General features: G+C 38.4%; 2 protein-coding genes across 5 annotated transcripts; one reads left to right on the forward strand and one right to left on the reverse strand.

Annotated features, from left to right (window-relative positions):
- Nucleotides 1–2,936: 2,936 nt before the first annotated feature.
- LOC125147699 (cytochrome c oxidase assembly protein COX15 homolog) lies at nucleotides 2,937–15,648 on the reverse strand. 2 transcript variants are annotated; one of them, XM_047824838.1, is made up of 9 exons: nucleotides 15,411–15,648; nucleotides 13,980–14,170; nucleotides 12,142–12,264; nucleotides 11,665–11,851; nucleotides 9,454–9,621; nucleotides 7,866–7,947; nucleotides 6,383–6,537; nucleotides 4,526–4,639; nucleotides 2,937–3,558 (listed from the first exon to the last, which is right to left on the reverse strand). In XM_047824838.1, exons 1-9 carry the CDS (start codon nucleotides 15,498–15,500, stop codon nucleotides 3,427–3,429), a joined length of 1,242 nt encoding a protein of 413 aa, XP_047680794.1. In that variant the 5' UTR covers nucleotides 15,501–15,648; the 3' UTR covers nucleotides 2,937–3,426. The 2 variants fall into 2 exon arrangements, with proteins under 2 accessions (XP_047680794.1, XP_047680795.1); XM_047824839.1 differs by lacking the exon at nucleotides 13,980–14,170 and having other exon boundaries at nucleotides 2,938–3,558.
- Nucleotides 15,649–15,659: 11 nt separating this feature from the next.
- CUTC (cutC copper transporter) lies at nucleotides 15,660–41,321 on the forward strand. Of its 3 annotated transcripts, none has more exons than XM_047824840.1 (9): nucleotides 15,660–15,861; nucleotides 18,709–18,780; nucleotides 21,855–21,914; nucleotides 25,695–25,904; nucleotides 26,618–26,653; nucleotides 29,326–29,459; nucleotides 38,064–38,091; nucleotides 39,710–39,815; nucleotides 40,815–41,321. In XM_047824840.1, exons 1-9 carry the CDS (start codon nucleotides 15,801–15,803, stop codon nucleotides 40,927–40,929), a joined length of 822 nt encoding a protein of 273 aa, XP_047680796.1. In that variant the 5' UTR covers nucleotides 15,660–15,800; the 3' UTR covers nucleotides 40,930–41,321. The 3 variants fall into 3 exon arrangements, with proteins under 3 accessions (XP_047680796.1, XP_047680797.1, XP_047680798.1); XM_047824842.1 differs by lacking the exon at nucleotides 15,660–15,861 and adding an exon at nucleotides 15,913–17,199; XM_047824841.1 differs by lacking the exon at nucleotides 18,709–18,780.
- The last annotated feature ends 12,691 nt before the right edge of the window (nucleotides 41,322–54,012 follow it).

Genomic DNA, 54,012 nt, shown 5'->3' on the forward strand with positions numbered 1-54,012 from the left:
GCAATGCATATTAGAGATGTATTGTCTCTTCTGCAGGGACATAGGTATATGTGTTTCATATGCCTATATATAACCCACTATACGTTCCAGAACTGGAAGAATTGCTACACATCAACTGGTTATCCTAACGTCGTGATCATCACTTTAGGCAGTAGCTAATTTTTACCTCCTCTACAATGGGACAGCATTTGTCAGTGTAAGTTAAAAACAAGAAAATTCAGGTGTTTTCATTTCTCTTGATGTTTTAAAAACAACTGACAGAATTATTGACAGATTTTAAGGGAAATTCATTTAATCTTCTAGGTATATGAGGACTTATTTTGAAAGAGGTGTCTGGGACCTCAATCGGTAATTATCCATTTTCCATTCATTCATGCAATATTTGGTATGTGTTTGGTGCTGGGAATAATGCAAACATAAAAATAATTCAGATAATCTCCATTTACCAAGAGCTCATAGATAGCCACAGTACAGTTATACAGCTAAATGCAACCAGAATCGGTTTTTCCAAACTTACTCATCTTTAATAAAAGAAAAATGAAGAAAAACATCTAGAACTTGAACTTATTCATTCTTTGCTACATTGTTGGAGGGAACTTTAGAAACACTAGCATTTGGCTTTTTGGGTTGGGTTTGGGAGTCATGAGATGATGGATGGGAACCTGCACCTCTGACCGCAGTTCCCTTTAAGAATTCTATCTAGAAGAGGTGACATCCCATTAACACACTAATAGGATCAGATTAAATGAGATAGGGTTGGGCAAATTTGGAGGGGATGAAAATAAGCTGGTCAAAACTTCCTTTTTTTTTTTAGAATATCATTTTTTTTCTTTTTAATATGAAATTTATTGTCAGATTGGTTTCCATACAACACCCAGTGCTCATCCCAAAAGGTGCCCTCTTTAATACCCATCACCCACCCTCCCCTCCCTCCCACCCCCCCATCAACCCTCAGTGGTCAAAACTTTCTAAGGTAACTGGTTTATTAGGGGCTAGGCCACGGGAGCCTAAACTTGTCTGCATGTTGGAATGACCTAGGAAATTTAAAATTATGTCTATTACTGCTTCCAGAGATAATGATTTAATTGGTCTTAGGGGGAGCTTGGGCTTCAGGATTTTCAAAAATTCTAATTTGAAAAAAATTAGAACCTACCTCTAGCAATAGCATAAGCCCCGGGGGTCATCCAGAATTTTTTTTTTTTTTAATCAAAGACAAACTATTACTTTTGTTTTGCTAAGAACCACTTGAGGATGGTAGCTGTTAAGTCACAGTGAAACTCACAGAATACTGGAGTTGAAAAGGAATGGAGATCATCTCCTTGAGACTGTAAATGGGCAAACCTTAGTCCATTTATGGCTCCCAGATGTGTTCAGCCTGTGTCATGTACTAAAAAAAACCTGAAATTAGTTGCCAACCCTTGAGAGCTTTCACATAAAAATCTAAATGTTTTGTTTCTTTAAATAATCAGATCTGACAACTCTAGACCTATAGAGCAGCAACAGGCCAGAGCTCAGCTGTGGTTTAGTTGAATAGTTGGGACACCTGCTTTTCCACTTTTCCACTGTCCTCACCAGCTGCACCCTAGTGGGCTTTTGTTTGGATCCAACTCTTCTACAAAACTAAAAACTAGCTTTCTGCACCTTCTAGCCATTGTTCCCAGCTCTGCTCTGTCTGAATGTTCTACAGTTCAATGCCCCTACTTCCTTCAAGTATTCCCTGTGTGGTGTGAATTCTGGACTCCTCACCATCCTGGTCCCTTCCTCTGGAGACATACTTAGTAATCAGTGCCCTCCTTAAATGGGGTACCAATAGCGAAACACAGCACTTGCAACTGAAGTATTCTGAGTGCAGCTGTGACACTTCCATTGATGAAATCTGAAACACCACTAATTTTTATCAGTGTCATTACACTTTTGGTGCAAGTTGAGCCGATGGCCAACTGAAATCCCTGTCTTCTTTATATGAAATGATAGGATGCCAGGTTTCTCTATCCCAAACTTCTACAACCTATTTAATTTAAATGACGATGTTACATTTATATTATTTAATTGTATCTTGATGGTGCCACTCTGGAATTGTTTTGAGTTGTGACGTTCATCTATTATATTAACAATGTTGGGTTGTTCCATCCTCAGGTCTGATCTTTCTGATGCCTTCATCCAAATCACCGATTTAAAAAATAAAACTGAATAAGAGCCCTATGACATGTCAAGATAGACCAGAATTATAATTTGTTAATCAAAAATTTGTTCACAGATCTTAATAGATATCCAAGTACTACGTACACCATCAAGGCCATACTTTTCTTATCCATGAGGCTGTTACGAACCTCTCTCAGGAACTGATTCATACTATCTATTCCATGTGACCTAGCAATGTTATAGCAATCAAAAGAACTAGGTTAGTGCTTGATGAATCCAAGTGGGTTACTAGTGATTATTACCTTTTCTAAGTACTTCTAAGCCATTTTGTTACATATAGACATTAAACTTGTCAAAATCTACCCTTTCCCCATTTTGAAAATCAGGATACTAGAAGACACTTATTTCTCGCTGAAGGCTATCTGACTACTTAAGGTATGCCAAGTCCTTCCCTTTGAATCTTCACCTGATGGAAGTGGAGATCATAAGGAATTTCTCCTTAGGCATAATTCAGGACTCGGGGTCAAGGAGACAAGAGCTCATGCATGTCGAATCAAGAGCTTGCTAACATTAAGAAACCAAGACAGCCTACTAAAAAGGAACAAAGGCAGACATTTCTCTACGTTAAATTTGGTTTTCAACAAAAAAACTAAATTTATAAAGTTTTTTTTAATGTTTATTTTTGTGTGAGCACAGGAGAGGCAGAGAGAGAGGGAGATAGAATCTGAAGCAGGCTCCAGGCTCTAAGATGTCAGCACAGAGCCCGATACAGGGGTTGATCCCACGAATCTAGAGATCATGACCTTAGCCAAAGTTGGACACTTAACCAACTCAGCCACTCAGGTGCCCCTAAATTTATAAAGATTTTAAAAAGGAATATTTAGTTAAATATACTTAATGACACTCTTGATCCAGTGACTTTGTTAAAAACAGGCAAAGAATTTTACTTTTTTAATGTTTATTTTTGAGAGAGAGCACACATGCACGTGAGCAGAGGAGGGGCAGAGAGAGGGAGACAGAGGATCCAAAGTGGGCTCTGCGCTGACAGCAGAGACCCCAGTGCAGAGCTTGAACCCACAAACTGTGAGATCATGACTCAAGCTGAAGTCAGAGCTTTACTAAATCACCCAGACACCCCAAAACAGGCAAAGAATTTTAAATAACTTGACCAGTTTGGAAACCACTTGGTATGCCAAGGACATCCTTTTAGAAAACTCCCAAGTTCTTGTGCTCTCTGATGAGCTCTCAAATGCACTTTCAGTCATAGGAAGCTGATCCTCGGAATTATTTTGGGACTCTTCGGAGTTCATTCATGAGCCAAAGGGCAACACTAAGTAGAGCCAGGGAGCCTGACTGGTGAGTGGCAGCCAAAGGAGTTGGAACGTACATTAGCAGAGTGCTAATGCCCAAGCCCACCTGTTACAGAGGAAAGAATGCAGTAAGAAAAGCAGGAGCCACAACTTCAAATGACTGGGCATAGACAACCAGATACATAAATTTCCACATTCTCCCATCAGAACACTAAAAATATATATTTAAGAATTTTCACAAGTAAATATACTCACAACAAAGGAAATTCAAACAAAATAAACCTAATATTCTCTTTAATTATCCTTCACCCTAGCCCAGTCCCCCCCGCCAAGGTAGTTTATTAGTTTCTACACACTTACACTTTTTCATAGATGTTTACAGAAAAACATACTCCTGTACTTTTAAAAATTGGATTGTTCTGCTACTTGCTTTTTTCCACTTAACAACATGTGTCTTGAGATCTTACTATTTTAAACTGCTACACAGTATTCCACAGTATGGGTGTGCCATACTTGTATATTTAGGTTGTTTCCAGCTTTTTACTATCACAGCAATTTTACCATGAGTTTCTTTGTACACAGCTCTTTGTGCACTGGAATATTTCTAGGGCAGGAACTAAGAAGTCACTTTTCTGGACCAAAAGATTATACATTTAACATTTTAAAAGATAATGCCAAACTGCCCTCTGGAAAAAACTATACCAACTCATGCTCTCATCAAGAATATATGAAGGTATCCATTTTCCTATGCCCATGCCAATACCTGATAATCTTAAAAAAATTTTTTTGCCCCAATCTAACAGGCACAAAGTGGCATGCATTGTTTTAATTTGCACCTCTCAGATCCATGATGCTTCTCTCGGATCATGAATGAGGCTAAACAGCTTTTCATATTTATTGGTCATTCATTGTTCCTCTTATGAGAACTATGTATACTCATATCCTCATTTTATTTTCCGGTTATTAATCTTTTAGTCTATTACAAATATTGAAATCATTTTCTCCTAGCCTGTCACCTTCCTTTTTTAACTTAGTTTTGGAGATCCCTCAGACCAAGAAGAAGTGGTTTATACCTGTGTATATGCCAAAGCTAGCAGAGTCACTGCTGCCATTTTGGTCCTTCGAGGAAGGGGAATTCTCCGGGAGAGGAAGTAGAGCACTGTCACGGCTGTAACTGAAGTGATTCCCTGCAGAAAGGAAGGTATCTCACCAAGTGCCAGGAAGAAATGTCCCACCCTCCTGATTTCTGCTCATCTTACACGTATCTTCTCTAGAACCAGTGAGTCACCATTAAGCACTTTCTTATACCAGGCAGAGAACGACCTGTGGCTCCACCTGTGATTACTCCTCAGTCTCCTCCATGTTCTGCTTGCCACTTAAATGTTCATGTTCCCCAAGGCACCTATCACTCTAGACACTCTTACTCTCTCTTCTCAGTGATCCTTTCCAAATTCCAACATGGGTGTACCCCTCAGGGGTAGCCCTCACTTTTTAAGTCATTCTTTGCATCCTTATGCCTAATTTTATCTCCTCTCGAATCCTGGGGTTTTTTTCTTTCTTTTTTTTTTTTTTAATGTTTATTTTTGAGAGAGAGAGCGTCAGCAGGGGAGGATCAGAGAGAAAGGGAGACACAGAACCCAAAGCAGGCTCCCAGCTCCAAGTTGTCAGCACAGAGCCCGATGCAGGGCTCAAACCCATCAACCGTGAGATCATGACCTGAGCCACAGTCGGACGCTCAACCGACTGGGCCAACCAGGTGCCCCACTAATCCTGTATTTTTAAAGTGGGTCTGACCCCAGCACATGAGGGTTATTCTCCTGGGCTGTGAATAGAGAAGGTAGTGGTGCTGGCAGCTAGTGCTAAAAACAAGTGAAAGTATCATTTTCCTTCCCGCCGCACTTCAGTAACGGATTGGCAATAGGGTCTCCTTTCCCACTCCATGATGTCAAGAAGAATGTTCGTCTATCATTTTTTACATCTATTTCACTTTTCCTTTTCAGAGCTGTCCAGGATGACAATTTCAACTAGACTCTACTTATTACAAAATGTTGGCAAAGAGGCCTGAGCCCACACAAGGTAACTGGCCCAAGTGCCAGTGTTGCCCTTGGGGGTCTGAGTCCTCTGGACCTCTGTCTTTGGGTGTGCTCCAATCACCTCATACCCAGCACACCTCAGTCTGATGACATCCTTCATCTCCAGCCCAACACTCATTCTAGTAGTCCTATTTCTGGGTGTGTTTTAAGCATGCCACAGAATAAACTTTGGGATCTTCTTTACCATCATTACTACAGCCAATCTTCTCCTTAGAGCCTGTTTGTGATCCACTGTTCTCTTCAAGTTCTGCTCCCCCACACAGCCTAGAGCCCCACCACTCTCACCTGCAATACTGCAATGGCACCTCTGCTTCTTGCTGGCCTCCTTGCTGCCAGTCTTTCCTGACTCCAACGTATCACGCCCAGCTACCAAGCCAATCTTAACATGACTCATAGCAGGCCCTTAATAAATATCAGCTTAAATAAGATGACAAACATTTTAGCTCCCTGGAGTTTTGGTTCAGCTCTGATAGTTATATGTTCAGCAGCCTATCTTTGCCCTTTCTTCTCTACTTGGCCTCATTTCCACTAAAATGACTCTCCTATGTGTGTGCAAGATTGAGGGAAGTTATCCTTTGCCAGATGGCAAAAGGCATATTCCAACTTTAAGAAGATGGCAGTATCCCAAAAGCCAGAATTTGGCTGGAAGGGGTGTGGGTAATTAGGACAAAAACATCACATCAGAGAACTGGTGTTGAATTTCTCCCAAAAAGAAAAGGAAATCTAGTGCCCACTCTGTTCTACCCTCTCTTAGTGCTGCCATTAGTGCCTCAGACACCCCAAAGGCTATGAGAGGCTCCCTGTGCTCAGTAGCCAGTAATCAGCAGCCAGACTTACCAGAATCCGGTGATCAAACTGCACCATGGTGGGATTCTCAAAAACATTCCTCAGGATGGGGGAGAAGGTAAAGAGATCCTCTGGGATCCAAGATTCTCCCATCTTCGGGAAGGAATTGTAAACAAGCCCAGCATCCAGCCCTGCCACAAAGGCCCCTATATTCCAAGGCAAATAGTATTTATTAAAATGAGATACAGAGGAGATCAAATACTAGTTTTGGCATAGAAAAAGTTTATTATCCCAGAGACAGACAAAAAGGAATAATCAGAGAACAAAAAGATCTACAGAAGGGTTTCTAAACAGAGAATATACATCCTAATCACCACGGGAATTTAAAAAAAAACAACAACCCACAAACTGCATCCTCACCTGCTCCCACCCCAAGATTCTGGCATGCCTCCCTTAAAGGAGAGAAGTAGAAGCTCTGGAACAAGGCATATTCGATAGAAACATCCTGTTAGTGATTTTGATGCCCTCCTTATCCCACTACGAACCAGATCTATTCGGGAAATGCTTTTCCCCCAGATACCTGCGTAATATACTCCTTCATTTCCTCAGGTCTCCACTCAATATCACCTTATCAAAGAGATCCCCTCAATGATCCTATATAAGACAGCACTTCCCCAACCTCACCTCTATCCCCTTATCCTGCTTTATTTTTTTCCTCATAGCACTGAACACCATCTGCCATATATTTTCACTGTTTATTGCCTGTCTTCCCCAAGTGCTCAAAAAATGTTGGTTGAGTGAACACAGAAGTGAAAAAAAATTTACAAACTAAATCCTGGATAAACATGTAAAATATCCATGAATTAATAGATGACTGATCCATTATTTATGATAAAAGAGACTTTGTTTTTTTATAAATAGCATTTATGAAGTCAGAATTCATGTTCTTCCACCAAAAAGGAGAGGGGGCACAAATAACTGGTTTGATGGTTTTATTTACAGCAGTGCTACTCAACAGAACTTTCTGTGATGATGGAAATATTCTCTATCTGCCATCCAAAATAGTTGCTAGACACATGTGGCTATTGAGCACTTGAAATGTGGCTAGTGTGACTAAGGAACTAAATTTTAGATTTTATTTAATTTTAATTATTTAAGTTTAAATAGTTGCTACATGACAGGTACTGTTCTAAGCACTTCACATCTATTACTTATAGTACACCATCATCTTCATTTTACAAATGAGGTCACTAAGGCCCAGAGAGGTTATACAGCTTGCCCAAGGTCACAGAGTTCATAGGTGGTAAAGCCAGGATTCGAACCTAGGCAGTCTGGATCCAGATAAATGCTCAATATTTTTGTTCAACTGACCGGAAAGCAGGGTTTTTGGAAGGGAGGAAGGAACAGAAAACAGAGGGTGAAGATGGTGGGTATGAGAGAGGCAGGTGTGAAAGGGAAATAGGAAGGTGCAAGAGGAAAGGACAAACTCCCCCCTGGAGTTTGTCTAGAGCCCGTTGGATGAGAAGAGTCCTACCTGAGAGAGCTGTAAGGAACACTAGGCCTGCTGTTCCATGAGCACATCGCCTCAACCACAGAAGCTGACGAGTTTCAGGCAACTAAAGAAGAAAAGCATTCAGATAAACTGTACTGCAAGAACCACGGGAGGCAGCAAAGATCTCCAAGGCCAAAGTCAAGTGACAGTCTGAAGCCTCATTTTCTCTGACTCCCTAAATAGGTTGAGCATTCCCAGCAGATATTCTGTTCAAATATGCATCATATTTTACGATGTTTATACATTTACTATGTCTTCCTTGCTATCCTGTAAGTTTTGTGAAGGCAGGAACTGACATCTGTCTTGCTTGGTGAAGTAATCCTAGCCCAGTGCTCAGTGTGTAAATACTCATTACATATCTGTTCAAAAATGATTTGCATTGCATTTCCCATTGCAAGGGAAAAATGCTTCACCATGTTTGAAATGATGTGGCTTAAGATAGAGGACTAGATTTTCATGTTGTTTATGTATGATATTTAGTGCTTTGCAAATATAGTCAGAATCAAAATGCCTAAAGTAGAGACTCTTCCATTTAGTGTTTTGTTAATATAAAAATTTGATTTTATTTTTACTGTAGCCAACTTCTGATACTAATCAGTGAAGCAACAAATATTTATTAAGAACTTTATAAACAGGTTACCATAAAGATACAAAGGAGTTAAGGAGTTAAGTCAGACTACTGTCCTTAAATGGTCTATAATCTAGTACATGAAGAGTGAGATATCATTAGAAAGATAACGTAGGACAATCTATCAGTACTGTCCAATGGAACTTTCTGTGATGATGGAAATGTTCTATAATCTAAGCATGTGGATTGTCTACTGCACCAATGTTTTGACCCCATCTGGCTTCCCTGTGGGGATGACTGCCAAGTCTACAACTCCTCTCCTTGTTGGGATTGAGGCTACTTATTCCAAGTACCTACTGGATAATTCTACCTAAAAGTCCTTTGTCATCTCAAACTTCATCACATGGACAGGTTATCCAGGCCAACCATGACTTTAATACCAAAAATAATAGTCATTTTTAGAAAAACTAGTGTTTTCCTTTGATCAGCATACAAAGAAAATATTTCAGACAAGATCACTATATTGTCAGATTTGATGAATGATAGGTCCCCAACTAAAGAATAAACAGCCCCCATGGCTCCTGTACACCATCAAAGGTTCAGAAACAGCTTCCATTCTGGCCTTCCTCCATCCCTCTGGGAGTCACAAGTAAGGCTCTTGTTGCAACCCCTTCCTACCTTTTCTAAAATTCATGTTTTCACTGTTCCCAACAGGCAGTGCAAACAGAATATTCGGCTCCTGTACTAATTTTCCTTTGAATGAGTTGTTCCAGCTCAAAAGAGTAATGACACATTTTCCTTTGCAGTTCCAAAGCTTTCTTGAATCTCAAAGTTCAATGCTTCTGTCATATTTGATTATATCTAATTTCTGGTAAATCGGTAGATGTTACTAAGGGAATGTGTGCATTTTGATTTATAACTTCCCATAAGAAGCAGAATTTCTGTTCCTGTGACCCTGTCAGCATCTGTGTAGATGTACTAACAGCATAGACTGACTTTTACCTTGTGCTGAGGGAGCAGCAGTGAGAGTGAAGTCCACAAGCTGGCACAATAAAGAACAAGGGCTGATCCCAGGTGGGCAGCAAGGCGGTACTGACTGACCCGAGGGATGTCATGGGAGTCTGGTTTTTCTTCTAATCCACTTTTCACCATATACCATCCCAACAGACCCTAGAACCAAAAACAGAAGGGGCAAATAACACACAGCTGGATCTGTCTATTCAACTTTACTATCTGAGAAAGCGAGTTATCAATTATCAGTACTCCCTACCTGACCTCTCCTTTCCATATCTTCCCATATCCCCAGTATCCCAGGAGTCGTAACCTATCCACATTTTCACACATAGCACCACAAATACTTAACCACTGCTTAGATTAACATTTTATTCAAGTATAAGCCAAATACAGAAAAGTACACAAAAGTGTATCTATGGGCAAAACCTTAGAAATACTTGCTATAATTTAATATTATTTAAACCAGTGAAATATAAGAATAAAAAGAGTTTTTTCTTTTTTTTTTTTTAATTTTTTTTTTTTCAACGTTTATTTATTTTTGGGACAGAGAGAGACACAGCATGAATGGGGGAGGGGCAGAGAGAGAGGGAGACACAGAATCGGAAACAGGCTCCAGGCTCTGAGCCATCAGCCCAGAGCCTGACACGGGGCTCGAACTCACAGACCGCGAGATCGTGACCTGGCTGAAGTCGGCCGCTTAACCGACTGCGCCACCCAGGCGCCCCAAGAGAGTTTTTTCTATACAAACTAGATCATATGCTTTGGAAAAGCTTTGATAAAGGTAACTGCTTAATAACAATCATTGTCAAGTTAGTAGGAATAGACAATTATAAAAGCTTTGGGTAGAGGGGAGTAAAAAATTTGTAAGGCTTTGCCAGCAGATTGCTTTGCAAATGTCTAAGTTCCCACTCTTCTTTAAGGAAAATGAAATGAAATAATAGTTTATGAGGATGCAAGAGATCTGAAGTTAAATTCCAATCAGAGGACTTAAAGAACAGGTCTTAGCTCTTCATTAAAAAAAAAAAAAAAAAAGTAATCAAAGTACAGGCTTAAGCTTAAAAATGCAAGGTATGTATTATTCTGATTCTCTGCTTAACTTTTTCAATTAACCAAACAACTGTCAGTTTCATTTCTATCAGATAAGACATAGCCCTTTCACCCCCACTCTCCCAAGTCAATAGAAGCATGTCAAGAGGTGGGATTCTCCCACCTCTTCTACATAGCTCTCCTCAGGAAATCTTCTGGGGCATGTCTTTATCCTTAGTGATGACCCTGGATGGTTTAATTATCTTGATTTCATCTGCATAGGACATTGGAAGAAAAGGAGTGTAAAGTGTGATTTTCCAGCCCCACTTTCTTCTTCCCATAACCCCATGTGCCATCTTCAAATTTCTACCGCCCTTGGAGTCGATCTTTAGTGGGTTTTTTTTTTTTTCATTCTAAAATAAACTTTCATTTTGTTTTACCAACCCTTCCCTAGGTCTTAGGGACATTTACTAATGTCTCTTTACCTGTTTCTATTGCCTCTATTTTGTCTCTTCCATCTCCCTCTTTAATTCTTTCTCATTGGTTCATATTCTTACTACTTCAGAGTCAAATTAACCAATTAGCTTCTTCCTGATCAAATTCTGATGTTCCTTTGAGCTCTAAGACTCTCTCTGAGGGCGTAGAATCATGACCCAAATACTCATAAGTACCTTCTCTCATATTCCTTTTCTTGGCTCTCAGTCTCAGTCTCACCAAACCCTTAACTGTGGGAGCTTTCAAATCTGCTTCTTTAGCCATTCTAGCACAGAAAAGCCATAGAGCAGACAAGTGAGAAAAGGGGAGGAGAAAAGAACCCAGGAAGAGATCCGTGACAGGAAAGAAACTCTTGTGACACAAAAATATATTTACTGAGTGCTTACTAATTCCAGGAACTAAACTAAGTATTGTATATGCATGATCTATCTCATTTAATAGTCACATAAGTCAACCAGTAGGCACTATTATTATCTCTATTTACAGGTAAGGAAAGCATAGCCTACCGAAGATAGACAACTTGCCCTACTAAGTGGCAGAGCTGGGCCACACTTGTAACACTAAAATTCATCCTCTTACCCACTCTGTAATACAGACTCAGATTCTTTCCTTAAAAACAATACCAACCAGGAAGCTCCTGGAAGCATCTCTGGTTTCCCAAACTTGAATAAATCTCACCTGGAAGCAGACTAACCCACACAGGGCAAGAACACGTCCTTTCATGCCACGGCTGAGCCAGCCCTTTCTCCAAAAATAGGCAGCAGGCAGGATGTATGTGAGGCCCACAAGGCGACCCCACATTCGATGTGAGTACTCCATGTACCAGATGAACTTGAATTCGGCCAGTGTCATATCATGATTCAAGCTGGGAGGAAGGGAAGTCAAAAAAGAAGAAAGAGGAAACATCCATCTGATTGTTATTTACCGAGAGACTGCAGGAGCATTCTCAGTTTTGAAGCTTGAAATAAAAGGTCTGCCTTCTTCCTCATCCGTGACCCCAGGATCACTCTGGAACTGGAGGTTTAGAGTAGAAAGCTCACTAAACATAACTGGAGCAAATATCAATAATGGAATCTAACCATTCTGAAATGCTGAAATACACAAAAGATTGAGAAGGCCTAGTGGGGCATTTACCTGATTTTCTATAATACTTACATTTTAAATTCTGGAAATTGCTGATATTTTTGGAATTCTGCTTCCCATTCCTCTTGGTGTGTAGGTGGCTTCATCTCCTTTATTAAATTCCAGTCTACCATTGAGAGGCCAGACTCTGTCAACCTTAAGATAGGAAAGAAATGGTGTGTGCACACATGGACGGGTGCCCATGCAATGCTGGATTTCTCATGAACAGTTAACAGAAACGGGGATCTGAACTTAACCCCTCTAAAGGTAAACACAACATTTCACTATATCCTTTTTTGACACCTTGCTTTCTTCTTACTGCTTAAAATTTCACCAGAAAGAGCTGCCATCAGGTACACATTTCTTGACTCCTTATTCTCTCAATCCTTTTATTCAACTCTCTTTACCTTTTTCTTTCACTAACATTCCTTAACAGGTAATATCAACCCTTACACCCAAGAAATGTGCCCTACATGGATATGAGACATTATTTACACAGGGAAAAGAGATTTGTTAGATATAAAACAGTTTAGATTCTTGAGTGAATTTAAAGCTAATAAAATTCAAATGTGTTGCAGTTTCCCATAACGGCCTATACAACATATGATATTTTGAAATAAGGGTACAGGGAATGCGGAGGAAATCTGAGCAACACATACTGTATTAACACCAGAAGGTATTTTCACCAAAAGGAGCAAGGATTCCTAAGGTAAAAGGCTGATTTTAGGTCAGAGGCAAGAAATGTAGAAGATGAACCTGGAACATCATATCCAGAAAGCAAAGAATTAAAGGTTACTAGTACCCTGTCAAAAAAAAAAAAAAAAAACCCTGGAGACAATTTGAAGAGGCTCCCATTGGCTAAAGATAGAACAATCTGAGCACACCATCAAAGCAATGGATTGAAACATCAAACACATTTAAACCGATGAGCTCATAATATGTAAAAAACCAAAAACTTTATTGATCACCTTTGGAGGATGCTTGGGAACCAATTTATTATTTTCAGAATTGGTAAATAAAGGGAATTTATTTATCCTGCCTTTCCTATACAAACTGTACAAACAGTACCTTAGGATAACCAAACTGTTGATGAGAGAAAGTTCCTCTTTAGAGTTGAGCTAATAAATTATTAGAATTTTGCAACTGTAATGAAATCATGGATCTAGGCAATGATAATCAATGGCTGTTGGTATCTCTAATAGACACCAGATATTTATGAATGTTGTAATCACCTATGAAGGATTTTGCCCCCTGCTCCCATCCTGAATCTGATCAAGCAACAACCCATTTACAGGAAATACAGGGGATAAGGGAACATGTTAAACACCACCACAAGTATGCAATCAGCAAAATCCAGACTGTGGGAAACTCCATATGACAAATCAGCTGGGTTTCTTTAATAGCAAAAAAAAAAAAAAAAAAAAAAAACCAAAAAAAAAAAACAACACACAAAACTACAAAGAATGGGGGAGGAAGGGAGAAGAATCTAAATCTATAAAATCTCTTTATAGATTTAAAGAGACCGAAGAGGCATATGAACCAATTGTGATACATGGAACTTATGTGGATTTAATTCAAACAAACTATACAAAAAAAATTTTGAGACAAATTTGAAAACTGTATGTAGAGGGAAAATACATAAAAACAATGCTTATCAAAACAGTTAAGACCTAAACAAGTCTTTATGAAGGGCTCCTAATAATAAAACTCTAGATTGTTCTATAGCAGGGCAAGTCATCCGACATGTCCCTCTGCATATATAAAATGAGGGAGCTAGACTAGATGATTCCTAAGGACTCTTCCCCCTTAGTCATTCCATGTTTCTACTGATGACCCAAATAGCTGACTCTCGCTATGAGCAAATTACTCACCTAGTCATTCCACCAAGAATAACTGCTCCAGCCACTGTTCCACTGCAGACCAGGAGCCATCGGCCCACCACCCGCTCAGCAGCTTTTGAGGGAAGGGACACTGTACCCCTTCCAGACTGCAAAGCTACTTCAGAGATGGTGCTGTATTGCCCTGGCCTTAAGAGGTGCCTGATCCCACAGCTGCAACCACACTAAGGATCAAGACAGACAAATTACAACTGGAGACAGAGGGAAAGGCCTCAGTCCACTACTCTCATACACAGTCCCACTCTGTCTAGAGTGGAGTACCCTGTACAGTCACATCTCCACCGCTTCTGCTCTAGTAAATCATCATCTCCTATCCAAATCACTGCATCCACATCCCCCTTCACCCCCCGCCACCCCCGCACCTGGTTTTCCTGCCTCTAGTCTTGCCTCACTCCAATCCATCCCCATACCACATGAACCTTCTAGTCTCAGCTTGCTTCCCCCAGACTTAACTCCACACCTAAGTATGGATTTTCTTTCTCCTGTGGGAATTTAAACATGACTTCTCTGACTGGGACGCTCCTTGTTGTCTGATTGGTAACATCAACTATAGATCTTAGTTTAGTTGTCACCTCCTCTGGGAAGTGTTCCTAGACTCTGCCAGGTCTGCAACAAGTCGTTCTCACACTACACTGTACCTCCCCTATCTCAGCCCTCAACACATTGCAATGTACTTCAGGTTCATTTGTCTCTACCAACCACTAAGCTAGGAGTGTGGGGCAGCAGTATCTGGTCGGTCTGGTGCTTTCCCTCCTGCAAATTTCATTTCTAACACATTCCCTTACATAACAAGATCTTAATAAAGATTTGACAAATGAATTACAAGCGAATTAACTGTGCCTTCCTCTAGGGTGGGAGACTTTTGGTATTTATCTTTCCTAACACATAATAATCACTCAATAATTATTTGTTGAGCAAATAAACACCCTCTTCTGATTCTGTCCCTGAGTCCAAAGGTTCGTGTTCTGTTTCCTAACTTTAGACAACTTAAGTTAAGCCTCAATTTCCTTCTCTGTAGAATGGGATTATAGTTCCATACCTGACTACCTGAGGGCTTTTAGCAAACCTCAAATATATAGGTAAAAATTACTGAGCTTTTACTATGTGCTAAGCGCTTGCTGTATAGGAAATTATTCAATCCTCCCCAGAAACTTATGAAGTAGGTATTCCAATTCCCATTTTACAGACGAAGAAACTAGGGGACAGAAAGGTTACCTAACTTGGCTGATATCACACAGCCAGTAAGTGGCAAGTCCAGATCTTTAACTCAGGGACTTTGGGCACAAAGAAATGCGTTGTGAATTCTAAGGAACTACGTCAATGTGATGTCGAATTATCTATTATTTTTCTCCTGACTCTCGCCCCATGTCCGATTCCGCGATTGAGTCGGCTGCGGTGCGGTACCTGCGTTCTAGGCGCCGCCCTAGGACCCAGGAGCCGTAGGCACGGGTTCCCCATCAAGGACTTCAGGCGCGGAAAGAGTAATCGCTGCATACTGAAGACAGTGTAAGGAAGCCACCTCCACAACCCAGCACTCTGTGGTCTCCTTTCACCGCCGCCGAATGGAGAAACACATCCGGGTCATGCAGCGCGAGCCCCTCCTTCTCAGAAGACAGGGGCGAGCAGTGACTGCGACTGCGCCAGACACTCGTCTTTCGCGGGGGCTGCTGGGTCTGGGTGTCGGAGACGCGCCGGGGTGCGCGCAGCCATCAGGCCGCGCTTCGTTGGGCGCGCGCGCCGGAACCCAGACCCTGAGTAGAAACCGAAGACACACGAGGGAGGGACGCGTGGAGCATGAAGAGGCAGGGGACCTCCTCGGAGCGGAAACGGGCGCGCATACCGTCCGGGAAGTCCGGTACAGAAGGGGGCGGGGAGGGGGCGGTCGGCCGCTTTCGCTGTCGGGGGCGGGCCTACGGGAGTTCTGGCCAGTGGAGTAGTCGCGATTTCTCTCGGAGTCCTTTCCCCGGCTTCTCACATCCCTCAGCGCGGCAAGTTCTGTCGTTCTGGCTTTAAACGTGTAGAAGCTGAGGGCCTGAGAAGGGGCTTGTAGCGAGAGTGACGCGGCTCCGGAACCAGATGTGTGGGTTTACATCCCGGCGCGTCTCGTGTGCGACCGTGTTCAAGTTGGTTAACTTCTTTCAGCCCCACGTTTCCCGTCGCCACGCGAGGCTGCGAGTCCCCACCCCGTGGCAGCGCTGGGACTGTTAGCTGTCCAGCGCTGAACACAGCGCCTCACCGTGGTGACCTCTTAGTAACCTGCAGCTGCTGCGGCGGGGGTGAGGACTGTCTCCAAAGCCGCACCGCTGCCAAGCGCCCGAGCTTGTGGCTGCCCCACGTCCCGAGTTCTTGCTGCTGCGCCAGGCAGGGTGGCGTAGCAGGTGCTGGGGAATTTGGCAGATCCTCCGCCTCGTGAACTCTCGGTTCCTCCAGACCAGCGGTTCTCAAGCTTTTTGATCTCAGGACCCCTTTCTCCTCCTGAAAGTTATCGAGAACCTTCGAGACCTCTCATTTATATAGGTTAAATGTATCCGTATGGACCGTATTCGAAATGGAAACATTTTAAAATGCTAACTAACTGGAAACCCATATTACATGTTAACACCAATAACATCTGTGTGCGTGTGTGAAAAATATCTTCCTAACAAATAGAATGTCAGTGTTTTATATTTTTGCAAATCTCTTGAAGATCTGGATTAATGGAATTGCTGTACCTGCTTCTGCTTTCAGTCTGACATGTCAGGTAGCCTCTTGAAAATTCCACTCCACTTGTGAGAGAGTGCGAGTGAACAAGGCAAATAAAGTCTTAGCATTATTATGAAAATACTTTTCACTGCACAGACTCTGAGAGGGTCTTAAAGGCCCCCAGAGGTAACTGGACTACCACACTTTGAGAACTGCTGCTCCAAACAAATGTCTTTGATTCCCACAAATAACTTTGTTCCTGGACAGCTGTCATAGCCTTGTGTGTGCGCCTCCACCATCTCCTGGCCAATGTCCTTTCTCCTGGGAGGCAAATGGTACCCCAGCTGCATTGTCCAGTCAGATTGATGTGACAGCTGGTCTGGGTGGCTATCAGGAAACTCATTCGAATGAATGCAGTGCTATTGGTTAAGAACATAGTGTGGCACTTAACTCTTTCACAGTTTGAGACTGATCATCTTCTTTTACATACGTGAGACCTTTGCAATTTGATGTAAGCAGATGATAGATTTTGGTTTTTCAAATTAAATAGTCTTTTTTAAAACGATAAAAGCAATATTGGCTAGGAAAAAAAGCAACATAGAAAAGTAAAAAAGAGGAAAGTAAAAGTAATTCCAAATCTGCTACCTAGTAGTAACCACTATTAGTATGTGGTGCACATTCTTTCAGGTCTTATTGCATGAAGTGTACATTTAATATTCTGAATTGTAAACAAAAACAATGTGCTTCACTTACAGAAAAACTCAAAACTTTATTTTCATCACACTTGTAGTGTAAATACATGGTTTAAATTTATGAATTTATAATTATTCAGCCTCTGGTAAATCTTTGCATGACTGTTGTATACCAGGATGGACACTGTGCTTGCTATGGGTGATGATAAAGATTTCTCACATAAAGACTTCATTTAGGAACTTTAAGTCAACGAAGAGTGAACAGACACTTCTCTATATACATAATAATAAGAGGTAGAAAGTAATTAGTGTTTTAAAAAGGTACAGTTAGTTTTTAAAAAGGAACACATAATCTATGAAGAGTTATATGAGTTCAAAAGAGGGAGATACAATTTCCTACTTTGAGAGAGGGGAAATATGGAAATGTGATTTAACGTGAGTCTTGGAAGATTTTACCATTCAACAGTGGAGCTGGCACGGCTTTGTGGATTGAAGAGATGGCCATAATCAAGAGCAAGGATGGGAATTGGGGGGAACTGGAGGTATATAGAAGAAAGAGTATGTAGTTTATTAATGATAACTGTTTTTGAACACACAGTGAGTACTCTCCAGTTTACATGAATTATTTAGTGCTCACTACTCTGAGGTAGGTACTAAAGCCTATTTTGCTTCATAGAAAACTTAGGCTAAGTAACTTGTCTAGGGTCACACAGATGAGTAGTAGGGCCAAAATTTGAAGTCCATCCTTTTTCTTAAACATGATCTTTATAAAAACGTTTAAACATATTCTGAAAATGCTGAGAAATATCAAAAACAATCTAACTTAGAATGTGATGATGAGGTCTGTGCTTTAGGAAAATTAATTTGGCATTCAGTGTGTATTTTCCTCAGTGTAATTTCTTATACATATGTTTGTATACTTATTTCACAGTTTGGAGACATCAGTTTAATAGTCAGTATGCTGTTGGGGCACCTGGGTGGCTCAGTCAGTTGAGCGACCCACTTTGGCTCAGGTCATGATCTCACGGTTTGTGGGTTTGAGCCCCGTGTCAGGCTCTGTGCTGACAGCTCAAAGCCTGGAACCTGCTTCGGATTCTGTGTCTGCCCCCTCCCCTCTCTCAAATATAAATAAATGTTTAAAAAATTAAAAAAAAAAAATCAGTATGCTATTTTATTGCACTCATGGTCTCTAGTATACTTACCTACTTGGATTATTGGATTTGGACATTGGGCATTGTATTTTGGCAGCAAAATATAAAATAACGGTGGTAGATTGGTCTGGATGGATAGTACCATCATGAAATTACATTGTTCTCCATGTATTTTAGGAGCAGCAAATGGATTTCTCATGGAAGTGTGTGTTGATTCAGTAGAGTCAGCTGTAAATGCAGAAAGAGGAGGTAAGACAAAAGAGAATGAATGACAGTTGGCAGTCCCTGTAAGAATCTGAAAATGAATCCTGTTGAACTGATCTTGGGAGCCGTTGTGATTACTAAGGATCCTAGTAGTCTTTTTGAAAACAGCCAACCGACTGGAAAACATACTGGAAAATTATCATCTTCTAATCTTACTCCTCCAGTAGATCACATTTTGAGTCAAGTGTCTACAGTAGTGCTTACTCACCAACTTCATTTTTTTTAATTGAACTTAGCAAAGACTTCATTTTTTTTTCAAACTATTGATTTAAAGATGATTTAAGAGATTTGCTTCCATTTTCATCATCGAGACTTTTATCATTATCTCTTTTTAAAAATTTTTAAAAATATTTATTTATTTTTGAGAGAGAGACAGAGCACAAGCAGGGGAGGAGCTGAGAGAGAGGGAGACACAGAATCTGAAGCAGGCTCCAGGGTCTGAACTGTCAGCACAGAGCCAGATGTGAGGCTCAAACTCATGAACCAAGAGATCATGACCTGAGCCGAAGTCGGAAGCTTAACCGACTGAGCCACCCAGGTGCCCCTATCATTATCTTTTTTTTAACATTATTTTTACCTCAAAGTTTCTTTTGTGTTCTGAACCTGCTTTAATGGGAAGCATAGAAATTCCCATAATCCCTGGGGGGTGCCTGGATGGCTCAATTGTTTAAGCATCCAGCTCTGGATATCTGTTCATGTCATGATCTTGTGGTAGTGAGATCTAGCCCCACGAGGGGCTCTGCACTGGCAGCATGGAGCCTGCTTGGGACTGTCTCTCTCCCTCTTTCTCCCTGTCCTCCACTCATGCGTATGTGTGCGGACGTTCTCTCTCTCTCTCTCTCAAAATAAATAAATGCAAAAAAAAAAAAAAAAAAAAAAGAAATTCTCATCATCTTAGGATCAGAAATTTTTAAAAACATTTTATTATGGAAAATTTTAAACATAACAAAAGTAGAACAGTATAATGAATCCCCACATACCCATCACTCAGCATCTACTATTTTCAGCAAGTGCCCAATCTTTCATCTATATGGGAATCAGGATACTTTTTGTAAAGAGCAGCATAGTATATATTTTCAGCTTTGCTGGCCGCATTTGGTCTTGGTTGAATATTCTTTTTTATATATATATATAATCCTCTGAAAATGTAAAAACCATTCTTAATTTGGCAATAACGAAGAGTGAAATGCTGATACATGCTACAACATAGATGAATCTTGAAATTATTTTAACATTGCAAGTGGAAAAACATTAAGTGGAAAAAAGTCACAAAATACCACATGCTGTATGATTCCACCTATATGCATGTTCCACATTGGTCAAATTTTGGAGAAAGAAAGTAGATTAGTGGTTGCCTAAGGTTTGGGGGCATGGGAGAAGGGGAGGTAACTGCTAAAGGGTATGAGGTTTCTTTTTGGGGTAATGAACATGTTCCAAAATTGTGTTGATGGCTGCCAAACTCTATAAGTATACTAAAAAATATTATATTGCACACTTTATTTTATTTCTTTTTTAATTTTTTTAACGTTTATTTATTTTTGAGACAGAGAGAGACAGAGCATGAATGGGGGAGGGTCAGACAGAGAGGGAGACACAGAATCGGAAACAAGCTCCAGGCTCTGAGCTGTCAGCACAGAGCCCAGTGCGGGGCTCGAACTCACGGACCGCGAGATCATGACCTGAGCTGCAGCCGGACCCTTAACTGACTGAGCCACCCAGGCGCCCCATATATTGCACACTTTAAATGGGTGAATTGTATGGTATGCGAATTGTGTGTCAGTAAAGATTTTTATTTTTTGAAAAACACATACACAAACATTTTTAACTTCTAGGCCATAACAAAAACAAGCTGTGGGCTTTTTGCCTGCAGTAGATTCAGATATTGTTAGCCTGATCCATCCTTTATAAGGTTTTCTTTCAGCTTTTCACCTAATGATTTTAGCAGTGCCTATTTTAGTAGGGTTTGAAAAATGGTACTATAGTAATTCTAACATTTATTTACTTTTCACTTATTAGAAGTATGCTTCTATAAAGAACTTTCCTTCATCAACTGTTTGGTTATATTGGGGTTCAGTTTCTATAAGAAAGGCAGGATTAATGCTTGCTCTTTTTCTGCTGTTTACTGATTTTTGGGTAATGAGTTTATTTTCTATGCCCCAATGAATTGTTTTATCAATATGAATCTAGATTTAGACATATTTGATGTGTTTTACTCCATTATGGTTATTCTTACTGATGCTCAAAGTGTCCCCTGTTTGGCTGGTATGAGCCTTTTCAAGCTGGATCCTGAGACTCTTCGGACATGATGCTCTAGTCCGATAGTTGATTTGCTTTCAGCATTCTCTTATTCTTGAAATTATCTTGATTTAAGCTACTTAAAATTATCTTTAGCTTAGACACTCTTCAAAAAGATTGTTAATATCAATGAAGAGTCAGTGTTCCACTGTGATCAGTCCAGAAACTTATTTATTGTAAGTTACATCCCTATTCATGGAGAGGCAACCTTCTAATACAAATTTTCAGGAGATCTAGCTTAACTTGAATTAACTCTTAAATTTGACTATCAGTAACACAATATGGGTTGCAGGATATAGTTGGGATTAAAAATAGAGTGTTATTCTGGTTTTATTTATTTATTTATTTATTTATTTTTTTAACGTTTATTTATATTTGAGACAGAGAGAGACAGAGCATGAACGGGGGAGGGGCAGAGAGAGGGGGAGACACAGAATCTGAAACAGGCTCCAGGCTCTGAGCCATCAGCACAGAGCCCGACGCGGGGCTCAAACTCACAGACCATGAGATCATGACCTGAGCCGAAGTCGGACGCTCAACCGACTGAGCCACCCAGGCGCCCCTTATTCTGGTTTTATAATATGATTTCTCTCAGTTTCTAAGAATCTTTGCTATATTTTAGAAAAAAGTGTTAAGTTTACTGTTTCATAAATGTTTACTTTGAACGATAATTTTTGAGCAATGCTTCCTAAAACTGTTCTTAATTTTTAATTTTTAAAAGTTTATTGTATTGAGCAATGCTTTTTTTATTATTATTATCATAGGTGCTGGTCGGATTGAATTATGTTCTGGCTTACTGGAAGGAGGAACTACACCCAGCATGGGTAAGTGTCTGGTTTTCATATTTTCTAGGAGGAGTTTATAGAGCCCGGAGACAATGGGTAATATGTTTTCTTGAGATCTTTTACTAATGTTACTAATGTGTTAACTATGCTGTGGATATTGTATCAGTTAGAAATGCTTATGCTTATGAATAAATCTATCAAAGATGTGATCCTCATACAGTACATCAAAAAGTTGAGAGATAGGTAGTTACTGTTAATATTGGTTTAGTTGCTCTGCAGTAATATCAAGGGCCAGGGTTTTTTTTCTTTTCTCTTTCCATCCTGGCATCCTTAGCATATTGACTTTTGTCTTCATTTCTTCCCTCCTGGTCTTTTTGCTGTTGTCATACATCTATCTTACTGCTATCTTCTATCTATGTTAAAAATACATACACTCCACACTACTTTTTGTTTAAAAATTCAATTATCTCTTAAAGAGAATAAAAGAGAAAACAATCAGTGTAGTTACTATTTCTGGTGTTCTTCATTCCTTTGTGTAGGTCTGTGTTTCCATCTGATCTCATTCTCTTTCAGTCTGAAGTAATTGTTTTAACAATTTTTTGTATTACAAGTATGCTGGTGATGAATTCTTTCAGCTTTTGTATGTCTCAAAACATCTTTCTCCATTTTTGAAAGATATTTTTGCTGGGTGTAGAATTCTACGTTGACGGTTTTTTTTTTTCCTTTCAGTACTTTAAAGATATTTCTCCACTGTCTTCTTGCTGGTGTTGTCTTTCGTATGAAATTTGCTATCATCCATACCTTGTGGATTTTTGGTGGTGGTTTTTTGTTTGTTTGTTTGTTTTTGGTTTTGCTTTTGCTTTTGGTTTTTTGTATAATGTCTCTTTTTTGTGGTTGCTTAAAATTTTTTTTTTTATTTCTGGATTTCAGCAATGTGATAACAATGTACCTGACTATAGTTTTCTTCATGTTTCTTGGACCTGTGCATTTATAGTTTTCATCACATTTAGAAAATTTTCAGCATTCAATATACTCTACCCCCTCCTTCAGAGATGTCACATACTTGTTTTAGGCTGCTTGAAGTTGTCCCACAACTCACTGATGAACTATGTTGGGTTTGTTTTGTTTTGTTTTGTTTTGTTTTGTTTTGTTTTGTTTTTTTGAGACAGAGAGAAAGCGTGAGTGGGAGAGGAGCAGAGAGAGAGGGAGACACAGAATCAGAAGCAGGCTGTCAGCAAAGAGCCTGACATGGGGCTTGAACTCCTGAACCGTGAGATCATGACCTGAGCCAAAGTCAGGCGTTTAACCAACTGAGCCACCCAGGCGCCCCTCTCTTTTTTTCTTTTTAATCTCCTTTTTCTCTGTGTTTCATTTTGCATAGATCCTATTGGTTTGTTTTCAAGTTTACTAATCTTTTCCCTGCAATGTCTAATCTGACATTAATCCCACACTGTTCGTTTTTCATCTCACACATTATAGTTTTCGTTTCTAGAAGTTTAATTTGAGGCTATTATATCAAGTGTGTTGTTTCTGAACTCTTTTGAACATTTGGAGTAAAGTTATAGTAGCTGTTTTAATGACTTGGCTGCTAATTCTAACATCTGTACGAGTTCTAGGTTGGTTTCATTTGATTGGTTTATCATCTCATGATGCATCTTGTGTTCCTGCCTGATAATTTTTTATTGGCTTCCAGACATTAATTTTATTTTGTTGGGTCCTGGATATGTTTGCATTCCTATAAACATTCTCAAGCAGTTACGTTATTTGGAAACAGTTTATTCTTTTTGGGTCCTGGCTTTAAAGTTTGTTAAGCAGGTCTGGAGCAGTGGTCAGTCTAGAGTTAACTATTCCCCACTACCAAAAGCAAGAACCTTCTGTGTTCTCTATCCAGTGCCCCACGAATCTTCAACTTTTCCTATATGCCTGTTGAGAATAGGTGTTATTTTTGGTGCACCAGGTGTGAATGACAGGCATTATTTCTTTCTAATTCTTTTCAGTGGATTTTTTTTCCCCTGGCCCTTGTATGGTTTCCTTGCATATATGCACTCATCACTACTGAACTGAATATTAGAAGGGGATTCTCTTCAAATCTCCAGATTTCTCTTTGTCTTCCCACTGGTACTTTCTCCTGTGAACTCTAGTCATTTGGTCTCCCTGGACTCTCAGTTTTGTCTCTTCAACTCAGAGAATTCTCTGACCTCCACCTGGGTTCCCCCTTTCTATACTGCAGCCTAGAAAACCCTCAAGGTAATAATTTGGATCAAATAAAGAGCTTATCTCGTTTGTTTCCCATCTTTCAGGCATCATTGTTCTTTGTTGCTTGACATACAGTGTCTTTCAAACCATTGTTTCATATATTTTTCATATTCATATGTGTTTTTTGGTTATTATAAGTAGGAAGATAAATCCAGTTCCTGTTACTCTGTCTTGGTCAAAAGCAGAAGTCCCTGTATGAATTTTTGACTCTTCTATGTTACTTTGAGATTGATGATAGCATTATTTAGTATAAAGGTTTATATGTGCTGTAAACCTTTGGAATCTTCTCACTAAGGGAGGGCATTCCCTGGCCATCCTGTGAAATCTCCAGACCATCTCTAAATTTGAATGCAATCTGTTCTTTGCAATCGTAATCATGATTCATTGCTTGGTGCTGGGCATATTGCTATTCCATGCAAAATTGGGGATCTTTTAGCAAGGAAAAAGAAGTAAGTTCATAAACACAATGGTGCTTGTCACAGAAATTATACAAACGGTTCCCAACAGATGATGGTTTGGCTTATGATTTTTTGAGTTTGCAATGGTGTGAAAGTAATATGCATTCAGTAGAAACTGTACTTTGAATTCTGAACTTTTCCTAGGCTAGCCATTTGTGGTATGGTACTCTCATATGATGCTGGGCAGCCACAGCTCCCAGTCAGCCATGCGATCACGAGAGTAAACAGCCAATAGACTTAAACCATTCTGTACCTATGTAACCATTCTGTTTTTCACTTTCAGTACTGTATTCAATAAATTACATGAGATATTCAACACTGTATTATAAAATAGGCTTTCCATTGGATGATTTTGCCCAACAGTAGGCTAATATAAGTGTTGTGAGCGTGTTTATGGTAAGCTAGGCTAAGCTATGATGTTCAGTAGGTTAGGTGTAATGAAGGCATTTGGATTTAAGATCTTTTCAGCTTAAGATGGGTTTATCGAGATATAACTAACACCAGTCATGGAAGATATATACTATTGAGGTTTCTGAATTAGTCATGAATTGTGTCATATTTAGGTGTTTTTGTTCATAGATCTCTATATAAAATCACAAATAAGTAGAACTTTGCTTCCTTTTACATAACTCTTTAAAAAAAAGGCTTTAATTAATTTCTTTGTTCCTAAAGGATCATAAACTTTAGAACTATGTAAACATCTCTATAGTAGGTTCTAAACAGAGCTGTAATCAATTAGAAAGGAAACATTGGATTTTATGGAATACACTGGCAGAATAGTGAGCCTGTTACTTCACTTTCCAATGTTACATACCAGCAAAATGATTTTTCTTTAGTCAACTGACAAGTGCTTTTAAAAATTCAGTAAATTTTTTCTGTTTTCTAAATTGCTCTTTTTTACCCTTGGTTTTCTTATTTAACTTCTATTATATGCACATTTTTTAATTTAGGGTTGTCATTCCCTTTAGATCTATCTCTGGTTGCCTCAGTCATTGCTTCCTTTTCTTATAGAAGTGATACACAAGAGCTAATAAATTTTATTGACTTCCTAGAGATGTTAGTTCACATTTGAATTTTAATTAGTCTGCTCTCTATATTCTTTTAGGTGTCCTTCAAGTAGTGAAGCAGTGTGTCCAGATTCCAGTTTTTGTGATGATTCGGCCGCGTGGAGGTGACTTTTTATATTCAGATCGTGAAGTTGAGGTGATGAAGGCTGACATTCGTCTTGCCAAGCTTTATGGTGCTGATGGTTTGGTATTTGGAGCATTGACTGAAGATGGACACATTGACAAAGAGTTGTGCATGTCCCTTGTGGGTAAGAATTTGTATCTGAGACCAAAAAGCCTCTAATGATGATTGCATTGAATACTTCTGATATTGAAACTAACATAACATTGTGTGTCACTGCAAGTAAAAAAAAAAAACAATGCAATTGCAAAACTGACTTTTCAGTCACACCTGCAGGCACTTATACTGACCTATTTTAAACAGTTATCTAGATGTCTGGGGCAGATCTAGGTATATGTTCTAGTCCTACTGACTCCTCAGTTGTTATAGATCAAGTTCTGCTGCTTTTCCTGGAAGGTTTAAGGGAAGTTTGCCTCGATTCCTTTAATCACTGCACCAAACACTTCAAAGGCTATTGCAGTTGTTGAAGATGGGGAGATGTGTAGAGGACAGAAGCATACTACTTATAATTCTAGGCCAAAGTATTTCTTGAAGATTCTCAGAGGGATAAAAGTAATAGATGTAATGCTGCCTTTATAAATAACCAGATCGCACAATTTTTATTTAGTCTGGCTAAAGAATGGATGACCATTTTTTTCTTTTAATGAAAATCAGAGATTAATGGAAACATAAGAATTCTGAATTTGGAAGGCTGCCATTTTATTATCTTAGTTCACTGTCTTTGCTTCTTAGGAGAGGACAGTATAAAATAAAAAAGTCCCATCTAACATGGAAAATTCTATACACACCAACCAGTGACGATCTCTTCATTTATATTGTTATTTGACTTTATTTTTGTAGCTATATGCCGTCCTCTGCCAGTCACTTTCCACCGAGGTGAGTCATTTCCATTTTAGAAGTTCTTTTGAACAGTGTCAGTTTTCTAATTTTACCAAATGCCATAACTTTTTTATGGAACACATAAAGTGTTACAGTGTTACCAGTTGGTTTCTTTATAACTGGTATAAATTTAGAGATGCACAATTTGAAACTTAGTTATGAAAACTTGTTAAAAGTAAATGCTGGTGTGGTGGGATATAATAGAGGGAGAGAGTGGGAATTGTCTACAAGTGTATGTGCTTGTCACAGCATTCCAAGCAAGAATCCTGAGATTCATTTTTTATTAGATGCCTTAGATCATGTGCAACTCCCAAAAGAATAAAGTGCTGTGGGGCGCCTGGGTGGCCCAGTCGGTTAAGCGTCCAGCTTCAGCTCAGGTCACGATCTCTCAGTCCGTGAGTTCGAGCCCCGCTTTGGGCTCTGGGCTGATGGCTTGGAGCCTGGAGCCTGCTTCCAATTCTGTGTCTCCCTCTCTCTCTGCCCCTCCCCCGTTCATGCTCTGTCTCTCTCTGTCTCAAAAATGAATAAATGTTAAAAAAAAAATTAAAAAAAAAAAAGAATAAAGTGCTGTGGCCAGTGAAATGAAATGTACTGCCTGGCTTAAGCCAGACAAGACCATTCTAGGAACTAGTGATGTGACCAGCTTTCCCAGATGAATATAAGATTCATGGGCAGAGGTGGGGAAAGGGGTGGATATCTGCATAAGAATTGGTTACTATTAGGAAGGAGGAAAGAAGAAATAGATGCTGGATAGTCAATGAACAGATGCTCACTGTTATGTACAAAAGTGCATTATTGATAGCTTGTCTACATCAGAATGGTTTCTAAAATTATCTGATAGTTTCATATAAAAAAATACTTCTTATCTATAAATCAGGTAGTCCTAATTTCCGTACACTTTTGTTAAACCTCAGTAAAACGGAACAAGTCAATTTTGCCTGCAGAGGGCGCTCCTTTATATGTGAAAAGAAAGAAGTCTCCAGTCAAAACTTTTTTTTTACTTGATGATATATGTATGCATGAGAAATTGTTGAATGTTTTTCTGCCGTTTTGAATAAGCATTCGAAGATTAGGATAAGAGTGGGCTCTGTCATTTGCATCTATTTACAGAAATTAGAGATAAAGCATTTGTTATTCTTGTTGCTTTTTGAAATGGATTATACCACCAGAAAACTGTTTTCTTGACTTGCTGTTTAGCAATGCTTCTCATAAACTAGCAATAACTAAAAGATGTTAGAATGTTTAAAATCCAGCACCTTGAGAGTAGCCAAAAAAAGTTTGTAAATATGAAAAGTAATTTTAATCAGTAAACATTTATCTGAAAAATATATAGTTTAAAATTTGACATGCTAAATAATTTAAAAAGTACATGTATCATATAGAATGTATTTTTCTCTTCTTAAACTAAGAAAATCATTTCAAATTTCTTTTCCTTCAATACATTTAACAAAAATATTTTTGTATTTTCAAAATTTTGCATTGTTGTAAGTTCTACATTGTTTTCACTCATGCATTTAATGAGATAGTATGATAGTGTAATCACTGGTGAGGCGCTGCTACAAAAAAAGGAAAAACCTCTGTGGTACATTTAGCTGCCTGCATACACTAACGGGTAATGTAAAGGGGTCTAACCTTAATCTGCCATGGATTAGAACTTCCAAATCATGTAACAGTGCTGAGAACCAAAGCAGAAGTTTTTATTTTTGAGGTTCCTAGTGCCACTTTCCTCCCTGAGGAGGAGAGAAGTCTCTTAGAAAGTAGAATGGAATTACAAGTTTATATAGTCTGTTGTGAACAATTGTTGTACTATGAGCCATAAGTATTTGGAGTAAATGGAATAGTACAAAATATTAATCAATAATGAGAATGTGAACTAAGGCCTTTTTAGGAAATAGCATAATATTTGTCTCAAGTGAGGTTTGTCCAATTTGTCTGAAGCCTTAGAGCAGTTTTCCAAATTTGAGTCACTTGCCTATCACATTTAGAGTGATTTGAGTGCTACCTGTGCAAATGTATGTAATAGTTTTCATTAAATAAAATCTTAAGTGAATTAAAAAAAATTTTTTTAATGTTTATTTATTTTTGAGACAGAGTGCAAATGCGGGGGGTGGCAGAGAGAGAGGGAGACACAGAATCTGAAGCAGGCTCCAGGCTCTAAGCTGTCAGCACAGAGCCCGAAGCAGGGCTCGAACTCAAAACGGTGAGATCTTGACCTGAGCTGAAGTCAGATGCTTAACCGACTGAGCCACCCAGGCGCCCCTTAGGTGAATTTAAAGAGAAACTTTTATACCTCATGAAAAATGGAAATGTTTCGCTCTTAATCTGTGTTTAAGTAAATAAATCTGTTCAGGTGGGTACCATCTAAAATGTTCACGCGTACCATGATGGTATGCAGACTATGTGGTGTGCTGGTAAACTAGTTCTTGGATGAAGAGAGCCCTGGTACATAGTATTTGTTGAGTTCTGTGGTTTAAATTCTCCCACCTTGACTGACTTCAGGCTGTCAGTGGATAATAATCATGCTTGCAGAACTCCTGAATATTTAACAGTTGGCTCTGGCTTGCCAATACAGGCTAGGTCCAGCACACCTCTGTGTGTATACTACATTTTGGAAAGCACTATATTAGAGGATATGTGTTCAAAATTCAAATCAGTTTTATTTATTTCAGCCTTTGACATGGTTCATGACCCAGTGGCAGCTCTAGAGACCCTCTTAACCCTGGGATTTGAACGAGTATTGACCAGTGGATGTGACAGTTCGGCACTAGAAGGGCTACCCCTAATAAAGCGACTCATAGATCAGGTACACACAGTTTGTTTCCTTTCTTCCTAACTCTGTTGTGCTTGCTCCTGATGTTCTGTTGTTCAGCTAGGTTATGAAGCTATTACTGACTTAATGATTACCCTGTACAGAAAAGCAAGCAGGCAGAAATATATTTATATAATTCTTATTTCTTTCACATGAGCATTTTAGTGTTTAAGACTTTTGACGTCAAATTGTAACCAGTGCTTAAGGTTTTGATCTAACTTGGATAACCACAGCCAATTTTATCTTTTCTCTGCCATTAGCATTACATTGTTTTAAGCCACATCATCTCACCATCAGCCTATGTATACTCAGGGGAATCCCATAAAAAATTTGAAATAATTATCACGTGGAAATGAATTCTAAACCTAAAATTATATTCTTCTTTCACCTCTCCGTATCTATCAGGATAGGAGGAAATATGTTTTACCCTTGTATGAATTTCCATGATGAGTTAGCATCATGTGTAGAGCAGGCAAATTTGTAATTGTGGTATGTCTGTTTTTCTGACACCAGTCCAGAGCCATTTTGAGTTAGTGAGTATGGACTTTGAGACGAGAGTTCTGGATTTAAGACTCAGATACTTATTTGATTTGTAATGTTGAGTAGATTATTCATCCTCTGTTCCTTTATGTGTGCAATTGAGAAAAGTTTGATACTTCCTTTATAGGGTTGTTCTGATGATTGGTAGAGAGAAGATATGTAAGAGCCTTAGTGCTTGACATATAATAGATCTTACTACATGTTAGTTTATTATTATTACTTCTCCTGTTACTAATATTTTTTTTGTGTTCTGTATGGAAATCTAATTATGTTCACTTTCTTATAGCCATGAAAATAGTTTTCAGAAATTTCATCTAAGGATCTGATGTGACTTTGCTAGTCTGGAACTTACTGATTTTACAAGTATTTATTAAGTATATATTAACTTCAGGGCATTTGTACTGTGGTGGTGACCTGTGTGTGTGTGTGTGTGTGTGTGTAGTCACTGCCCTTGGAGTTTGTGGCACAACAGGCACTTTTAATAGAACAAGCAATTGTAATAGAGTGCTATAAAAAAAGGTACTAAGTGGCACCTGGCTGGCTCGGTAGAGCATGCCACTCAATCAGGATAGTGAGTTCAAGCCCCACGTTGGGGGTAGAGTTTACTTAAAAAAATAATTTTTTTTTTGAGAGAGGGAAAGAGCATGCACAGAGCAGGGAGTGGGCAGAGGGAGAGGGAGAGAGAGAATCTTAAGCAGGCTCCATGCCCAACTTCAATCTCGCAACTGTGAGATCATGACCCAAGCTGAAATCAAGAGTCAGACATTTGGGGGTGCCTGAGTGGCTCAGTCAAGTAAGCTTCTGACTTTGGCCCAAGTCATGATCTCACAGGTGGTGGGTTTGAGCCCCACATCAGGCTCTGTTTTGACAGCTCGGAGCCTGGAGCCTGCTTCGGATTCTGTGTCTCCCTCTCTCTCTGCCCCTCCCCCGCTTGCACTCTGTCTCTGTCTCTGACTCTCTCTCTCTCTAAAATAAATATTAAAAAAAAATTTTAAGAAGCAGACATTTGACTGACTGAGTCACCCAGGTGCCCACCCACTCTTTTTTTTTTTTTTTTTTTTTTTTTAATTTTTAAAAGTACAAAGGGGCACATTTGAGAGGAATTAACCCCAGTTTTGGGCATGGAGTTGGCAGTAGTTAGCTCCCAGAAGAGTCACACACACATTCATTTGAGCAATGATTACAAGTTATCTGTGTAAAAGGAGGTAAGGGGAATAGGTGAATGCCTCATGCAGAAGAAATAGTGTATACAAAGACCAGGAAAGAATAACTTACTAAGATATTGAAGAAACCAGAATATTGGATATAAAGAGAAGAATGCTGTCCAGAGCCTTGAAAACTGTTGAGGAGTGTGTATTTTATCGTTGGGGCAGTGGGAAAGTCTGAAGGGTTTTAAAATAGAAGAATTGAATTAATTTTTAAATTTTTTCTCACTGTGGAGTAGAGAATAATGTAGATATAATTGCCATAGTCATGTCTTGCATTTCATTATCACTGTGTTGCGAATGTAATTTGTAGTTTAATCATTGGTTGGCAGGAAGCATGGAGTTAAATATTCTCATACGCTAACTTTACTTCTTTTTTATAAAAGAAAAATTCCATGTATTTAGGGTATACATGATATTTCAATATTAATATATATATAGTGAAATAGTTACAGTCAAGCTAATTAACATATGCATCTCATCTAGTTACATTGTGTGTGTGTGTGTGTGTGTGTGTGTGTGTGGTGAGAGCACCTGAAATATTACTCTCTTAGCAAATTTTTAGAATTCAATGAAGTATTCACTATAGTCTCATTGTGCATTAGATCTGTAGATTTGCTCATCCTGCATAATTGCAACTTTGTACCCTTTGACCAGCATCTCCCTGTTTTCCCCACCTCCTCACTAGATAGCAATGTTCTACTCTCTGTTTCTATGTATTGGACTTTTTTTTAGATTTCACATATAAGTGAGATAACGCTAACTTTACTTTTTGAAGCAGTTATCTAGCAGTATAATATACTGGTTAAAGCCTAGGTTTGGGGATTAGAAAGTCTGTGTTTAAATCCTAACTTTGCCATTTATTAACAGTAAGCCTGGGCAAACTACCTAACCATTCTAAACTTCAGTTTCTTCATCTACAACATTAGCATTTTAATAGCACCTATCTCCTACCTCCTAGAATAGTTGTGGATTACTTCAGATAATAGCACAAAGTCTGATACTTAGTAAGTTCTTTATGTTGTTAAATCACTTTGATAGCTTTAGGTAAGCATACAGTTCTCAGTAATCTTATGGAAACCCCCCTCCCCAAAGTGGCAGAATTCATTTAATTTGTCCATGTTTTGAAAAGCTTTCACTTGGAAGAAACAGTTAAACGTGACTTTTTTTGGGGGGGGTGACTGGGTGACACAGTCGGTTAAACATCTGACTTCAGCTGGGGTCCTGATCTCATGGTTTGTTAAGTTCAAGACCTGCATCAGGCTCTCTGCTATCAGTGCAGAGCCTGCTTTAGATCCACTGTCTCCCTCTCTCTCTCTGCACCACTCCTGCTCTCTCTTTCTCTCTCAAAAATAAACATTTTTTTAAATGACTTTTTTTCCTAGAATCGTTTCAGCTTTCTAGATAGTAAACATTTTGTTTATGGATGCTTTTGCACATATGAGAATACTAAATGGCCTGTTCCACTTATTTCTCTTAACAATTATTAAATTCTGTGCGATAGCCCCATCCCCCTTTTATTCTGTTTCATTACCTTGCTTTATGGTTTTTTCATTGTACTTACAGCTACCTGAAATTTTATTACATAAATATACCTATATGTTGTCTCTCTTCCTTGAACATGAAAGCTCCACAAGAGTAGGAACATTATCTTGTTTACTGTGTCAGGGAGGAAAAACTATTTCTCTGCCTTCTTAGGTTTTATGTTTGAGGGCCTGTGAATTAAACTGACAAAACACAGATTAGCAGGAGGAAAAAAGATTTTAATCACTTATGTATATATATTGGAGTTCACAAAGAAATGTGACTAAAGGAGGTGCTTAGAATTTGGGTCTTACATACCATCTTAATAGGTGAAGAGGAGGTAGAGGGAGGGGCACTTAGGAATTTAGAAGTGGAAGGAGGAAAAGTATTTGTGGGGTGGGAGGAAAGACTTTTTGGAAAGATAAATAGGTGGACCCTAATGAGAATAGATTGAAGATATGAAAGTTTAATGACAATGTCTTGTTTAGGTATGGTGCTGATGAATTGCTCTCAGAGGGGAATTTTGACCATTGAGTTCTTTTTGAATTCTTTTGGGAGGCTCTGCTTTTAGGGCAGATAAGGAATTTCAGGAACTCAAATGCTTTCAACTCAAAATGATTTTTATGCCACAGTGGCATATGCTGGGTCATTTCAACCATAATATTCTCTATATCCAGAACAGTGCCTGATAACATGGTAGGCACTTAATAAGTATTTGTTGGATAGATGGATGAGTTAGTAAAGTGACATTGATAAACACTTTCATGATAGATCAATTTGATCAGGGTTTAAAAAATTTATCAGAAGAGGGGGCGCCTGGGTGGCTCAATCATTTTAGCATCCAACTCTTGATTTTGGTTCAGGTCATGATCCCAGGGCCATGGGATTCAGCCCCAGGTTGGGCTCTATGCTGAGCATGGAGCCTGCTAGGGATTTTCTCTCTCTCCTTCTGCCCCTCTCCTCTTTTCACGTGCTCTTTCTCTCTAAAATCAAAAATTAAAAAAAAAAAGTTGGTCAGAAGGAGGTTCTCTGAAAAGTCTACAAAATGTCAGTCTACAGATTTCACAGTATGTATACATATAAGCTTTTTTGGTAACTTTGGAGCTGTCTTTCCAAAATGACATATAATTCAGATGTCATGAAAAATTATATGCTTTTTCAGTGACATATATGCCAGAAGCTGGACTTGGAGGTCACTTTTGATTATTTTACTGAGGCCCTGATACTTAAATACTAGTCTGGGGGTTCTAATTTCCTCATTATAGAGCACAAGTTGTTGTTGACTCATATCTGCAAAAGAGATTTTTTTTTTTTGCACCTTATCGTATTGTCATTAACTAATTTAACAGTCTCTGTTTCCCTTTCTGCACCAGCATATAATTTTTTAAGTTTATTTATTTATTTTGAGAAACAGAGAGAGAGACAGTGCGAGCAGGGGAGGGGCAGAGAGAGAGGGAAAGAGGATCCCAAGCAGGCTCCACTGACCACATGGAGCCTGAGGCAGGGCTCAATCTCATGAACCATGAGATCATGACCTGAGCCAAAATCAAGAGTCGGACACTTAACTGGCTGAGCCACCCAGACACCTCTAGCATATCATTTTTTTTCTTTTTAGTATTTTTAAAAATATATAATTTATTGACAAATTGGCTACCATGCAGTGTGTACAGTGTGCTCTTGGTTCGGGGGGTAGATTCCCATGATTCATTGCTTACATACAGCATCCAGTACTCATCCCAACAAGTGCCCTCCTCAATGCCCATCACCCATTTTCCCCTCTCCCCTACCCCAGCCCAGCATCAACCCTCAGTTTGTTCTCTGTATTTAAGAGTCTCTTCTGGTTTGCCTCCCTCCCACTCTGTTGGTAACAATTTTTTTCCCCTGCCCTTCCCGCATGGTCTTCTGTTAAGTTTCTCAAGTTCCACATGTGAGGAAAAACATATGATATCTGTCTTTCTCTGACTGACTTCATTTAACATAATACCCTCCAGTTCCATCCATGTTGATGCAAATGATGGGATTTCATTCTTTCTCATTGCCAAGTAGTATTCCATTGTATATATAAACCACATCTTCTTTATCCATTCATCAGTTGATGGACATTTAGGCTCTTTCCAAAATTTGGCTATTGTTCAAAGTGCTGCTATAAACATTGGGGTACATGTGCCCCTATGAATCAGTACTCCTGTATCCTTTGGATAAATTCCTAGTAGTGCTATTGCTGGGTCGTAGGGTAGTTCTATTTTTAATTTTTTGAGGAACCTCCACACTTTTCCAGAGTGGCTGCACCAGTTTGCATTCCCACCAACAGTGCAAGAGAGTTCCCCGTTTCTCCACATACGCACCAGCATCTATTGTTTCCTGAGTTGTTAATATTAGCCACTCTGACTGGTGTGAGGTGGTATCTCAGTGTGATTTTGATTTGTATTTCTGGATGATGAGTGATGTTGAACATCTTTTCATGTGTCTGTTGGTCATCTGGATGTCTTCTTTGGAAAAGTGTCTATTCATGTCTTTTGCCCATTTCTTCACTGGGTTGTTTTTCGGGTGTTGAGTTTGGTAAATTCTTTATAAATTTTGGATATTAACCCTTTATCTGATATGTCATTTGCAAATATCTTTTCCCATTCCATCGGTTGCCTTTTAGTTTTGTTGTTTCCTTTGCAGTGCAGAAACTTTTTATCTTGATGAGGTCCCAATAGGTCATTTTTGCTTTTAATTCCCTTGCCTCTGGAGACATGTTGAGTAAGAAATTGCTGTGGTTGAGGCCAAAGAAAATTGCTGCCTGTTTTCTCCTCTAGGGTTTTGATGGTTTCCTGTCTCACATTTAAGTCTTTCATCCATTTTGGGTTTATTTTTGTGTATGGTGTAAGAAAGTGATCTAGTTTCATTCTTCTGCGTGTTGCTGTCCAGTTCTCCCAGCACCATTTACTTAAAGAGACTGTCTTTTTTCCATTGGATACTCTTTCCTGCTTTGTCAAAGATTAGTTCACCATACATTTGTGGGTCCAATTCTGGGTTCTCTATTCTATTCCATTGGTCTATGTGTCTGTTTTTGTGCCAATACCATACTGTCTTGGTGATTACAGCTTTGTAGTAGAGGCTAATTGCCTCCCACATTGGTTTTCTTTTTCAACATTACTTTGGCTCTTTGGGGTCTTTTGTGGTTCCATACAAATTTTAGGATTGTTTGTTCTAGCTTTGAGAAGAATGCTGGTGCAATTTTGATTGGGATTGCATTTAATGTGCAGATCAAGAATAATCATTTTTTAACTAAAAGAATTTGGAATGCTTTGGGTGCCTGGGTTGCTCAGTCAGTTGAACATCTGACTTCAGCTCAGGTCATGATCTCATGGTTGGTGAGTTCAAATCCCACTTGGGTGAGCACGAGCCCTGCTTCAGGTGAGCCCCGCTTCTCTCTCTTTCACCCTCTCCCTCGCTGTCTCTCTCTGCCACCCCTGGGATTTTCTCTTTGTCTCTCTCTCTCTCTCTCTCTCTCTCTCTGTCTCTGCCCCTCGCTCACTTGTGCCCTCTCTCTCAAAAAAATTTTTTGGAATGTTTTTCACAAGATAACTCTTATATCTAGCTCTTTGGAGCTGTTTTAGAGTTTGTGGCTATTACATAAAGACCCTCAGCAATCGTACTGAATGCTTATCTTAACTTTACACTGCTGGTTACTTAGAGCTCATTAAAGTATAACTTGTCTGAAAAGTAAAGAGAAGGCTGTTTCTCCCTCTGCTCATGATTATCTCTATCATCTTCCCTACTGTTATTACCTTCCCTTTTTACTGTTTTTATGCTTTATTGCTTTTGAGACTTTCTGCTTCTCTTCCCTTCTTCACATTTGTTATTACAGAAGTTAGCTAATTTTTACTTTACTCCATTCTTTTGGTTTCTCTTTTCTGTTCTCTCATATCCTCTTTTTCCTTTTCTCTTCTGTCCTTCCCACATTGGATGGCACTACCCCTTTTTCTCCACTCCCCATTTTCCCCTCCCCACGCTAAGCCAATCGTTTTGTTTTCTTATTTGTCCTAACTGGACATGATATGGAAGTTAAGTATTCTCAACATTAATTGTATTTATTGACTATATTAATCAATTGTTTCATTTTTTCTATGGAAAAAGAAACTAAGCTATACGTGGTTCTTTTTTTTTTTTTTTTTAAGTTTATTTATTTATTTGGAGAGGAGGATGGAGGGAGGGGCAGAGAGAGGAGAGAGAATCCCAAGCAGGCTCCTTGCTTGCAGTCCAGGGAGTAGGGGGACTCGACATAGGGCTCCACCTCAGGAATTGTGAGGCCAACACCTGAGCTGAAATCAAAAGTTGGATGCTTAACCGACTGAGCCACCCATGTGCCCCTATTTATGGTTCTTAATTGAATTTTTTAATAGTTCACTAGTACCCAATAGAAGAAAGATTATATACCCAACTTTGTGTGCGTATAATAAGCTGCACAGTTGAGGCAAATGACTTGGAATTGTTTTGAGTGGCAGAATTGGCTGGTCTGGTATTAAAGTCTCCTCTCAGGAAACATATGTGAAAAAAATTCATTTTCCATACAATTTAAATGGTTTTATTCAGAAAATTAGTGAGCTTGACATAATGTGTAATTTTTATTCTGTCATCACTACCTACCTGCTACTAGTAGTTCTGCTAAATTTGCATTTGGGGTGATATCCTTTTGACTTTCAGTGATACTGAGTATATCCCTAAAGCTTATTTAGGAAATGTAATGAAAGTTTGAATAAAGGTAAAGAAACTTCGATACCTGTCTTCCAGAATTATCAGAAATTAATCCATATAGTCTGATTTTATTACTTAAAACCCAGTTAAATGGACTCATGGGTTTTTTTTAGCTGATATAAGAAGCTAGGGAATTTAGTTGAGGATACAAGACTTGAATAGGGTTTTTTTTCCCCCCAGTAATTTACTATTATGCTGTGCTCTGTTTTCTGCTGAAATCTTGTTTAAATTCAACTACTTCCATTCCTCTGCATAGCAAAAACTCAGAATTAATGTTATTTTTCAGTAATGACTTTTCTTAAGGTGATGTGATTATTCAGTGTTTATAGCATAGTCTCCTTTGTGTTCATCACAGTACAAGTCTTCAAAGCAATACAATAAAATAACCTTTCTGAATAGAAAGAGTTACTATGCTGAACATCTTACTTACCCAAGATCCCAAAGAATTAGAGATGACCTATTGAAAGTTAGACACTAGTAGTAGTTTTTAAAATTTAATATACTTTCACTCATGTTTCTGTTCTCACTGCCTTATATCTCATTTGAGAGAAAGATATTAAAATTTGTGTTTTTTTTCTTTTTTCAGGCAAAAGGCAGGATTGTGGTAATGCCAGGTATTTAATTATCTATCCATTTGTTAGTATAACACTGAAGTGCAGTGAAGAAAGAACAAAGGAGGCAGGATGATATGAGAGAAAGTATTAATACATGGTGTTCAGAGAGAATAAGTAATTTGATTAAAAATTTAAGATTGAGAGATGTGTGCTGGAATTTAAAACTTCAGATAAGGAGAACATTCTAGCAGGGATTAGCTCAGAGAGTAGCAAATAAGGAAGTAGATTGGGATTGGGGTTTCTCCATCTTCCGTAGTATAGAATTTTGTGAATGTGGATGGATGTTCATCTCTGGTGAGGCACACCAAGTTCAATGCTGCTATGTTGAGTTAGGGCCAAACGTCCTAGTTGTTAACAAGGTGTAAGCAAACATTTAGGCGGTATCTCTGGACAAATATAATACTCTCTTGGTTCTTGAAAATCTCTGATCACCGAATTCTTCCTTTTACTAGAACAGTTGGGACATATGTTCCTGATGATAACCATGAAATCGGCTAGGTACATTCTGGCTCATTAGAGGTGAACAATTTTTAAAGAATTAATAAGGGGATCTAGAATCAGAGTGAAAGAGATATAAAGATAATCTTAATTTCTTCATATTAATTATAAAAAAGTAGAAAATTGCATAAAGAATACTCATTTACTCATTTCCTACATTTAACATTTTGCCACATTTGTTATCTTTTTTTATCCTTAGGTATTTTAAAGTTAAAAGCATCATGGCATTTTATCTTTACACGTGTCTAAAATAAGCCTATGTTCTTTCAACTTCTTAGGGCTCAGTGATATTACTGTACCACTAAGAAAAAACAAGTTGATGAGTCCAAAAGAGTGTGTAAAGTCAAGTTACTTCAACAACTTGAATAGCTTGAGTTACCAAGTACATAATTTATCAGTCATCAAAAAATCTTTATTAAATACATACTATATACTAGGAAAGAAGAATAAAAAGATCAGTAATTTTATATTTTTAATCTGGTATTAGTTCAGAATATGATTATCTGTATACAAATATTTAAGAGATTGTTCAACAAAACAAATGAGTCATTACAAAGTTCTTAATTGTACAGTTTTAATAAAGTAGAATCAGATGCTTCTGTGAAAAACCAAGTTGATATTATATTGAATAAACTGCAACACCTTGCATTTTTCCCCATTTCCAAGTCATGTGCTCTTTGAATACTGGTTAGAGAATTTGTGTCTTTCAGATACATCTCTGAGGCTGTGCTTTTGTAGCTTCTTCCTCAAACCTATCCTTACTTTTTGTTTTAATTTGATTTTGCTTTAATTGAGAGGGAGTGGGGATAGAGATTTTTCCTTGCCCTAGAACAATCTTTTTAAAGTCAGTAATATATAGCATCATTATATGAACCAATAGATGTATAAGATTCTACCATACAGGTTCTGTGACCTTATTAGTTAACTGTTCTCCAGAGTCTATAGTCTGTCTTTTATCATTCCTTTCTTATCTCATTCTAGCATAGTAGGGAGAGAGTAACTCTTAAGTCAATGAGAAATTTTGGCATGGGAATTTCAGGTAGAGTAAGCAGTCATTGCTAGTCATTAAGTTTTATACAAAATTTTATTCTTCTTAATGTATTACTTATTTTTCCAACAGGGGGTGGCATAACAGACAGAAATCTACAAAGGATCCTTGAGGGTTCGGGTGCTACAGAATTTCACTGTTCTGCTCGGTCTGCTAGAGATTCAGGAATGAAGTTTCGGTAAGAATATATTCTTTGATTCGTGTAAGAAGGGCTGGATTAATCTTGAATTTCCTGATTTCCTTCCAGTAAGGAAGACCTTATTGATGGTATGATTAATGAATGGAATGTTGGGATTAGTACATACGTATTACCTCGTTCTTGCAGTTTTTCAACTGCAGATGGTTTTATCCTGCCTCATATAAGCAGGCTTTTCTGAACTTAGGTGAATCTTTATATATTTAAGTCATTGCTAAACTTAGACAATAATAAACTCTAATAATAAACTCTAATTCAGCAGCTAAGCTTCAAATGAGTCAGATATGTATGTATGTGCATTCAACTGTGATTTCCTTTAGTGAAGTTAATAACTATGGTATAAGGATGGAGGAGTCATAGTCACTTTTATCCCTCCTACCTTTAATTCTTAGTCAGTCATCCCTCACCTTTGTTCCCTATTTTTAGTTATTTTGAAATTATGCCACTATTAAGAAATTGAAACTATTGCGAGTTTTTTATTACACTTTGGAAGATTCACATAACTGAATAGTTAAGTAGTTGATTATTTCTGTTTAGAATTGGGAAAAATGAGATATAAAAGAAGCAAGAGCCTTAGAACTACATTTCTAGAGGGGTGCCTAGGTGACTCGGTTAAGCATCCAACTCTTGATTTCAGCTCAGGTCATGATCTCATGATTCATGAGCTTGGACTCTGCACTAACAGCACAGGTCCTGCTTGGGATTCTCTCTCTCTGCCCCTCCCCTGCTCGTGCTTTCTCTCTCAAAAATCAAAACAAAACAAAACTACATTACTAGATATAAAATCAAGTATACTGTCAGGTAGATTTGGCTACTAGATGTTTTAAGTAAGTAATTTGTAAAAATTATGAAATATGAGAATCCAAGCCCTTGACCTCCTGTCTTCTTGAACCATTAAGTAGCCTATAAAATGAAATGCCAGTAGGAGGGCTCATTTAACAAGTTATATAATTATCTGTCCTTTTATTATTTCTGTTGCAGAAATTCTTCTGTTGCCATGGGAGCCTCTCTTTCTAGCTCAGAATATTCTCTAAAGGTAACAGATGTGGCACAAGTAAGGACTTTGAATGCTATTGCAAAGAATATTCTGGTTTAGCCAGACCTCTCTGAGAGACATGGATATCACAAGATGAAGGTAGAAGAGTAGTTTTTAATTCTCTGACACAGCTTTGACCTTCTTCTCTGGCCAGGACAGTCACAGTCTTTAAATCTCACATGGCTATAGAGACTGTTTCCAAGAAGACAAAGAATTCAAACAGAGCTACAATCAATTCCTTTGCTTAATCTTGCCAGCCATCTCCATTATCATGGTTAAATGTGATCTATGCTTCTTCCACAGACAAAGGTTTAATTAGTCTATTTTGTGGAATTAATTGATGAACTGGGAAAATTGAACTGTAAGATAGGAATTCAGAGTGTGACTTCAGGGTCAATTTAATAGCAGTATTTTGCTTTTTCGTTTGTAAAATAAAAATTTCCATTCTGTAATGGTAGAGTCTTTTATTCTTATCCTAAATACAGTCTGTAGCCAAATATAAAAGGGAATATTTTTTCTTTCTTTTTTTTTCCTTATTATGTACTCATTAGATGGGCAAGACACTAAAGACACAGGATAAAATGGTACAGCATGAAAATCTCCAGACATGGGAAGTAGGATACGAAAGTTTCCAGACTTACAAAGGCAGAAGTGATCTCTAATGTTTACTGGGTGCCTCTGCTCCCAGATAGAGAAAGGACTTAACCGTAAGGTTCATCTAACAATTTACAAAGACCTATAGTAAAAATTGGGAGGTTACAGAAGTTAGCAAAATAGCTATTTCTTTCAACTGAGGCCACAGATAGGGAGAATGGATTCTAGTGATGAAAGATGCTTCTCCTGTAAGCAGGCCCCAAATGGTGAAGTTCATCACTAGCTTTATCTGTCACTTTCATAAATAATCTCATTTTAGGGGTGCCTGTGTGGCTCAGCTGGTTGAGCATCCGACTTCGGCTCAGGTCATGATCTCAACAGTTCGTGAGTTCAAGTCCCATGTCGGGCTCTGTGCTGACAGCTCAGAGCCTGGAACCTTGCTTCGGATTGTGTGTCTCCCTCTCTCTCTGCTCCTCCCCCACTCTGCCTCTCTCAAAACTAAATAAACATTAAAAAAAATAACCTCATTTTATATCAATAACAAACTAGTAATAGAGCTGTTATTTCTACTTTAGGAGAGTAACGGAAGCATAATATAAAGACCTTGCCCTTTGTCAGGAAGCTAGTTAGCATAACCTCTATGAAAAGTGTGCATAGATTTGGGTACTAGTGAATGTGTGTAGCAAGAGCTTTGCCTTTATTTAAAGGCACTTCTTCAGGTATAATTTCAGTGTAGAATATTTGCTGAATAATTTATGAAAAATGAGAGGCACACTATTTAAAAATCAACAATAACCTGTTTTTCTTTTCTTGCTTGTTCAGATGACTAGCAAAGACAATAATTATTTCAAAAAATAGTTTTCATTCTTGGCTTTGAATATAGATACAGATATGTAAGTATGACATATACATGTACATATAATCATATTTAGTGTTTTGGGTCAACCCTCCCCCATGCGTGGACTTCTCTGTATGATCTTCCAGAGACAATAGCAGGCCATGTCATCACCTCTATTTTCTTTTTAATACAGATTAACTAGGGATGTGAGAGATAGTGTGAGTTGCTCAAACTTTAATAACAAATTAATGTTTATGAGACTTGAATGCTAGCCTACTAACTGTCAGGTCTTCTACTTTAAGATGCTTCTGGTATATGGTTGTAGTAAAGAGAGCAATACTCCTAGGCAAACCAGACATACCTGGGATATCCTAGTTCCAAGTTTAAGCATGAGAAAGTTAATTTCTTGAACTTTAATAACCTCGTTTGTAAGTCAAGAATAATGACCATGGATCCTGGTTAAGTAATATATTAAAGCACCAAATACGTAGTGAGTACCTGTTAAGTGTTCGTTCTTTTCTTATAGCCTAGCTTTCTAGTGTCAGTCTTTGATAGTTTAAAAGCCCTCCCAGGAAGCCAGGCATTGAGTTTTAAAGCTAATACTGTAGCCTTCCACTATGTGAATATAAAAGAAGCATAAGGTAATTCCTACCTTGATTTTATTTTTCACCACTTTAGTCCTGTTTTTAAATATTTACTGATTATTCCTGTAGGTATAAGTTTCTTCTGAACAATTCTATAAGTATTTTGAGGCTAAGAGACCGCGTCTTTATATTTTATATATTTCTCACTGTACTCATCAAATTATATGCTCATGGATTAGTTTGCTAGTGGAAAAAGAGCACTGGATTGGCGGTCCTGACTATATTACTGTCTTTGGTAACTGTGTTGGATATCTTTTGTTTGCCCCTGCAAATCCACTCTTCACTTTGTCCTGTAAACTGAATCTAGCAACATAAAAGCAGTTACACACTATGACCAAGTAGGATTTATACCAGGAATGCAATGCTGGTTTAACATCCAGAAGTCAAACACCATATTAATAGAATAAACTACAAAAATCACACAATCTTTTCAACACAGAAAAAAATATTTGACAAAATCCCATATCCTCTCATAATAAAAACACTCAACAAACTTGGGATAGAGGGAACTTCCTTAATCTGATAGAGTATCTACACACAAAATAAACACACAGCTAACATCATACTTAATTCTTAAAATCAGAAATAAGACAAGATGTCCACTTTCACCATTCCTACTCAACACTATACTAAAGGTTCTAGTGAGGGCTTTAGGCAAGAAAAAGAAATAAAAAGCATCCAGATTGGACAAGAAGAGGTAAAATACTTTCTATTTTTAGGCAACATGATCTTGTATGTAGAAAATTCTAAGGAATACAAACAGAAAAAGTTAAATGAGTTTAGCAAGGTCATAGGGTACAATATCAATATACAAAATCAATTGTATTGCTATACACTACCATAGCAATACTACAGTATACATTATTAATTAACAGTCTTAAAATGCAGTTAAGAAAACAATTTCAGAGTGCCTGGGTGGCTCAGTTGGTTAAGTGTCTGACTCTTGGTTTCAGTTCAGGTCATGATCTCCTGGTTTGTCAGTTCGAACCCCGCACTGGGCTCCATGCTAACAGTGTGGAGCCTGCTTGGGATTCTCTCTCTCCCTCTTTCTCTGCCCCTCCCCCACTTGTGCTGTCTCTGGCCCTAAATAAATAAATAAGTAAAACAATTTCATCTATAATAGCATCAAAAAAGAAAATGCTTAGGAATAAATTTAACCAAAGAAGTGCTAGACTTCACATTAAAAACTACAAAGCATTGTTGAAAGAAATTTAAACAGACCTAGCATAAATAAAAGAAATCCCACATTTATATATTGGAAGACAATGTTAAGATAGCAATACTCTCCAATTGGTCTCCAAATTCAATACAATCCCTTTCAGAATCCCAACTGTGTTTTTTGCAGAAATTGACAAGCTGATCCTAAAATTTATTTGGAAATACAAGAGACCCAGAATAGTCAATCTTGTACAAGAAGAACAATGTTGGAAGACTTACATTTTATTTATTTATTTATTTATTTATTTATTTATTTATTTATTTATTTTAATGTTTTATTTATTTTCGAGAGAGAGAGAGAGAGTGTGAATGGGAGAGGGGCAGAGAGAGAGGGAGACACAGAATCTGAAGCAGGGTCCAGGCTCTGAGCTGGCAGCACAGAGCCCAACATGGGACTCGAACTCATGAACTGCGATATCATGACCTGAGCCAAAGTTGGATGCCCAACTGACTGAACCACCCAGGCGCCCCAAGGACTTATATTTTAAAACTTACTACAAAGCTACAGTAATTAAGATAATGTGGTACAGGCATAAAGTTGAATACAAAACTCAGTGCAATAGAATTGAGAGTCCAGAAGTAAACTCATGTTGTCCGCTGATTCTTGACAAGGATGAATTGACATTCACTGGGGAAAGAATGGTCTTTATAATAAACAGTGCTAGGACAACTGGATATCCATATCCAAAAAGGAAGTAAGTTAGAAAAGAAGGAAAGACCTTACTTTACATCATATACCAAAATTAACTCAAATGGATCATAGACCTAAATAAAAGAGCTAAGACCTAAAACTCTGAGAAAGAAACAGGAATAAATCTGTGACCTCAGGTTATCTAAAGGCAAAGCTTTAGATATGACATCAAAAGCACAAATTACATAAGAAAAAAAATGGGTAATTTGGACTTAATCAAAATTGGAAACTTAAGTGTCAAAGAATAACATCAAGAAAGTGAAAAAACAACCCACAGAATGGGAGAAAATGTTTGCAAATTATACGTGATAGAGGGCTAAAATCCAGACTATGAAAGAATACTTCACAATAAAAAGACAATCTGGGTGGCTCAGTCAGTTGGGTGGCCGACTTCAGCTCAGGTCATGATCTCACAGCTCCTGAGTTTGAGCCCCATGTTGAGCTCTGTGCTGACAGCTCAGAGCCTGGACCCTGCTTCAGATTCTGTGTCTCCCTTTCTCTCTGCCCCTCCCCTGCTCACGTTTTGTGTCTGTCTATCTGTCTCTCTTTCTCTCTCTCTCTCTCTCTCTCTCTCTCTCTCTCTCTCTCTCTCTCTCAAAAATAAATAAACATTTAAAAGAACCATATGATCCGGTCAATCAATGCAGAAAAAGCATTTGACAAAATTCAGCATCCTTTCTTAATAAAAACTCTTGAGAAAGTCGGGATAGAAGGAACATACTTAAACATTACAAAAGCCATTTATGAAAAGCCCACAGCTAATATCATCCTCAATGGGGAAAAACTGAGAGCTTTCCCCCTGAGATCAGGAACACGACAGGGATGTCCACTCTCACTGCTGTTGTTTAACATAGTGTTGGAAGTTGTAGCATCAGTAATCAGACAACAAAAGGAAATCAGGGGCATCAAAATTGGCAAACATGAAATCAAGCTTTCACTTTTTGCAGATGACATGATATTATACGTGGAAAACCTGATAGACTCCACCAAAAGTCTGCTAGAACTGATACATGAATTCAGCAAAGTTGCAGGATACAAAATTAATGTACAGAAATCAGTTGCATTCTTATACACTAATAATGAAGCAACAGAAAGACAAAGAAACTGATCCCATTCACAATTGCACCAAGAATCATAAAATACCTAGTAATAAACCTAACCAAAGATGTAAAAGATCTGTATGCTGAAAACTATAGAAAGCTTATGAAGGAAACTGAAGAAGATAAAAAGAAATGAAAAAACATTCCATGTTCATGGATTGGAAGAATAAATATTGTTAAAATGTCAATACTACCCAAAGCTATCTACACATTCAATGCAATCCCAATCAAAATTGCACCAGCATTCTTCTCGAAGCTAGAACAAACAATCCTAAAATTTGTATGGAACCACAAAAGATCCTGAATAACCAAAGTAGTATTGAAGAAGAAGACCAAAGTGGGAGGCATCACAATCCCAGACTTTAGCTTCTACTACAAAGCTGTAATCATCAAGACACCATAGTATTGGCACAAAAACAGACACATAGACCAATGGAATAGAATAGAGACTCCAGAATTGGACCCACAAAAGTATGGCCAACCTAATCTTTGACAAAGAAGGAAAGAATATCTGATGGAAAAAAGTCTCTTTAACAAATGGTGCTGGGAGAACTGGACAGCAACATGCAGAAGAATGAAACTAGACCACTTTCTTATACCATCCACAAAAATAAACTCAAAATGGATGAAGGACCTGAATATGAGACAGGAAACCATCAAAACCCTAGAGGAGAAAGCAGGAAAAAACCTCTCTGACCTCAGCCACAGCAATTTCTTACTTGACACATCTCCAGCGGCAAGGGAATTAAAAGCAAAAATGAACTATAGGGACCTCATGAAGATAAAAAGCTTCTGCACTGCAAAGGAAACAATCAACAAAACTAAAAGGCAACCGACAGAATGGGAAAAGATATTTCCAAATGACATATCGGACAAAGGGCTAGTATCCAAAATCTATAAAGAGCTCACCAAACTCCACACCCGAAAAAAATAATTCAGTGAAGAAATGAGCAGAAAACATGAATAGACACTTCTCTAAAGAAGACATCCAGATGGTCAACAGGCACATGAAAAGATGCTCAACGTCACTCCTCATCAGGGAAATATAAATCAAAACAACATTCAGATACCATCTCACACCAGTCAGAGTGGCTAAAATGAGCAAATCCGGAGATTATAGATGCTGGCGAGGATGTGGAGAAATGGGAACCCTCTTGCACTGTTGGTGGGAATGCAAAGTGGTGCAGCCACTCTGGAAAATGGTGGAGTTTCCTCAAAAAATTAAAAATAGGGGCGCCTGGGTGGCTCAGTTGGTTAAGTATTCGACTTCAGCTCAGGTCTGATCTCACTGTTCGTGAGTTCAAGCCCCACATTGGGCTCTGTGCTGATAGCTCAGAGCGTGGAACCCGCTTCAGATTCTGTGTCTCCCTCTCTCTCTCTATGACCTTCTCCGGCTCGCTCGCTCTCTCTCTCTCTCTCTCTCAAAAATAAACATTAAAAAAAATTAAAAACAGATTATCCTATGACCTAACAACACCACTGCTAGGAATTTACCCAAGGGATACAGGAGTGCTGATGCATAGGGGCACTTGTACCCCAATGTTTATAGCAGCACTTTCAATAATAGCCAAATTATGGAAAGAGCCTAAATGTCCATCAACTGATGAATGGATAAAAAAAAAAAATGAAATTGTGGTTTACATACACGATGGAATACTACTTGGCAATGAGAAAGAATGAAATATGGCCTTTTGTAGCAACGTGGATGGAACTAGAGAGTGTTATGCTAAGTGAAATAAGTCATACAGGGAAAGACAGATACCATATGTTTTCACTCTTATGTAGATCCTGAGAAACTTAACAGAAGACCATGGGGGAGGGAAAGGAAAAAAAAAAGTTAGAAAGGGAGAGAGCCAAACCATAAGAGACTCTTAAAAACTGAGAATAAACTGAGGGTTGATGGAGGGTGGGAGGAAGGGAAGGGTGGGTGATGGGTATTGAGGAGGGCACCTGTTGGGATGAGCACTGGGTATTATATGGAAACCAATTTGATAATTTCATATTTAAAAAAATAATAAATATTAAAAAAAGACAATCCTATTTTCTTCTAAATTTTTATTTAAATTGTAGTTAACATATAGTGTAATATTGATTTCAGGAGTAGAATTTGGTGCTTTATCACTTACGTATAACACCCAGTACTCATCATAACATGTGCCCTCAATACCCATCATCCATTTAGCCCACCCCCCACCCACCTCCCTCTATAAACCCTCAGTTTGTTCTCTATCATTAAAATCTCTTGGGGTGCCTGGGTGGCTTAGTCGGTTAGGCATCCAACTCTTGGTTTTGGCTCAGGTCATGATCTCACAGTTCATGGGATCTAGCCACCATCAGGCTACACACTGACAGCACAGAGCCTGCTTGGGATTCTCTTTCCCTCTCTCTCTGCCCCTCCCCCCCCCCTCAAAATACATAAACTTAAAAAGAGTCTCATGGTTTGCTTCCTTCTCTCTCTTTTTTCCCCCCTTTTATATGTTCATCTGTTGTTTCCTAAATTCCACATATGAATGAAATCATATGGTATGTGTCTTTCTCTGACTTATTTTGCTTAGCATAATACACTCTAACTCCATCCATGTCATTGCAAATGTCAGGATTTCGTTCTTTTTGATGGCTGAGTAATATTCCAGTGTGTGTGTGTGTGTGTGTGTGTGTGTGTGTGTGTACCACATCTTCTCTATCCACTCATCAGTTGATAAGACAATCCAATTTTAAAATGGGCAAAGGATTTGTATATAGATTTCACCAAAGAAGGTATGTAGTTGACCAACAAAAACATGACAAGATGTTCAGCATTATTAGTCATTAGGGAAATGCAAATCAAAACCCCAATAAGATACCACTTTACACCCACTAGAATGACTATAACCGATAAGACTGACCAAACCAAGTATTTGCAAGTATGTGGAGCACGTAGAAGTTTCATCTACTGCTGGTGGAAATGTAAAATGGTGAAGCTGCTTGGTAAAATGGTCTGGGGGTTCTTGAAATGTTAAACATAGAGTTGCCATATGTCACAGCATTTCCTCTGTATATACCCAAGAGAATTGATAACACGTTCACACAAAAAGTTGTATCCAAATGTTCATTAGCACCATCATTGATCTTCTAGAATTAGAGAATAACTGTTTTTGCAACCCTTAATGACATAAATCAGTTAAAGACCACCAATACTGAAACCATTAGGTAAAAGGTTGAGTAGGGGCTGGATATCCACATATTGCCAAAATATCACTCTATAGATTATTTGCCAGTGATAAAAGTAGGAAGTTAACATTATAATGGAGCTATCTGGTTGTTCCCAACTTAATCCAGTGAACAAACAATACCACGAGAAGTGCAAGAGTGTACTATACTGAAAGACAGGATTTGAGAGGGGAAGAGGTCATTCAGAGTCCACAACTTGTGTTAGGAATTTCAGTTTGGAGGTCTCCAGTGTGCCTCAAGGGAGAGCTAAGAGTTGGACCACCTGGAAGGCAACTGTAACAAAGTGTAATAGTTAGCCATTGATCAAGCAAGAGTGAACTACAAATAGCAGTAACTCATAGGGTGGCCCATTATCCCAGTTTGCTTGGAATTTTTCCAATTTTCCCTTGAAAGGTCCCATAGCCTGGGAAACTCCTCAGTGCAAGGCATTTTACCAGCTCAGTGAAATTACCTTTGCATCTTTTCTTCAGTGCTCCCATCCCTGCCCCTCACATCCTGGAAATTAGATGACAGGGAATTGAATAACAAGGAAAAAAGATAAAAGGAATGACACTTCTTTCTAGCAGTGGCTGAGGTCTCTGAGCTAAGAAAATGGGAGGGGCTTTAAAATGAAAGTGAGATTGTTTTGTGGGTGATAGTAATGTTCCAAAATTTATTGTAGTAATGGTTGCACAACTGTGAATATGCCAAAAATAATTGAACTGTACACTTTAAGTGGGTGAATTATATAAAAATTTATAACTCAATAAAGCTGTTTTTTTTAAAAAATACATGTGAGATTTAAATTAGATTAGCCTGAACTTTTAGTACCTGAAAGAAACCAAAAAGCTATAGGATCTACCTGACATGTGGTCAAGGGCAGGGATGGCTATATATAGCATGGCTGAAGACAATAGGTAGAAGCAAAATATTGTTTCTTGTTTTGTGTTTAGTTTGCATCTTTCAACAAACTAGCTACACTAGTTTGAATGGATTTCTGTACCCTGCCACCAAGAGTTGTGTTTAAGAAACCTAAGGAATACACATTCCATCTATTCCTGTATAGATGCTAAGTTTCATCCTTGGATAAAAGCACAAAAATTATATCTTTGGATTGCATTGCTCTGATCCCTCATAGAATGTATGTATGTATGTTTGTATGTATGTATGTATGTATGTATGTATGTATGTATTTAAAGTTTATTTACTTATTTTGAGAGAGAGAGAGTGCACTCAAGCAGGGAATGGTAAGGAGAGAGGGAGAGAGAGAATCCCAAGCAGGATCCACACTCAGTGCAGAGCCGGATGCAGGGCTCAATCTCAGGAACAGTGAGATGATGACCTGAGCCAATATCAAGAGTTGGATGCTATTAACAATTTCTTGTGTATACTTCCAGAAATTTTAATAATTTACTTGTATTTAATTGCTGGTAAAACTATGTGCTTTTCTATGTGATAATTACTAATTATATTGCTCCCATGTTCTTTTTTTGTCAGATGTACTTCCCGTTTGGTTGCTTTCATACTAATATTTGTTTTATAAAATTCTCTTAAAGAAAAATGTGCGCATTTCTCTGTGTTCTGATCACTTTCTTTTTGTTTGTTTGTTTGTTTGTTTTCGAGGCTCAGAAGAGTATTTTTCTCTCCACTATATACATTTTGCTTCTAGCCCATTTTGTTCTGTTGTTTTATGACCTATCAAGAATATACTTTATGGGGGGGTGCCTGGGTGGCGCAGTCGGTTGAGCGTCCGACTTCAGCCAGGTCATGATCTCGCGGTCCGTGAGTTCGAGCCCCGCGTCGGGCTCTGGGCTGATGGCTCAGAGCCTGGAGCTTGGTTCCGATTCTTTGTCGCCCTCTCTCTCTGCTCCTCCCCCGTTCATGCTCTGTCTCTCTCTGTCCCAAAAATAAATAAATAAACGTTGAAAAAAAAAAAAAAAGAATATGCTTTATGGGATGATATAAATTAAAGACCTAAATTAATTACTTCTTTTCTATATTAGTATGCTGATGTCCAAAAAACATTATACAATTCATCCTATTCCCTCTAGTTTGTCAAAAGTTAAAGATTATCCTTTGGGTTTACTAGGAACATTATTCTGTACCACCAATAACTTTTACTATTTTTTAAAGTATATACTTTTTTTAAAACTATATGAAACTTTTTAGTAGTTGACTCTTTCTGGGGGAAGCTTTAAGTCTAATTCAAAGAGTTCATTAATTATTTAAATTATTTTTTTGCAATTTGTTAATTCTTTCAGAAGAGTTTCACTACATTTCAGGTTTTAATTAAAAGGAGTGTAGGTTTATAATAAATGAAAAATATTTTTAAATCAGTGTTAATTTACTCATCTGTACATCCTGTTTGGTCTCTGGTTATTCTAAAAATATTTTTGGTTTTAGCAATACAAAAGTGTACACATTATCTTTGGTGGGAGAATTGGGTAGTAATTATCTTATTACTTTATAATTATAGTTTTTAGTTTTTGCTATAGGAGCATGAACTAATAGGCGAAATTTTAAAATATGAAGGGAAAAACAGTCTTTTTTCTTTTACCACTTAAATCTCAAAATCTATATTAAGATATTACACCAGAAAGAAAACTTTTCTTAAGTTTATCTGTAATCATTAACTAAAAGTATACAACTCTTTGGTTATCTTGAACATTGAACTTTTGTAGAGTTTTCAGTTACTTAATGCAGACGTTTATTAGTCAACATTTGCTTACTAAGTAGAAATGATACAGCATATTCTTTGCCAAGTCATTCTGATCAAACATTCTCTCCAACCGAATTATCTCTATGCAATGAATTTAGTATACATACATTGAGATTTTTGGAGACCGTTAGGAAGAGATTTGGGAGAGATCATTTTACATAAGACCAGCAGCGGCAAGGCCAGAATCCAGGTTTCCTGACTCCTTCACATCTTGCAAGATGTCTTTTTTAGTACAGTCTTTGTGTTTTTTTTAATGTTTATTTATTTATTTTGAGAGAGAAGGAAAGAGAGAGGGAGGAGCATGAGAGGGAGATAGAAGGAAGGGCATTGAGAGAGGGAGAGAGAGAATCCTAAGCAGGCTTCATACCTTCAGCATAGAGCCCGGTGAGATCATGACCTGAGCTGAAATCAAGAGTCAGACACTCAACTGACTGAGCCACCCAGGTGCCCCTTCAGTACAGTCTTTAAATATCAGTGATAACACTAAAGGAGAGAGTTTGCAGAACACCTCTTCTGATAGAATAGGAACATCCTGCAAACTTGCACGTATTTGACATATTCAGATCACATCTTCAGGGCACTAGGACAGCTTGATTTATTTTATTTTATTTTTTTAATTTTTTTTTTAACGTTTATTTATTTTTGAGACAGAGACAGAGCATGAACGGGGGAGGGTCAGAGAGAGAGGGAGACACAGAATCGGAAGCAGGCTCCAGGCTCTGAGCCATCAGCCCAGAGCCTGACACGGGGCTCGAACTCACGGACCATGAGATCGTGACCTGCGCTGAAGTCGGATGCTCAACCGACTGAGCCACCCAGGCGCCCCTAGGACAGCTTGATTTAAAGAAATTCTACAGTGCATCCTCAGGTAAAGGGAATCATCACAGTATTTTTGTTTTTTATGTAAATTGCATATACATTAAATCATAAAATCTTGGAAATCTTCTAGTCAGACCTTTTCCCCAGAGCATGTATCTTTTCTCTAGTGTTCACTACCTCATAAAAGGGTAGAAGGACATCTGACATTCTTACTATACAGATATGAAACATTGTTCTTCATAAATTATGGGATGTAGAATTATTTTCTTAACCCTTCTGAACCTCAGTTGGTGAAATTGTAAAAAAAAAAATACCTACTTCATAAGATTATTATAAGGACAGGGGCACCTGGGTGGCTCAGTTGGTTGAGTGTCCGACTTTGGCTCAGGTCATGATCTCACGGTTTGTGAGTTCAAGCCCTGTGTCAGGCTCTGTCTGATAGCCTGGAGCCTGTTTGGATTCTGTCTCCCTCTTTCTCTGCCCCTCCCCCGCTCACGCTCTTGCGCGCTCTCTCTCTCTCTCTCAAAAAATAAAATAAACATTAAAAGAATGTTTTTAATATTATTATAAGGACTAAAAGAGACAAAACTGTTAGTGTTTAACATAGAAATGTATTCATTATTTAAGAAACCTACATGAGGTTGACATATAATAGATATCCATTAAGCATGAGTTATGTCAATGCTTGTAAGTCATTGATACAAATATTCAAGGTGCTGGAATGATTGCAGACCCCTCTGGCATGCCAGGAAAGATCACCCTTGGGTTACATACTTCTGTTCTTGTTTGAACTACACCTTTTGTGGTTGTCCCACAGTTATTAGATACTCTTGTTGTTTTTCAGATTAATTTCTCATTGCTTTCCAGTTGTAGCATTCTCTACAGAGATCTCCTCAAGCTCAGAGATTCTTTCCTGTGCTGTGTCCAGTCTACTAATAAGCCCATTAAAGGCCATCTTCCTTTCCATAACAATGTTTTTTTATCTCCAGCATTTTGATACTTTCTTAGAATTTCTCTTTGCTTACATTGCCCATCTGTTCTTGTATGTTGTCTAGTTCATCCATTAGAGCCTTTAGCATATTAATCATAGTGGTTTTAAGTTCCTAGTCTGATCATTCCCACCTCCCTGCCATATCTGAGTCTGGTTCTGATGTTTGCTTTATCTCTCCAAACTGTGTTTTTTGCCTTTGAGTATGCCTTGCAATTTTTTCTTGGTAGCTGGACTTGATGTACTGGGTAAAAGGAACTGCTGAAATTGGCCTTTAGTGATATGGTGGTGACATGTTGGAGGAGAGGAAGTGTTCTCTGGTCCTATGACTAGGTCTCAGTCT

Source organism: Prionailurus viverrinus, chromosome D2 (genome assembly GCF_022837055.1).
Source record: "Prionailurus viverrinus isolate Anna chromosome D2, UM_Priviv_1.0, whole genome shotgun sequence".
NCBI lineage: Eukaryota > Metazoa > Chordata > Mammalia > Carnivora > Felidae > Prionailurus > Prionailurus viverrinus.

Excerpts from the sequence above, each read along its gene's own strand:
- LOC125147699 (XM_047824838.1), bottom strand. The coding sequence starts at position 15,500 with ATGCAGCGATTACTCTTTCCGCGCCTGAAGTCCTTGATGGGGAACCCG. Across the intron at positions 14,171-15,410 it reads GGGCGGCGCCTAGAACGCAG|TGTGGTTGCAGCTGTGGGAT; the intron begins GTACCGCACCGC and ends CTTGATCCTTAG. Across the intron at positions 3,559-4,525 it reads TAGCTTTGGCATATACACAG|GTGGGCTTGGGCATTAGCAC; the intron begins GTATAAACCACT and ends CCTCTGTAACAG.
- CUTC (XM_047824840.1), top strand. The coding sequence starts at position 15,801 with ATGAAGAGGCAGGGGACCTCCTCGGAGCGGAAACGGGCGCGCATACCG. Across the intron at positions 29,460-38,063 it reads TAAAGCGACTCATAGATCAG|GCAAAAGGCAGGATTGTGGT; the intron begins GTACACACAGTT and ends TTCTTTTTTCAG. Across the intron at positions 38,092-39,709 it reads CAGGATTGTGGTAATGCCAG|GGGGTGGCATAACAGACAGA; the intron begins GTATTTAATTAT and ends TTTTTCCAACAG.